Below are 72,089 nucleotides of genomic sequence, written 5' to 3' on the forward strand. Positions count from 1 at the left end.
TTGTTTCATCAGACCAGAGGACATTTCTCCAAAAAGTACAATCTTTGTCCCCATCTGTAGTTGCAAACCGTAGTCTGGCTTTTTTATGGTAGTTTTGGAGCAGTGGTTTCTTCCTTGCTGAGCGGCCTTTCAGGTTATGTTGATATAGGACTCGTTTTACTGTGGATATAGATACTATTGTACCCGTTTCCTCCAGCATCTTCACAAGGTCCTTTGCTGTTGTTCTGGGATTGATTTGATCTTCTCACGCCAAAGTACATTCACCTCTAGGAGACAGAACGTGTCTCCTTCCTGAGTGGTATGACGGCTGCGTGGTCCCCTGGTGTTTATACTTGCAAACTATTGTTTGTACAGATGAACGTGGTACCTTCAGCCGTTTGGAAATTGCTCCCAAGGATGAACCAGGCTTGTGGAGGTCTACAATTTTTTTCTGAGGTCTTGGCTGATTTCCCATGTCAAGCAGAGAGGCACCGAGTTTGAAGGTAGGCCTTGAAATACATCCACAGGTATACCTCCAATTGACTCAAAATGTCAATTAGCCTATCAGAAGCTTCTAAAGCCATGACATAATTTTCTGGATTTTTCCAAATTGTTTAAAGGCACAGTCAACTTAGTGCATGTAAACTTCTGACCCACTGGAATTGTGATGCAGTGAAATAAATCGGTCTAAACAATTGTTTATAAAATTACTTGTGTCATGCACAAAGTAGATGTCCTAACCGACTTGCCAAAACTATAGTTTGTTAACAAGACATTTGTGGAGATGTTGAAAAATGAGTTTTAATGACTCCAACCTAAGTGTATGTAAACTTCTGACTTCAACTGTACACATATATGTATATATACACACACACACACACACACACACATATACATATACTTGATTTACTGCTGTAAAATGAACTATACATCTGTCTTCTGTTTATAGTGCACTTTAGTAGTTTTTAAATGCCTGGTATGTCGCAGATATCTTTTATGTGTCTCACTTTGACACCTCTGCTTTAAACTCCTTCCATGGGGGGCTGCAGGTTTTAGTTTTTTCCTTTAAATTAAGCCCTAGACAACCAGGCGTGAGGAGCTCCTTACTAATTTGACCTTAATTCATCAATCAAGTACAAAGGAGGAGCAAAAACCAGCAGACGCTCGGCCAGCCGTGGAATGAGTTTGACATCTGCGCTTTGAAGTGTGTTACACAGATACTACATAATGTAGTAATGTGACATGCTGATATTTACATTTAACTAACTAGTAACTACACTAACTATACAATATGTCGCTAATGTATCTTATTTGCAGTGACCATGTACAGCTGAGTACATAGTTATAAACTCAAAGAGTTTAGTTATAATTATTCAAAGATAATTAGCAAAAATCCAAATAATGTCACAGATCTTCATTGTAAAGGGTTTAAACACCGTTTCCCACTGTTTCCCAGTTAAAACTAGTTAGGGATAGGCGGGACGCAAATGTCTCAATTGGCCAATTGCCAGGGAAAATGCAGAGCGCTAGATTCAAATAAAATACTATAAATTCAAACTTTCATTAAATCACACATGTAAAATACTCAATTAAAGCTACACTCATTGTGAATCCAGCCAACATGTCAGATTTTAAAAATGCTTTTCAGCGAAAGCATAAGAAGCTATTATCTAATAGCCTGCACCATCTGCACCAGCAGTAAACAAAGGAGTTAGCATATGTCAACCCTGCAGGCGCTACACAACACACTGAAATAAAATATAAAATATGCATTACCTTTGACGAGCTTTTTTGTTGGCACTCAAATATGTCCCATAAACATCACAATTGGTCCTTTTGTTCGATTAAAAAAACGCACCGTCACTACAAAATATTTCAAATGTTGCCTATAAACTTTGCCAAAATATTTCAAACTACTTTTGTAATACAACTTTAGGTATTTTTAAACTTTAATAATCGATCAAATTGTAGACGGGGCCATCTGTATTCAATACAGGAAAGAAAACAAACCAGCGCTGCTTTTCACATCTTGCGCAACTCACAAAAATGTGCCCAGTTCCGAGTTGGCCCAGTTCTTCATTGCACAAAGGAATAACCTCAACCAAATTCCAAAGACTGGTGACATCCAGGGGAAGTGGTACGAACTGAAAACAAGTTCCTATAAAATATCCCTTGGCAATAACAAGTCAGGGAACAGAGGGGAAAAAAAAAAAAAAAAAAAAAAAAAAACATCTGAACAGTTGTCCTCTGGGTTTTGCCTGCTACATAGGTTCTGTTATACTCAGACATGATTCAAACTATTTTAGAAACTTCAGAGTGTTTTCTATCCAAATCTATGAATAATATGCATATCTTATATTCTTGGCATGAGTAGCAGGAAGTTGAAATTGGGCACGCTATTTATCCAAAAGTGAAAATTCTGCCCCCTAGCCCCAAGAGGATTAAAATGAACCATAAACAATTAAATAACATGCACCAGTGGAACGGTCGTCAAGACATTAACAGCTTACAGACGGTAGGCAATTAAGGTCACAGTTATGAAAACTTAGGACACTAAAGAGGCCTTTCTACTGACTCTGAAAAACACCAAAAGAAAGATGCCCAGGGTCCCTGCTCATCTGCGTGAATGTGCCTTACACATGCTGCAAGGAGGCATGAGGACTGCAGATGTGGAAGGGCAATAAATTGCCATCTCTGTACTGTGAGATGCTTAAGACAGCGCTACAGGGAGACAGGACGGACAGCTGATAGTCCTCGCAGTGGCAGACCACGTGTAACAACACCTGCACAGGATCGGTATATCTGAACATCACACCTGCGAGACAGGTACAGGATGGCAACAACAACTGCCCAAGTTACACCAGGAATGCACAATCCCTCCATCAGTGCTCAGACTGTCCGCAATAGACATCACCTCACCAGACATCACCGGCAACAACGTCACCTATGGGCACACACCCACCGTCGCTGAACCAGACAGGACTGGCAAAAAGGGCTCTTCACTGACGAGTCACGGTTTTGTCTCACCAGAGGTGATGGTCGGATTCGTGTTTATCGTTGAAGGAATTAGTGATACACCGAGGCCTGTACTCTGGAGTGGGATCGATTCGGAGTTGGAGGGTCCGTCACAGTCTGGGCGGTGTGTCACATCATCATCGGACTGAGCTTGTTGTCATTGCAGTCCATCTCAACTCTGTGAGTTACATGTGAAACATCCTCCTCCCTCATGTGGTACCCTTCCTGCAGGCTCATCCTGACATGACCCTCCAGCTTGACAATGCCACCAGCCATACTGCTTGTTCTGTGCGTGATTTCCTGCAGGACAGGAATGTCAGTGTTCGGTCATGGCCAGCCAAGAGCCTGGATCTCCAACGTCTGGAACCTGTTGGATTGGAGGGTGGGGGCTAGGGCCATTCCCCCCAGAAATGTCCGGGAACTTGCAGGTGCCTTGGTGGAAGAGTGGGGTAACATCTCACAGCAAGAACAGGCAAATCTTGTGCAGTCCATGAGGAGGAGATGCACTGCAATACTTAATGTTTATTTCTTTGCTGAGTTTAGTATTTGGTAACTTAATGTAAATCATTGGCCTATACATGATGGCCCATTGGGCTACCTTGGTTGCTATGTCAGGTGCTCTCTCGCTCACAGCTATTTCCAACATACACGTTACACAATCTAGCTGTAATTATACAACTACAACACCTCCTCGATCTTAATCCTAATATCATCTGTGGTCCTGGAGCAGATTACTGATTACCTCAGCATATTCATTCTGATTAAGGTGGGATGTTCCCACACATACAGCTGTCAATTACCAGACAGTGTCAGCACCCACTCCAGATTAGACTGATTGGACGGGAAGTTTTGGATACCGACCAACCACTAGGTGATGTGATATAAAAATTGTAATAATGGCCCCTGCAAAGACAGCCAACCTATCAAAATCCTTCTAAATTAAATCCAAATTAACCCCCCCACACACACACACACACACTCCCAGGGGTATAAAAGGAGGAGCACATGCAAGGCAAGAACAGTACATCACTCCCCTCTTCTCTGGGGAGCTATTTTAGCCAGCCATGCAGTTTGATGTTCCCTACCAGTACAGTGCAATAATATAGCCTCTCACCCACTAGAAGTTATCTGTTCAGTCATTGTAGAAAGGATCATGAAAATAATATTGACAAACACATTTTGTAATTTTACATTTAAAGTGTATTGGGAATAATAAATTGCTTATTTAATACACACACCACTCTAGATAGTCATTAATGTGCTTATTTCATCAGTAAAATAGAAAAGTCATAAAATAGGCTAGATGATTGGATACAGACGGAGAGTACGGCTGTACTGGGGATGACCTTCCCCTTAGCAAGAGCTGAGCATGTTCGGAATGTAGAGGCTGGGATACACACATGCCAGATCACAGAGAAGAATCCCACAGCCATGTAACCAATCTGTGTTAGGAGGAAAAATGCTGGATGTTTCTTTATGGGGTTTCTGTCTTTCTGTGTGCGTGTCCATCCACAGGGAGCAGCTGTCCATGGCTGGAGCTCCCGTTCACCGGGCTCCTCTGATGGGAAAGGGAGGTGTGTCATCGGCGATAGTTGCCGCAGTTACCTCGTTGTCAGGAAATCTCAGTGACTCCTCCAGCGGCACAACAGCCAATCACCGACACGGGTCCAAATCGAGGACGAATTAGAGAAAGATGCAGAGGTAAGTTACTTGGAGAGGCTCCGTCAGCGGAGGAGGGCCCAGTGTCTGTTCATATCCAAGCCCAACCTCTCTTCCTATGTCAACGGGCGGATGGACACTGATCCAGGAACTGGAATAGTGATCGAGCGAGGACGCTGCCTCAAGGGCAACTTATGGCACAAGAAGGCTCGCAGGACACAGGAGGACTACGTAAACAGGGGAAGCTGGGGCCATTATAAAGCTGCGGTAGCACAGGAGGCGCTCAACAGGCAGTGCAACTCGTGCGGGACGTTCCTGGAAGGCGGGGTCCCGAATCTGAACCAATCACCCCCGAAAGGGCAGAACGGCCCAGTGAACGGAGAGGAGAAGGGGAAGGTGCTCATGTCTTGCTGGGTGGCTACCAGTGAGCCCAGCCAGGCAGTTCTTACCGAGCGGATCAAGGAGACATTGGGAAGGTAACCCTCCGCGATGTGGCGGCTAGCATCGGGACAGGGCGTGGCTGGGCAGGAGAGACAGACAGGAGCAGTGGGAGTGTTTGGGTGTTGACAATGAAGAGGAGTAGGAGAGGGGAAATTCTGGGCACCAATGGGCATGGAGCACTCATCACGGTGTCGCCAACACCACCAAGGTCCAATCACAGTTTGGCACCAGTGAGCTTAACTAATGGTATTGTGGTGGTGCCGCCCAATCCTTACACCATTGAGAAACCCGTGTCAATGTTGGTGGGTTTGCACACTCACTCTCCCGCTCCCCCAGAAGAACCCACAAACTGTCCCCCGTGCCTCAAGAGCAACCCCTTTCCCCCCCTTCCTCAGTGCCCATCAAATCAGCTCTGAAAACAGTACCTAAGACTCGGCCCAATGGCCAGCTATAGGTCAAACTCATACCTTCACCACAGTACCGCCTTTTCCCCCGGGACTCCCTGGAAGACCAGGGGAGAGGGGCTGCACCCAACTCCCAGAACAAGCACTCTGTTGGGGGGAACTTCAAGGAGGTTGGTCTGTCTTTGGGGCTGACTTCCAGCACAAGCACGATAATGCCCTGTATCAGGCCTGCCTCCCTGCTGAAGACCTCCCCATCACCAGCAAAGACAGCAGAAGAGAAGTTGGTGCACCCTGTGCCACAGGCACCAGGTCAGCTTCAAATACAAATGTGTGTGCTGTGGGACAGTGGATTGTTAAGAAAAAGATGTGTTGCTACTCTTTACAGCTCACCTGCAACTTTTCAGGGAAGTTAGGAACCAATATACACAGGCAGTTAGGAAAGCTAAGGCTAGCTTTTTCAAGCAGAATTTTTCATCCTGTAGCACAAACTCAAAAAAGTTCTGGGACACTGTAAAGTCCATGGAGAATAAGAGCACCTTTTCCCAGCTGTCCACTGCACTGAGGCTAGAAAACACTGTCACCATCAAGAATTTCAATAAGCATTTTTCTATGGCTTGGCCATACTTTCCACCTGGCTACCCCTACCCCGATCAACAGCCCTGCACCCCCCTCAGCAACTCGCCAAAGCCTCCCCCCATTTCTCCTTCACCCAAATCCAGATAGCTGATGTTCTGAAAGAGCTGCAATATCTAGACCCCTACAAATCAGCCGGGCTAGACAATCTGGACCCTCTTTAAAATGGTCTGCCGAAATTGTTGCAACCCCTATTACCAGTTTGTTCAACCTCCCTTTCTTATCGTCTGAGATTCCCAAAGATTGGAAAGCTGCCGCAGTCATCCCCCTCTTCCAAGGGCGAGACACTCTAGACCCAAACTGCTATAGACCTATTTATATCCTACCCTGCCTTTCTAAAGGTCTTCGAAAGCCAAGTTAACAAACAGATTACCGACCATTTCAAATCCCACCGTAACTTCTCCACTATGCAATCTGGTTTCAGAGCTGGTCATGGGTGCTCAGCCACTCTCAAGGTCCTAAACAAAATAATCATAACCACCATCGATAAGAGACATTACTGTGCAGCCGTATTCATCAATCTGGCCAAGGCTTTCAACTCTGTCAATCACCATATTCTTTTTGGAAAACTCAACAGCCTTGGTTTCTCAAATGATTGCCTCACCGGGTTCACCAACTACACTGCTCAAAAAAATAAAGGGAACACTTAAACAACACAATGTAACTCAAGTCAATCACACTTCTGTGAAATCAAACTGTCCACTTAGGAAGCAACTCTGATTGACAATAAATTTCACATGCTGTTGTGCAAATGGAATAGACAACAGGTGGAAATTATAGGCATTTAGCAAGACACCCCCAATAAAGGAGTGGTTCTGCAGGTGGGAACACAGACCACTTCTCAGTTCCTATGCTTCCTGGCTGATGTTTTGGTCACTTTTGAATGCTGGCGGTGCTTTCACTCTAGTGGTAGCATGAGACGGAGTCTACAACCCACACAAGTGGCTCAGGTAGTGCAGCTCATCCAGGATGGCACATCAATGCGAGATGTGGCAAGAAGGTTTGCTGTGTCTGTCAGCGTAGTGTCCAGAGCATGGAGGCGCTACCAAGAGACAGGCCAGTACATCAGGAGATGTGGAGGAGGCCGTAGGAGGGCAACAACCCAGCAGCAGGACCGCTACCTCCTCCTTTGTGCAAGGATGAGAAGGAGGCGCACTGCCAGATCCCTGCAAAATGACCTCCAGCAGGCCACAAATGTGCATGTGTCTGCTCAAACGGTCAGAAACAGAGGAGGGTGGTATGAGGGCCCGACGTCCATAGGTGGCGGTTGTGCTTACAGCCCAACACTGTGCAGGACGTTTGGCATTTGCCAGAGAACACCAAGATTGGCAAATTCGCCACTGGCGCCCTGTGCTCTTCACTTATGAAAGCAGGTTCACACTGAGCACATGTGACAGATGTGACAGAGTCTGGAGACGCCGTGGAGAACGTTCTGCTGCCTGCAACATCCTCCAGCATGGCCGGTTTGGCGGTGGGTCAGTCATGGTGTGGGGTGGCATTTCTTTGGGGGGCCGCACAGCCCTTCGTGTGCTCGCCAGAGGTAGCCTGACTGCCATTAGGTACCGAGAGGAGATCCTCAGACCCCTTGTGAGACCATATGCTGGTGCGGTTGGCCCTGGGTTCCTCCTAATGCAAGACAATGCTAGACCTCATGTGGCTGGAGTGTGTCAGCAGTTTCTGCAAGAGGAAGGCATTTATGCTGTGGACTGGCCCCCGACCGTTCCCCAGACCTGAATCCAATTGAGCACATCTGGGACATTATGTCTCGCTCCATCCACCAACGCCACGTTGCACCACAGACTGTCCAGGAGTTGGCGGATGCTTTAGTCCAGGTCTGGGAGGAGATCCCTCAGGAGACCATCCGCCACCTCATCAGGAGCATGCCCAGGCGTTGTAGGGAGGTCATACAGGCACATGGAGGTCACACACACTACTGAGCCTCATTTTGACTTGTTTTAAGGACATTACATCAAAGTTGGATCAGCCTGTAGTGTGGTTTTCCACTTTAATTTTGAGTGTGACTCCAAATCCAGACCTCCATGGGTTGATACATTTGATTTCCATTGATAATCTTTGTGTGATTTTGTTGTCAGCACATTCAACTATGTAAAGAAAAAAAGTATTTAATAACAATATTTCATTCATTCAGATCTAGGATGTGTTATTTTAGTGTTCACTTAATTTTTTTGAGCAGTGTAGATAGCCATTATATTTTCTACTCATTATTTTTTATTTATTATTAACTGTGCATTTCACTCTCACTAGTTCTATTTCTTTATTAAATGTTCCTTACCTTTAACTCTGCATTGTTGGGAAAGGACCCATAAGTAATCATTTTGCGGTTAGTTTACACCTGTTGTCTACAAAACATGTGACAAATAAAATTTGATTTGATTTTTAATTACAACAATTATCTGGAAGATTGTCTCAAATCGGAGTGTGCTCCCGAAACAAAACTCCTGGTCACACAGCAAAATATTCATTTGCATATGACCAAATAGGTTTGACCCAAAATTAATCTGTCCTCCTCCCTTTCAGAGAGAGATGTTGAAGAAAACTATTTTTAGATTCCCACAATGTTCTATTTTACTAAACGATCATCTAATTTGGAGCTGTCTGACAGCCAGCCTTAGCCTATAGGCATTAGTGGTATTCCAAAGACTGATAACATTTTTATACAAACTAGGTCAGAGTTGTGGTACAGACAAACAGAGCACTGCCTCAGTCTAATACTTTTTAACTCAACACTGACCTCTTCTGACCAAATAGTAATAAGTGAATTAATGCAAGCATCTGAGGTGAAATTATTCTTCCAATTTTCTGGATTAATTCTATCTATTTCAAAAGGTTTTCCCGATCAAATTAAGAACTAGAATTTATAATGAAGTTGAGTCCAGCTTAGATGTGACTCATCATGTCTGTACTTGTTTATATGGTTGTTGTCCATCTCTCAATGTCTTTCTGTTGATCTGTCTCTCCCACTTTCCCTCACAGGATGGTGAGGGACAGAGACAGAGCAGCAGGAAGCCAGGTCCAAGCTTTCTCTGCGTCGTTTATTCTCCGCCATCAGCCTGAATGGGTGGGGAAGCTGGGTAAAGGGCACTCCAGTAGCATGGAGCAGCTTAGCTTCCAGCCCCGGGGTGTCCCCCCGGCCTTTCCTGCCCCCAGCTCCAGCCCCAGTCCTACACGCCCAGAACCCAGCCAACTGAGGTAAGCCCCGTCGCTCCAGTCCCTACGCATGGTGAGAGGAGATTTAGCTTTTGAATTATAGGGAATTACAGCGATTCTAACCTTGATTGTAGTCTGAGAGGTTCTGCTTTATGTTTGTCAAACAGTTTAATCCATCAGGATACTGAGATCTCAGTTAGTTTGAACATTGTTGTGACCGTGTACTACAAATGTAAATATTTTTCCTCATAACTATACTGTAAAGTGCATATTTGGTCAAGGTATTTGCTGATACCTTGAAAAAAGTAACACCATCTTAAAATGAATCCAAATGCATATTGTGGATGGTCGCCTAGGGCTGCTGTCATGTTCGTTTCTCATCTCCAGGGGTCACCCTTTAAGCAGCTGAGGAAATCGTCATCAGTCCAGAATGTACAGTCCCCCAAGAAGAAGGGAGATGGTTCCAGTGCATACACACCTGGAGATCAGCCCAGCAGCCCTGCTCTCAGGTATAATAACCAGTGCAGTGCGTCAGTAACATCACTGAGGAAGCCAAGCCAGTAAAAAAAGCCATATTATAAACTGGGTGGTTCGAGCCCTGAAATCTGACCGGCTGACAGCCGTGGTATACCATGGGTATGACAAAGCATTTATTTTTACTGTTCTAATTACATTGGTAACCAGTTTATAATAGCAATTAGGCCCCTCAGGGTTTGTGGTATATCCAAGCACAGCCTTAGACGTGGTATATTGGCCATATACCACACCTCTTCGGGCCTTATTGCTTAATTACAACCGGTTGTGATAATTGCGTTGTTTACTCTATAACCCATTTGTTCAAACTCCACCGTGATGTAGAATAAGGCTGTAACAACAAAAAGACAGTCACACAGTGGTGGAATAAATTCAACTACACATATACGTTTGTTTCATCACAAAACCATAAAAGAAACAGATGTCCAGTGAAGTCCACAAAGCAAATATTGCAGACAAACATAACACATGATGTAGCATGGTCAAGCAAGTGGATGTTTTCGACAGTTTACTAAACAACTACTGATTTATAACCACAGAGTTATCGCAAGTCAGCACAAAGACAACAGGAGCACTGCCTCCACTATTCCAGCACAATTTACACTTAGCCATTTAATCAAATCAACAAGGCTATATATGCTTAGTTTAAAAGACTGAAAGCAAACTTAAAAGGTACTGTACCAAAAAAAAATCTGTTCAATCAGTGTTGCTAAATATCATGTGGCTACCAATGGTACTGATGTGTGTGTGCTTGCGCGCGCAAGTAAATCAAAAAATGCCGACTCACCCTACTTGTAGACAAGTTGAACGCCAATGGCATCCTCCTCTCTCTCTCATGTTGGCAAGACGGTCTATGGCCCTGTCATACAGTACACTTTAAGTTTTGTTCACGCTAAAATGCGTGCTAGCCTGCCTTCCTCGCATGGGCAACAATGAACCAGTTATGTTAGTTAGGCTACATATTGAAATTCAGTAATCTCAGGCCAGTGGCACAAACTATTAATTTATGGTTAGATCAGAATCGGCGTCATAATCATTGGCCTGTACAGAGAATTATACAGAACAAAAATATAAACGCAAAATTGTAAAGTGTTGGTCCCATGTTTCATGAGCTGAAATAAAAGATCCCAGGAATGTTCCATACGCACAAAAAGCTTATCTCAAATTTTGTGCACACATTTTGGTGAGCATTTCTCCTTTGCCAAAATAATCCTTCCACCTGACAGGTGTGACATATCAAGAAGTTGATTAAACAGCATGATCATTACACAGGTGCAACGTCATTTAGAGAATTTGGCAGTACTTCCAACTGGACTCACAACTGCAGACCACGTGTAACTACGCCAGCCCAGGTCCACCACATCCGGTTTCTTCACCTGCTGAATGTCTGAGACTTGTCACCCAGACAGCTGATGACACTGAGGAGTATTTCTGTCTGTAATAAATCCCTTTTATGGGAAAAACTCATTCTGATTGGCTGGGCCTTGCTTCCCAGTGGGTGGGCCTATACCCTCCCAGGCCCACCCATGGCTGCACCCCATTTCATGTGAAATCCATAGAATAGGGCCTAATTTATTTATTTCAAATGATTTATATGAACTGTAACTCAGTAACATCGTTGGAATTGTTGCATGTTGTGTTTTATATTTTTGTTCAGTATAAGTCAAAACCGCAAGTCCAAATCCACATCTCCTTCCATGGCTTAGAAAAGGGCCAGTTTAGCAAGCTAGCTACTGCAGGACATCAACACAAGCTAGCTACTGCAGGACATCAACACAAGCTAGCTACTGCAGGACATCAACTCAAGCTAGCTACTGCAGGACATCAACTCAAGCTAGCTACTGCCGGACATCAACTCAAGCTAGCTACTGCAGGACATCAACACAGCTAGCTACTGCAGGACATCAACACAAGCTAGCTACTGCAGGACATCAACACAAGCTAGCTACTGCAGGACATCAACACAAGCTAGCTACTGCAGGACATCAACACAAGCTAGCTACTGCAGGACATCAACACAAGCTAGCTACTGCAGGACATCAACACAAGCAGACAAACGGACACGTTTTTCTGAATATTGCATTTTGCAAAGAAAGTCTGAAGCTAGCTAAACTGCAGGACACCTCAACACAAGCAGACAAAAAATTATCAAGGACCAAATTTTCTGAAATCAATCAAATGCATTTTGCAAAGAAAGTCTGAAGCCAAATCCAAACTGGCCTCCCTTGGTGGGTGTTTTGCTGCACCTGGACAACCCACAGTTAAGCTCAGCTACTTATTTTACCCAAAAATTATCAAGGGAGGCCAAATGCTTGCTGGCATCAATCAATCAAATGAGACTTTCCCTGTCCAGACAGCATCAGATACATGTTATGCAGAGGGGCTTTTGGTCCAGACAGTATCAGATATGGGCATGAGACAGAGGGGCGCTGTTTCCCTGTCCAGACAGCATCACCGAGACAGAGGGGGGCGCTGTTTCCTGTCCAGACAGCATCAGATACATGGGCTACAAATACTGAGACAGAGGGGCGCTGTTTCCCTGTCCAGACAGCATCACATACATGGGCTACAAATACCGAGACAGAGGGGCGCTGTTTCCCTGTCCAGACAGCATCAGATACATGGGCTACAAATACTGAGACAGAGGGGGCGCTGTTTCCTGTCCAGACAGCATCAGATACATGGGCTACAAATACTGAGACAGAGGGGGGCGCTGTTTCGTCCAGACAGCATCAGTTTCCCTGTCCAGACAGCATCAGATACATGGGCTACAAATACTGAGACAGAGGGGGCGCTGTTTCCCTGTCCAGACAGCATCAGATACATGGGCTACAAATACAGACAGATCAGGGGCTACAAATACTGAGACGCTGTTTCCCTGTCCAGACAGCATCAGATACAAAATACTGAGACAGAGGGGGCGCTGTTTCCCTGTCCAGACAGCATCAGATACATGGGCTACAAATACTGAGACAGAGGGGCGCTGTTTCCCTGTCCAGACAGCATCAGATACATGGGCTACAAATACTGAGACAGAGGGGCGCTGTTTCCCTGTCCAGACAGCATCAGATGCATGGGCTACAAATACTGAGACAGAGGGGCGCTGTTTCCCTGTCCAGACAGCATCAGATACATGGGCTACAAATACTGAGACAGAGGGGCGCTGTTTCCCTGTCCAGACAGCATCAGATACATGGGCTACAAATACTGAGACAGAGGGGGCGCTGTTTCCCTGTCCAGACAGCATCAGATACATGGCCTACAAATACAGAGACAGAGGGGCGCTGTTTCCCTCCCTCAGATGATTTCTCCGGTGAGAATCAGCCACTTGCGAATTGATGGAAAATTATGAAAACACAGAGAGACGAAAGATAAATTATTTTATCATAATTTATTTATAGGTAAAATTTTTGGGGAAGCCTGGCTTCCCTTGAGATCCATGAATACATGTCACTGGGTATGACATAAACACACACACACATTAGAACTATGACGTCAGCAACATAAAAATAGGCAACTGTTGCAATAATAACAGTTAATCTAACATCCAATCTGTCACAATGCAAAGCTTGCACATTGATCTTCTCTAAAGTGGCACTTCATGTCAAAACATTATGAATGAAGGCAACATGGATCCTTCCTGACAGGATGTTACACGGATGGCATGTGCTCAAGGCTCCCGGGAATCTCTGGTATGCATGGATGGCTACCGTGCGTGTCGTCCATCCGAATAGTTTCCATTCACTGGGTCTGACAGATAAAAATAGATTCAGTGCAGTGGTGCTGCCGAAGAAAGACATGGAATTCAGAAAACTATTGCAACATCTTATGATGGATTTGGGAAGGTTCCTTGGAGCAGTGATGAAATTGAACATCGACTGTTTGGGGATGTTGTTGACACTGCCTGTGTTAGTGAGTGTGTGTTTGTTTATTAGTGTGCGTACGTGTGTGTGTGTGTGTTTAAAATTTTAAAGTCACATGAAGAACTACAGTGAAATGCCTTTCTTGCAAATTCAAAACCCAACAATGCAAGGTGTGTGTGTGTCTGTACATGTACGTGAGTGTGTGTGTGTGTGTGTGTGTGTGTGTGTGTGTGTGTGTGTGTGTGTGTGTGTCCTAGCTGCTGACACACTAGAGATCAGAGAGGAGGACATTTCAGCCTTGCACTTAACTCAACTTCGTGGAGAGGCAGAAACCTAATAGGCTAGGAGTATGACACAGCCGTGCTATATATGGGCAGCGCTACATGGCTTTCTATGGGGGGTTCTGCCATAGAGACCTTAATATAGGAAGCAGACCATCTCCATTCATTGACTTTATTATTTAGATTATAAAACTGGAAATGGCACAAGGCAGCAGACCATCATTTGTCTCTCCATTCACCTTCATGGCTTATTACTGAAATCAAATTGCATGTTTGCTATGGTATGAAAGGGAAAGGGGATACCTAGTCAGTTATACAACTGAATGCATTCAACTAATGGCATTTAACCCAGCCCCTCTGAATCAGAGAGGGGGGAGGGGCTGCCTTAATCGACATCAACGTCATGTAGAAATGGGTCAAAATATTCCCACTGGGCAACAACGTCAATTCAACGTCTACTCCACGTTGGTTCAACGTAATTTCATTGAAATGACATGGAAACAATGTTGATTCCACAAGGGTGTGCCCAGTATATATTGATTGAAACCCTATTAGCCATACTGAATATGATACTCTATACAACAGGATTACCTACGCTCTTCCACAAGTATTGTACAGGTGATCTGTCAAAGGTCAAAGAGTTCCAGCAAAAAGTAATGGGACTTGATGAAGACCTGGGAGTCAAAACATTGTTCAGGAAATCACCTGGGAGGATAGATTGCAGTGTGTATCCTGTAAATTCTACATGGATGTATCTGAGCCTGTGTCAAAGATTGAAATGTTTGCATTATGTGGCACGGAATTCATATATATATATATATATATATATATATATATATATATATATATATATATATATATATATATATACACTGCTCAAAAAAAAAAAAAGTGAAATAACACATCCTAGATCTGAATTAATGAAATATTCTTATTAAATACTTTTTTCTTTACATAGTTGAATGTGCTGACAACAAAATCACACAAAAATGATCAATGGAAATCAAATTTATCAACCCATGGAGGTCTGGATTTGGAGTCACACTCAAAATTCAAGTGGAAAACCACACTACAGGCTGATCCAACTTTAATGTAATGTCCATAAAACAAGTCAAAATGAGGCTCAGTAGTGTGTGTGGCCTCCACGTGCCTGTATGACCTCCCTACAACGCCTGGGCATGCTCTTGATGAGGTGGCGGATGGGCTCCTGAGGGATCTCCTCCCAGACCTGGACTAAAGCATCCGCCAACTCCTGGACAGTCTGTGGTGCAACGTGGCGTTGGTGGATGGAGCGAGACCTGATGTCCCAGATGTGCTCAATTGGATTCAGGTCTGGGGAACGGGCGGGCCAGTCCATAGCATCAATGCCTTCCTCTTGCAGGAACTGCTGACACACTCCAGCCACATGAGGTCTAGCATTGCCTTGCATTAGGAGGAACCCAGGGCCAACCGCACCAGCATATGGTCTCACAAGGGGTCTGAGGATCTCATCTCGGTACCTAATGGCAGTCAGGCTACCTCTGGCGAGCACATGGAGGGCTGTGCAGCCCCCCAAAGAATTGCCACCCCACACCATGACTGACCCACCGCCAAACCGGTCATGCTGGAGGATGTTGCAGGCAGCAGAACGTTCTCCACGGCATCTCCAGACTCTGTCACGTCTGTCACATGTGCTCAGTGTGAACCTGCTTTCATCTGTGAAGAGCACAGGGCGCCAGTGGCGAATTTGCCAATCTTGGTGTTCTCTGGCAAATGCCAAATGTCCTGCACGGTGTTGGGCTGTAAGCACAACCCCCACCTGTGGACGTCGGGCCCTCATACCACCCTCATGGAGTCTGTTTCTGACCGTTTGAGCAGACACATGCACATTTGTGGCCTGCTGGAGGTCATTTTGCAGGGCTCTGGCAGTGCTCCTCCTGCTCCTCCTTGCACAAAGGCGGAGGTAGCGGTCCTGCTGCTGGGTTGTTGCCCTCCTACGGCCTCCTCCACGTCTCCTGATGTACTGGCCTGTCTCCTGGTAGCGCCTCCATGCTCTGGACACTACGCTGACAGACACAGCAAACCTTCTTGCCACAGCTCGCATTGATGTGCCATACTGGATGAGCTGCACTACCTGAGCCACTTGTGTGGGTTGTAGACTCCGTCTCATGCTACCACTAGAGTGAAAGCACCGCCAGCATTCAAAAGTGACCAAAACATCAGCCAGGAAGCACAGGAACTGAGAAGTGGTCTGTGGTCACCACCTGCAGAACCACTCCTTTATTGGGGGTGTCTTGCTCATTGCCTATAATTTCCACCTGTTGTCTATACCATTTGCACAACAGCATGTGAAATGTATTGTCAATCAGTGTTGCTTCCTAAGTGGACAATTTGATTTCACAGAAGTGTGATTGACTTGGAGTTACATTGTGTTGTTTAAGTGTTCCCTTTATTTTTTTGAGCAGTCTATATATATATATATATATATATATTTAAATATAGCATGATACTGTGCCCCATATATGTCACCTCAATGCTGCTGTTCTGTCTCTCTCCAGTAAGGGCCTCCAGATGGTTCTGAGTGTGGAGGATGTGGGCAGCCCCAGTGGGGTTCGATCGATGGGCAGGGATGTCCAGGCCTTCCCTGACGGTACCCTCCTGCTGGAGCTCAGCAGGCCTCCCAAAGGACCCTTCGGCTTCCTCATCTCCTGGGGAAAAGGACGACCCGACTCAGGTACACAAAATAAGTGTCTTACACTGCAGCCATTTACACCGGTACTTGGCCTAAAGTCTAGTGTTTCCATGACTTAGACTTGGGCCAAAAGCCTAGGGTTGGTCCTAGATAGCCTACCCTGCTCTAACCCAGGGCCGTCTGGAGCCAGATTGGGGACTTGTTGTTTTGGTTGTCTTTCTAATCTAGTGTTGTGTAATGATGTCCTGTTCATTAGAATGTTCCCCTTCTGTGTGCTCAAGGTGTGAATATTTTATTGTTAACTTACTTCACTCGTGTCCTGCAGTTAGATGTGTGTTTAGTAATATATGTGTCCTGTAGGTGTGTGTGTGTGTGTTATGGTAATATGTTGCTCTCCTGTATCCTAACACACACACACACACACACACACACACACACACACACACACACACACACACACACACACACACACACACACACAACTAATATAAAACATACAACCTTAGGTAATATGTTGCTCTTCTGTATCCTAAGGTTGTATGTTTTATGTTAGTTGTGTGTGTGCGTGCCCCTCCCTTACAGTCTGTCCTGTAGGTTTTGGTGTGTAATCAGTCTGATGTAATAATACACCCCTCCCTTACAGTCTGTCCTGTAGGTGTTAGTGTGTAATTAGTCAGATGTAATAATACTCCCCTCCCTTACAGTCTGTCCTGTAGGTGTTAGTGTGTAATTAGTCTGATGTAATAATACTCCCCTCCCTTACAGTCTGTCCTGTAGGTGTTAGTGTGTAATTAGTCTGATGTAATAATACTCCCCTCCCTTACAGTCTGTCCTGTAGGTGTTAGTGTGTAATTAGTCAGATGTAATAATACTCCTCGTATGTACCCGTGCTATCAGTAGCATGCTCCTACACATTTGCCTGTAGATGTGTGTTATAAAATAAGTGTGTATGTGTGACCCTACCAGTAACATGCTCCTGTACATTATCCTGTCTGTTCTGTAGGTGTGTATGTTGAAGAGATGGGCGACAGCAGCACAGTGAAGATGTACGGGGGGCTGCTGGGGCTGGGAGACGAGCTGCTGGAGGTGAACTGTGAGAAGGTGGCCGGCCTCAGTCTGGACCTGGTGACACGCCTCTTGACCCAGGAGAACATAGCCTCTGTCCGCGTGCTCCGACACAGGAGGCTCCCCCCTCCTCGCTACACAACCTGAGGACCGCCGGTCACCGTGGTGACACCATGGCAACCGGCAATGCCATGGAAACCCGCAATGTAATGGAAACCAGACACCACAGCAACCACAAACACAATGGACACCTGGGGTGTTTGGGGTATGACAGAGGGGCAGTGAGTGAGACCGGCTCAATGACTGAATATGTCTATGGCCGCTTGCTTTGGTGTGACTTATAGTGTCTTCTCTCAGAAATGTTGCGTTATTCTTCTGAAGACACGACACGATTGGGTCATTTTTCTAAGTGGTTCAGATGGAGTTGCTATTAGAGCAGAAGCTGTCTCACATTTCCTCATGTCCTGTTATATATTTTTCCTAGAGTTCTTTGGCCTTAGGTGCTCCTTACTTTCACTGTTGAAAACATAACCAGCAGTGCCAAAATACACATTATCATTACAGGTAATGCACAAAGCTATCAGCTGCTTACACAGCAACAATAGTCTGGTAGGAGATTCTCTGTTAAATACCTCACACGAATCTCCTCCATTCTATGCATCTTGACTGAGGTCATCTTTATGCAATTAAATCCTATTTTTATTGTGGTAATTGGTTTAGTTAGAAACCAGACCTGGAATTGAGATAATAAATGTATGGGCTAGAAACAGAGAACATATGAAGCATTGTTGTGGTAATTTCCTGTATTACTAAGTGAAAGGAGAGTTTACAAACAACACACAAGTCAGAGTTATACTTTAAACTTCATCTTTTAATAATATGAGCTTCACCATAGCCCTGTGACTCTCAGATCAATTCAGTGTCTATAAATGAATTCTGAGTGTCAACATAATGGCAACTGACATATTTTATAGCAAAGATCCACCCCTCTCAACTCACAATGACGAACCACAGGTCTTAGGAAAACTGCACAAAGGAAGACTTTTACTTGAGAGAGGAGTATCCCATAGCCAGACAGCATTAGCTATAAATTATCGTTCAGTTTGCTCTCTAAGACAAGGTTTAACTTCTCGTTCTTGGTACTTCATATTACCAAAACATTACCTCATCCAATGGCATATATCAATTGTCAATTCTAGGTACTCCCATCTCAAATACAACCCACCCCTAGACAAGCTCCCTGAGAGGAGTGAGCCTCTAGGTCATATAGACCTATCCTGACCTCTCCCCTCTCTGGGCCCCAAGTGACTTTCCCACATAAGCATATTCATGAAAGTAGATAAAACATCTTATTTATCAATGTTACCTAACTAATTCTGATTCTGCTACGACAGCCTCTCAAAAGTGATACAATTGAAGCAAACCTAACAGTTGTTAGAGAAGACACTGGGCAGTCTCTTCGAGTCCAAGATGCTACATTTGGTCAGCCAGCCTCATGGAGTGAATGGAACTATAGGAAAGCATCATAAAGTTTTGGACTTGGACTAGTCATAAAAATAGTATTGGATATGAACTGAAGCACTAAGGGGATAAAGAAGTACACCATATACTGTATACAAAAGTATGTGGGTACCCCTTAAAATTAGTGGATTTGGTTAGTTCAGCCACACCCATCGCTGATAGGTGTATAAAATCGAGCACACAAGCCATTCAATCGCCATAGACAAACATTGGCAGTAGAATGGCCTTATTGAAGAGCTCGGTGAATTTCAACGTGGCACCGTCATAGGATGCCACTTTTCCAACAAGTCAGTTCATCAAATTTCTGCCCAGGTAGAGCTGCCCCGGTCGACTGTGCTGTGTGAAGTGGAAACGTCTAGGATCAACAACGGCTCAGCCGCAAAGTGGTAGTCCACACAAGCTCACAGAACAGGACCGTTGAGTGCTGAAGAGCATAGCGCGTAAAAATTGTCTGTCCTCCTTTGCAACACTCAGTACAGAGTTCCAAACTGCCTCTGGAAGCAACATCAGGACAAGAACTGTTCGTCTTGACCTTCATGAAATGGGTTTCCATGGCCAAGTAGCCGCACACATGCCTAAGATCACCATGCACAATGCCAAGCGTCAGCTGGAGTGGTGTAAAGCTCGCCGCCATTGGACTCTGGAGCAGTGGAAATGCTTCTCTGGAGTGATGAATCACGCTTCACCATCTGGCAGTCCGACAGACAATTCTGGGTTTCGCCGATGGCAGGAGAACGCTACCTGCCCCAATGTATAGTGCCAACTGTAAAGTTTGGTGGAGGAGGAATAATGGTCTGGGGCTGTTTTTCATAGTTTGGGCTAGGCCCCTTAGTTCCAGCGAAGAGAAATCTTAACGCTATAGCATGCAATTACATTCTAGATGATTCTGTGCTTCCAACTTTGCATCAGTTTGGGGAAGGCCCTTTCCTGTTTCAGCATGACAATGCCCCTGTGCACAAAGCAAGGTCCATACAGAAATGGTCTGTCGGATCTAAGGCACGAGGCGTCACTACAGACCCAGGTTCAACTACATTTTGTCAATTGCAATAGTAATAACAAACTTGTAAATTATTATTTCATTGTGTTACTAATTATTTGAACTCTTGTGTGTTCTATCCTAGACTGTTCTTATCTAACATCACTATAAAACCTTCCATTTTGTTTGACTTATTTCCTTGGTCAATCAATCAATCAAATTTTATTTATATAGCCCTTCGTACATCAGCTGATATCTCAAAGTGCTGTACAGAAACCCAGCCTAAAACCCCAAACAGCAAGCAATGCAGGTGTAGAAGCACGGTGGCTAGGAAAAACTCCCTAGAAAGGCCAAAACCTAGGAAGAAACCTAGAGAGGAACCAGGCTATGTGGGGTGGCCAGTCCTCTTCTGGCTGTGCCGGGTGGAGATTATAACAGAACATGGCCAAGATGTTCAAATGTTCATAAATGACCAGCATGGTCGAATAATAACAAGGCAGAACAGTTGAAACTGGAGCAGCAGCACAGTCAGGTGGACTGGGGACAGCAAGGAGTCATCATGTCAGGTCGTCCTGGGGCACGGTCCTTGGGCTCAGGTCCTCCGAGATTGAGAGAGAAAGAAAGAGAGAATTAGAGAGAGCATATGTGGGGTGGCCAGTCCTCTTCTGGCTGTGCCGGGTGGAGATTATAACAGAACATGGCCAAGATGTTCAAATGTTCATAAATGACCAGCATGGTCGAATAATAACAAGGCAGAACAGTTGAAACTGGAGCAGCAGCACAGTCAGGTGGACTGGGGACAGCAAGGAGTCATCATGTCAGGTCGTCCTGGGGCACGGTCCTTGGGCTCAGGTCCTCCGAGATTGAGAGAGAAAGAAAGAGAGAATTAGAGAGAGCATATGGGGGTGGCCAGTCCTCTTCTGGCTGTGCTGGGTGGAGATTATAACAGAACATGGCCAAGATGTTCAAATGTTCATAAATGACCAGCATGGTCAAATAATAGTAAGGCAGAACAGTTGAAACTGGAGCAGCAGCACAGTCAAGTGGACTGGGGACAGCAAGGAGTCATCATGTCAGGTCGTCCCGGGGCATGGTCCTAGGGCTCAGGTCAGTTGAAACTGGAGCAGCAGCATGGCCAGGTGGACTGGGGACAGCGAGGAGCCATCATGTCAGGTAGTCCTGGGGCATGGTCCTAGGGCTCAGGTCCTCCGAGAGAGAGAAAGAAAGAAGGAGAGAATTAGAGAACGCACATTTAGATTCACACAGGACAACGAATAGGTCAGGAGAAGTACTCCAGATATAACAAACTGACCCTAGCCCCCCGACACATACTACTGCAGCATAAATACTGGAGGCTGAGACAGGAGGGTTCAGGAGACACTGTGGCCCCATCCGAGGACACCCCCGGACAGGGCCAAACAGGAAGTATATAACCCCACCCACTTTGCCAAAGCACAGCCCCCACACCACTGGAGGGATATCTTCAACCACCAACTTACCATCCTGAGACAAGGCTGAGTATAGCCCACAAAGATCTCCGCCACGGCACAAACCAAGGGGGGGGGGGGGCGCCAACCCGGACAGGATGACCACCACAGTGAATCAACCCACTCAGGTGACGCACCCCCTGCAGGGACGGCATGAGAGAGCCCCAGTAAGCCAGTTACTCAGCCCCTGTAATAGGGTTAGAGGCAGAGAATCCCAGTGGAAAGAGGGGAACTGGCCAGGCAGAGACAGCAAGGGCGGTTCGTTGCTCCAGAGCCTTTCCGTTCACTTTCCCACTCCTGGACCAGACTACACTCAATCATATGACCCACTGAAGAGATGAGTCTTCAGTAAAGACTTAAAGGTTGAGACCGAGTTTGCGTCTCTGACATGGGTAGGCAGACCGTTCCATAAAAATGGAGCTCTATAGGAGAAAGCCCTGCCTCCAGCTGTTTGCTTAGAAATTCTAGGGACAATTAGGAGGCCTGCGTCTTGTGACCGTAGCGTACGTGTAGGTATGTACGGCAGGACCAAATCAGAGAGATAGGTAGGAGCAAGCCCATGTAATGCTTTGTAGGTTAGCAGTAAAATCTTGAAATCAGCCCTTGCTTTGACAGGAAGCCAGTGTAGAGAGGCTAGCACTGGAGTAATATGATCAAATTTTTTGGTTCTAGTCAGGATTCTATCAGCCGTATTTAGCACTAACGGAAGTTTATTTAGTGCTTTATCTGGGTAGCCGGAAAGTAGAGCATTGCAGTAGTCTAACCTAGAAGTGACAAAAGCATGGATACATTTTTCTGCATCATTTTTGGACAGAAAGTTTCTGATTTTTCCAATATTACGTAGATGGAAAAAAGCTGTCCTCGAAATGGTCTTGATATGTTCTTCAAAAGAGAGATCAGGGTCCAGAGTAACGCCGAGGTCCTTCACAGTTTTATTTGAGACGACTGTACAACCATTAAGATTAATTGTCAGATTCAACAGAAGATCTCTTTGTTTCTTGGGACCTAGAACAAGCATCTCTGTTTTGTCCGAGTTTAATAGTAGAAAGTTTGCAGCCATCCACTTCCTTATGTCTGAAACACATGCTTCTAGCGAGGGCAATTTTGGGGCTTCACCATGTTTCATTGAAATGTACAGCTGTGTGTCATCCGCATAACACTCTATATCCATGCCAACTTGATTGTACTGAAGGATCCTCCACTTTCTTCTTTGCTTGTCTATTTGCCAAACAAAGAATCATTTTTTGTTGACATTTTGCCATATAAATGTGCTGTACCCAAATAGGATTAAGTTCCTCTATTGATCAGAAAGGTACTCACAGTAAATTAACCCCTCTTATCTTAGCCTGGTCCCAGATCTGTTTATGCGGTCTTGCCAACTCCTATGGTCATTGTCACATCTAATCATCTCTCTTTTATTAGGTTATTCCCGGTTGGTAGATGTCAGTCTTGGATCTGAATTCTGGGTTAATCTGTCAATGTACAAAGTCCTTTCCAATGCTGCTGATTTGTTAATGTCATTACAATAATGCACTGTACACAAAGCAATAACTTCCTAAGTGTATGCTTGATTGTCTGAAGAAAGGCATTTGAAAACCATGTCAGACCATTGGGTTGTAGAGACAACGATGAGAAACGAGATCAGAAAAGTTGATGTCAGACCCATTGGGAAAATGCAGTCAATTATTTTTGACATTTCAACAGTAAATACACGGTACTAGAGGTCATTACATGGGTGACTGACGATAGGAAAGCACTGAAAGTATCGACACGTGAGGAGTCATTTGACATCTTCACCAGTATTAAAGTGTACAAAGAACAGACTTTTCACTGTCACGCAATATGTATTTTGTTTTATTTATATCTATGGTCCAAATAAAACATTGTGTACTACTTGTTCTTTCATACCTTGCATTGGAATTGCTTGTCATTCAATATTGTCCTCTCCATTATTCAAATTATACACCCTGATTGTGTCCTCCTCAATGCAAATGATGTCAGCTTCACTTCAATAACAAGAAGCATCTACACAGTATCTACCGATGTCAACCAGCTGTATGGGTCATCTTTCACCACTTGAGTCAATGGCCTCTGACTTTCAGCAATAGAGGTGAAAGAGGGATGAATTTGGGAAGAGGGGACCGTTGTGTAGAGTTGACTAGCCAGGGCCTCAGGTGGTCTGGAGAAAGGGAGACCGACGGAGGAGTGTGATCAATATCCTTCCCCCCCATATCCCCCTGGTAACATGAAGGTTGGTATATCACCACCAACACACCCCGCAAGACCTCTTTAACTATAGAGGTGTCTCAGGCAGATGATTTGGTGGAGAACAATCAAAGTAGATCAAATAGATTAATGTATACAATCGTGACTCATTGTCCATTTAGAATTCAGCAAAGGAATCACTTCCACTGTCCTCTTGTATACCAATACTCACAATGTCTGAGCCCTAAACACTTCACCCCCACCATGCATTACAAAGCTACTGACACCAGCTGTCTAGAGGGGCTGGGTGAACCCCCTCCTTCCTCTCCTCTCTATGGGGGCGTGTGCTTAGCTGGCCCCTCTATTCATCTTTTGTGGAACAAGAGGGGAGCTGGGAACCTGCCACATGCACCTGCGCCCCACCAAGTACACCACCAACCCCCTAGCCGGGTGCTCCTGCACACACACAAACACATGTACACACTGCCAGGCACCACAGGAGGCTACTGAGGGGAGGAAGGCTCATAATAATGACTAGAACGGAGCAAATGGCATCAAACACCTGGAACCATGTGTTTGATACCATTCCACTTACTCGGCTCCAGCCGTTACCACCAGTCCATCCTCCCCCATTAAGGTTCCACCAACCTCCTGGACCAGGCACATATGAACACGCACACATACAATAATTTCTCTCTTCTTTTATATGGAGATTTGCACATTATATCAGTGCCTTCCAAACATCCCCTCATAGCAGTCTCCATCTCTTCCTGGATCCTAGGAAGCTCTTTGCCCTTAGAGGGTAGTACAAGCTGCAATCTAGTGGTAAAAATTACACTGTCATTGCTATCAGACAATGTCAGGAGGACAAACTTAGTGTCAGCGTTATGTTATACTTCTCTGGCTTCCTGTAAACCATTGTCTTTCCACAGATACGGAGTGCTGTATTCAGGGGTGAGCGCTGTGTGTGAGTGGGGTACCCAGGTGTGGATGACTAATAATTTCCTCTCCGGACAAAGGAAAAACGTGGGAGGGCGGGGGAAACATGGGAGGAGAGGGCCACCTGTCAAGTGGCCTGGGTTCAACCACTGCTCAGTGATGTTCAATAAGAAGTGCTCTGCTCCCTTCTGGCTGTCTGGATCAATAGATGACGTCTGAAACTGCCACCAACGGCCCAGCTGGCCCCGCTGACATTAACCCGGTCTCCCCTTTTCCTCTTAGAACCTTCCCAACATCCAATGAGTGTACAAAACATTAGGAATACCTTCTGTAAAATGAGTCACACCCCCTGTTAAGCGTGAAAAACCCAGCAGCGGTGCAGGTCTTGACACACTCAAACAAATACACAATCCATGTCTCAGGGTGTAATAATATATTTTTAACCAGTCTCCTCCCCTTCATCTACACCGATATGGATATAACAGGTGACATCAATAATGGATCACTGCTTTCACCTGGTCAGTCTATGGCATGGAAAGAGCAGATGTAATGTTTTGTACACTCATTGTACATCCTAGGACAATTCCTTGGAACCAAATGGACGAGGCTCGTGATCAGTACAACGTAGAACATCTAGAAATTAGGATTTGACTAATCAGGAAGAATAACAACCCTGAGTAGGAACAAGGTCTCCATAACCAATAATACAGGGCCAGATAACTTATCATCCCTCTACATGGATAGGAACAGAGAAGTGTATTCTGATCCTAGATCTGCGGCTAGTATTGGTTTCCATCAAGAGCTGTAGACCCTTCTAAAAACACAGGAGAATCAGGCAAATTGAGCACATCATTCATGTTATTGAAATGAGCTGAAACATAGTGAATCTTCGCAGCATCCTGCTTGCTGTTTTATTTTCAGGACAGACACACAGCCATGATACGATGACATGAGGTCAAAGTTCAAGGGTAAAAAGCATTTTTATACATTCCAGATGCATGACTACACAAACAAGAGGAACACCAGACATCTGATATGATGACGAGATCATGCTTATGTCTCTGCCCTAAAAATGGCAGTCGTTGTCCCAAAGGCGGGCGACAAGCTTAAATCAGATTTTGGCGAGTGAAACATCTCGCTTCGCCTCCTCCTCTATGGGAACACAGTTGTTTAATCCAATCAAACACTAATCATGACTTCCAATGTCATGAACTGTACCCATTCTCCACAAACAGTACTATTTATTATCACATACACCAAATAGGTCTCATCCACCTATCACCAGTGACTTTGCTGTGCATTAAGTACAGTATTTAATACTTAGGGTACTTTGTATCGTAATACAGCATCACAATTACTTGCAACTTCAATAAATTCAAAATTGTGACTGACAAGTGATTTTGAGATGGTACATCATTGTCTGGGTCATTGTCATTCTTTCAAAATATCCATAATCTGAAATCAATGCCAATATTTTCAACCAAGTCACACCCTTTCTACCAGATATAACACTGCTGAAAATGTGTGGACGCTTAAAAGATACCATTTAAAGAAAAAAAGAAAGGAGACCAAAAGAAAACAAAGAAATGTTAGTAAATGTTTTCTACCTAATGATGTCATATACACTATAAATGCAATACTGTATTCCTATTACAGTAAACTTGAGTTAACTAACCGTCATGAAATAATAAATAAACAACTAATAAAAACAATTGACATACAATATTTCTTTCTAACTTCATAAAACCTTTGAAAGAAGACTGGAGTGTTTTCAGAACTCAGATTTGATCACTAGTGTCCATTATATTTCATATAGTAGTACCATCACATGATCATTCTGGTGTATTGCATTATTTGACTGTCTTGATTTACTGTCACTTGTGGGTTGAGGTGGTACAACCTAAAATACAGTCAATTAATGTATTACATTCATATCAAGTCCTCAAATGAGTTGAGGCCTATGCCAGGTTTCCACGATAACTAACATAACAGTATCATTCTCCTTGAACTGTATAGGAACACACATAGCAGATTCATTCAACCCTCAATTTACAATTTATCCTGGAACCCAAGGTAGGGGCGAGGTACAGGGAAGCAAGATCAAAATTAAGTTTCCAGCCCTAGCATAACATAGAGCATCAGCCTACTACAGTATCAGCACTGGCTATGCAGATCTCTGTTCTCAGTCTGTCTTATTGCAACACCCAGGGCTGTATTCATTAAGCACCAAACAGAAGTCTGTTGCAAAATGTTTTGCTATGGAGTACCCTAATGAATACGATCCAGGCATGACAGTCAAATGATTTCCCCCATTAATCATTTTTACAACAGGGTTCCTGTAACACTGATAAACCACAACACAGGTCAGGCTTCTCAATTAGTGTTTTTTTTTTTTAAACACCAGCCTTTGGTATAAAGGCCTTGTAAAAACCACATAACCACATTCCAAAACAAATGCATGACCCTTAGTCGCTGAGATAAACAACTTTAGATCTGTTGACATGCTAGATTCAAGTACACCTGGGGGTGTGTCACACACTGTTCATAAGCATATAGTCTTTAGAATGACCCTCATGGTGAAATGTTGTCGGACTGAAAGATACCAAACATATAGACATGTGGTAGAAGGACTTCTAGATCATGCCACTTTACGTACAAGATAAGACTGCTCATGGTAGACACATAAATTCAGGATTGAGGCCTGTTCCAGATGTCTATGGATAAGCTCCACTACGTTCAGTATTGCAGGCAGCGACTTGATCTTGCAGGCGAGTGTTAAACACCTGTTGATCGTGTATAAGCCTACACGCCAAAATACACACATACAAAAAGAAAGAACACAGATTAAGAAAAATATATAATAACACATTAAGGTGAACCATTTTAGTGTGGTTAGTAATATGTATACCCGCTTAGCAATATATATTATTTTCCTTGTTAGGGAACTCCAGTGTTTTGTTTCAATTAAGATTATATATAGTTTAATATATACATATAAACGTTTTATGCCAACAGTGCATCGGGTAACCGTAGGGGTTTTTCCAGCGAGAAACGATAGACAAGCCCCTTTCAAATAAAAACACTAACGATTAGATAAGCGGAGTGGAGTCTTCTTCATACATTATTCTCTGAATATTAACACTAAAATGTCACAAGGAGTATGCAACGACCCTGGTTACACCCTGGTTTACCTCAAATGGGTTTCCGGAAAATATTTTGTGGCCTAGTATTCACATAGGGCCAAATCCTACATAGAGATGCCAATGAAGGTTTAAGTTTAGTGCTAAAATGACAACTGAGAATGTTGCTTGAGCAGAAACTTGCACCAGCTACGGAAGAATCGCTGTATATTCAGCAGTATGTAGTAAAAAGAGGGTTGGGGTAGATAGCCATTTCCCTATGTCAATGGAAACCTTGATGTTTTCCCAAGCCCCATGTAAAGTCCATCCCTATGGTCAAACGGAGACAGGGCTGTTGTTGTGGTGGTGGACGGTCATCATAGGATTAAGAGGAGCATGATGACCACAAACAGAATGGCCAGTAGAATGCCGATAGCACACCACTGTCGGCGGTCTGCAAGAGAAGGGAAGAGAGAAAGAGAGGGTGAACTGTATCAAACAACGTGAGGAGCAATTGATCTACAGTTTTTTTTTTAAATGTAAAAATAAATAACACAATTATTTCAGACATATTAAGGCATGAAAGGTCCAAATACATACAATTGTGAGGAATTTATGTTCTATGAAGGATATCGTGTCTTTCAACCTGAATCAATCATATTTTAAAGTTGCAACTGGAGTGGCATGTTGCAAAGGGGGGAAAAAATAGCAGGGGAATAATACTATATAAAACCCTAAGAACATTGTCTAGGGGCCGGGGGGAAAGTACCGGCAGGCACATTGTCTAGGGGCTGGGGGGAAAGAACCGGCAGGATATCCTGACAAAAAAACGGCCAGATTTCATTTGACTCCCTGTCTCCTGAGTTCTTCCTGTTGAAAGCTTCCTGAGGGTGTTTCCTTATAAGGTGGTGCAACCATTTGATGGGGTGTGGGGGGGTACGTTTCCTTCCTCTCCAGCCGTGACCCTTTATGACTCCAGGTCGTCTGACATTCCCTTCAACAGGAAGCCACTCTCAAGTAAAGCATATATCATCTTTAATGACCATCCATACATCAGTGACCTGGACATATTAAAGAACATCAAAAGACATCAACAATAATACATTACTGCCACCTCGGTAACCTCTGTAAGTGGCAGACTTTGAACATTTGCGGTAGTGGAGATGGCTTCTAAACTTTGAAGTGTATTCTTCCTCAAGGTAGAAAGTGGTGAATAAAAAGACTGTTGTATTACTCACCGGTGGTCATGTTGGAGACCTTGGCCAGCTTCTTCATGACATTGTCTAGTCTGGAGTGGGTACCTTCCATCTCATTGGAGAAGTCATCTAGCATCCTGCAAGAGAGAAGAGCTGCATTGTAGATACCTGGAAAGATATATACCGTAATTTCCGGACTATAAGCCGCTACTTTATTCCCACACTTTGATCCTCGCCTCGCGGTTTATACAATGAAGCGCCTAATTTATGGATTTTTCCCGCTTTCACAAGATTCATGCCGCCAAAAAACTGAGCACCTTCACATAATGTGACGTAAATCGAGCGCGCTCCAACTTCCCATCATTCTGATTACGGTAGTAATTTTGTCACCCTCATCATGGCAAAGACACGGAGAAATGCATATGATGCAGCTTTCAAGTTGAAGGCGATAAATCTGGATGTTGGAAAAGGAAATAGAGCTGCTGCATGGGAGCTTGGCCTTAATGAGTCGATGATAAGACGTTGGAAAGCAGCGTGAGGAACTGACTCAGTGCAAAAAGACAACAACAGCTTTCAGAGGGAAGAAAAGCAGATGGCCCAAAGTATTTGCAGCCACTCGACATCAGTGTAAACCGTGCATTTAAGGTGGTGCTCCTTGTTCAGTGGGAGGCTTGGATGACAAGTGGGGAGAAATCCTTCACTAAAACGGGCCGCAGGCGAAGAGCATCTTATGGTCAAGTCTGCCAGTGGGTCCTGACAGCGTGGAGCATTGTCAAAAAATCCACTATCATCAACGGGTTTCGAAAGGCTGGACTGCTGCGTGTTGAAGGGGCAGCATGAGCTCAGCGGGGTATTTGCCTCCGGATGAAAGTGACGAGAGCGACAATGAAAACGATCCAACATTGGATTAAGCAATTCTGAGGCTATTCAACTCCGACACCGAAGGAGATGACTTCAGTGGTTTCAGTGCACAGGAGGAGGAAGATAGTGACCAATGACTTTCTTGGTAGGCCACTGTTTTAATTGTTGTTACAAGCCGTGTTTCGTTAAAGCCTATTTATGTTTGTTACAAGCCGTGTTTCGTTTAAAGGCTGTGTAAAGTTCATTTGTTTCAATGTACCGGTAGGCACCTGCGGCTTATAGACATGTGCGGCTTATTTATGTACAAAATACATATTTTAAAATAATTCAGTGTGTGAGGTTTATATTCAGGTGCGCTTAATAGTCCAGCAATTACGGTACCTATATTGACAAAACGTCTCAGAGTAGGAGTGCTGATCTAGGATCAGGTCCCCCCTCTAAAAATAATATTATTCATGATAATCTAAAAGTCAAAACTGATCTTAAAGATGGACTCCTTCATGGTGAAACTACCACATCCATATGTGATATTACAACAAATAAAGTTATTGCAAACAAGAAGACAGTGTATTCCCTCAGACATCACTGCACAACGATAGAACAGCAGAAAATGGACTGACATTTTTTACCATGTTGGCAACGCTCCTCACCCATGCTTCGTCAATAACACAAAATCAAAACAACGGCGGTGGGACGGACAGTGACGCCGTTTCCCTACTGTGAATTCCATCTTTAAATCAGCACTCCTAGTCAGACACGCTTGATACATACAGCACCTGATTATCTTTGCAGACCTGAAACCCTGTTATTGATTACTGTTGATGTGGCTGTGTACGTACACGGTCTGTTCATCCAGCTCCATACCAATCCTCTCAGACATGTTCTTTAGCAGCCCGATGGTCCCAGACACCAGCTCCAGCTGGTCATCCTGCTGCTCTGCCATGAGCTGACACACACACGCATGCAAACATACACGCATGCACACACACACACACACACACACACACACACACACACACACACACACGCGCACACACGCACGCACGCACGCAGGCAAACACACACAGGTCAATGCCGATGTCTTATGTCACCATCATTAAGTTCTGACGACAACAGTGGTAGGCCTGATCACCGACAAAGATGACAGTCTATAGGGAGAAGGTCAGAGGTGCCAGGACAACAACCTCTCCCTCAATGTGAGCAAGACAAAGGAGCTGATCGTGGACAATAGGAAAAGGAGTGTCGAAACAGGCCCCCATTAACATTGAGGGGGCTGTAGTGGAGCGGGTCGAGAGTTTCAAGTTCCTTGGTGTCCACATCACCAACAAACTATTATGGTCCAAACACACCAAGACAGTCGTGAAGAGGGCACGACAACACCTTTTCCCCCTCAGGAGACTGAAAAGATTCATGAGTCCCCAGATCTTCAAAGTTCTACAGCTGCACCTTAGAGAGCATCCTGACCAGTTGCATCCCTGCCTGGTGTGGCAACTACTCGGCATCTGACCGTAAGGCGCTACAAAGGGTAGTGCAGCTTCTTGCCATCCAGGACCTATATAAATAGGCGGTGGCAGAGGAAGGCCCAAATTGTTTCTAAGACTCCAGTCACCCAAATCATAGACTGTTCTCTCTGCTACCGCATGGCAAGAGGTACGGGAGCACCAAGTCTAGGTCCAAAAGGCTCCCCAACAGCTTCTACCACCAAGCCATAAGACAGCTGAACAATTGGCCACCCCGACTATTTACATTGACCCCCCCTCTTTGTTTTTACACTGCTGCTACTCGCTGTTTATTATCTATGCAGTCACTTCACCCCTACCTACATGTACAAATGACCTTGTCTAACCTGTAACCCCCGCACATTGACTCGGTACCAGTACCCCCTGTACATAGCCTCATTACTGTGATTTTATTATGTAACTTTTATTTTAATTTATTTAGTAAATATTTTCTTAACTCAATTTTTTGAACTACATTGTTGGTTAAAGGCTTGTAAGTAAGCATTTCATGGTAAGGTCTACACCTGAAGTATTCGGTGCATGTGCCAATTTTTTTCATTTGATTTCACACAAAGCAACTGATGAGGAAAAATTATTCCTTTGCCAAAACAATGTCAAATCCAGCACATAGTAAGTACAGCAATCAGCAATAGTCAATATCAAACTCATAAGAATGAGTGAGACATTTCTATTAACTATACCTGCTGCTGGGTTTGCTGCTCATCAATGAACATGGAGTTGGCCGTACGTAGCTCTTGGTCCAGACGGGTGTATTTGTCAGGTCCTGGTTGCCAGATTGGGCCTTGAGACCCACTGTTCCCTAACAGAGCCTGGTGGAGGAGTAGAGTAGAAATTATTACACATGAGATCTACTGAAGTCGCTCAACTACAATGGTGAGGAGGAGTCTTCTGTGCAAGGATCCAGCCAATACAAATGGGACTTATTCTCTGACCAATGTTAATGGAGGATGTTTGCAGTGTCAACGAACCAACAAAGCTTTAAAATGTGTGCTACATGTTTGACAAGTGCATTCCATCATACTGCACCATTAGATGCAAATAGTTCAGTAAGATCTTAGTCCAATAGTTATACAGAGCTACACACACCTGTCTATTTTTCTTGTCTGACATGGCTAAGGCTGTTGGACTGGACATGTGGTCTTTCATTTCCTGAAATAGAAAACAGCAAAGAAATGAATACAAATATAATAAAGGAATACACCGGCCATCATATCGTTAATGGCTATTACAAAACACAACCGCTCTAATTAGGGGTCCTTTTTTAATTTTGACCTTTAGCACAGAAGGTGCAGGAACCAAATTATTCTAAGTGTTACTGCTGCTTGTAGTCATATTTTTGTGTGATGGTTACTTCCAAGTTCAACCGGATTCCTTCCAAGCCCGTGTGCCTCAGGCCTGACTCACCTTAACAGTTTGTCTAGTGCTTGTGATGAAGCCTTTCCGTTTGGTCAGCTCCACTGTGTCCAGATTGAACTTCTTAGGGTTTGATTCAACAATACTTGCATTCACTGTTAAGGAATAGCCTATTCAACACTAACATGCACCAAATACATGACAATCCATTATATGTTATTCTCTATGAAGACTGAACTCTACTACAATTGGAGGAAATACTGTATTTATTTTGAGAAACCAATATATGTGCAAGTTAAAGTAATTTACATTTTATGTTGGAAGGATATTGATCGTCTCATCGAGATCCTCCAGGTCCCATTCGATGGACCGCAGACTGTTTCTCAACTCATTTGTGGTCCAGTCCACCTCCTCCTTGGAAGTACCACTGGGATCCTGTAGCAGCTCGCTCCATCTCTGGTACAGCCCTTGGGCAGTGTTCACCGCCTTCTGGACCTCACTTGAGATTAGGAGAGTCAATAATAAAGTACATGTATCTATATATCTAGTTACAACACATAGAAATGCAATAGTGTGTATATCAAAGGTAGCTGGCCAGACATAACATTATAGTCACAGTGGCATATTAACATAGCCACACATACAACATAATTAATACAGCTACTGATATTTATGTCTTTAATTAACAAATCATACATTGTACAGTAGCTAACAAGCTAAACGGTGTTTACTGCGACAGCGAGTTACCCGTTAGCTAAACATGCTAGTTATAGCTATAATGCTAGCTGTATATCCAACCCGTTTAGACAAATGCGACAAAATGCTATCGTATGCCTCTCATCATTGTGACGATGGCTGTCAAATACGAATGCAATTTCATAGACGGATAACTTCAACAAATCCCATTTGTTACAAGCTAGTTAGCTAGCGTTAGCCGTCAGGCTTGATGGGATACAATATAACGTTAGCTACGGTTGAAGCTGGCTTAGCTATTTACCATTTGACGACGAAAAACGGATCTTCCATAGACATTTTTGCTCAATAATTTACTGCAATACTAATGTTTCAAATTCGTACCCCCTTGAGAGGCATGCATGACCTGTTGTTGGTCTTACACCAACTAAACAAGAGCTTCTGTTTACATGCGTGCATCCGACAGAAAACGTTTCAAAGTTTCCATGACCCCCACAAATTTGCTTCCGGTTCGAAGGTCCGTGTATTATTTGGTGACTGGTTTCTGAAATATTTAGATATGCAATGTGAACAACCAGAAGTATTTATCTTTAAAGCTATCTAATCATCAGTCGTTACACGTAGGCCTAGATAAGAAACAACCTTCAGCAGGTAGAGGGCCATCAACCGAAGGGTCACTGGTTAGTATCCCAGGTAATGGGATAATCTGGTGGGGCACTGGTAATTTAAGGGTGCTATACTGAACAAAAATATAAACGCAACATGTAAAGTGTTGGTCCCATGTTTCATGGGCTGAAATAAAAGATCCCAGAAATGTTCCATACACACAAAAAGTTTATTTCTCTCAAATTTTGAGCACAAATTTGTTTACATCCCTGTTAGTGAGCATTTCTCATGGGGACAATAAAAGGCCACACCAAAATGTGCAGTTTTGTCACACAACACAATACCACAGATGTCTCAAGTTTTGAGGGATTGTGCAATTGGCATGCTGACTGCAGGAATGTCCAAAAGAGCTGTTGCCAGCCCAAGCCCAAGCCCAAGCCCAAGCCCAAGCCCAAGCCCAAGCCCAAGCGCCAGCCTAGGACCTCCACATCTGGCTTATTCACCTGTGGGATCGTCTGAGGGAGTGCTGAGAAGTATTTCTGTCTGTGATAAAACCCTTTTGTGGTGAAAAACTCATTCTGATTGGCTGAGCTTGGCTCCCCAGTGGGTGGGCCTATGCCCTCCCAGGCCCACCCATGGCTGCACCCCTGACCATTCATGTGAAATCCGTAGATTAGGGACATTTTTTTTATTTCAATTGGCGGATTTCATCATATGAACTGTAACTCAGTAAAATCTTTGAAATTGTTGCATGTTGTGTTTATTTTTGTTTAATATATCTCCAGACATGCACTTGAGCAAGGCACTGAACCCAGCTACAACTGCTTCACCTGCACATAAAGAGGCTGTACGGACATTTAGATGATTGTTTCAATAAAACATGTTGGCTTGTGTTTTGCCTTGATGGTCACATTATGATATAACATCAATCCATTTCTTAACTCATAAAACCATACAATCCATAGTTGCGGGAAGTAGTTTGGGATGAGAGGGCTGCGTTTTATTCACAGATGGGGGTGGGGAGGGGAACAATGGCGTTAGTTCAGCTAAACCTAGGGTATAGCAAAGTGGGTTGGGTAGAAATACACCCACCAGTTTACTGTACTTCTACACAACTAAAAAACTCTAAAATATCATTTGGAGAACAACAAAAACAAACAAAAGTCCTCTTGTCAGAGAGATTTGCATGTTTATTAAAACTTCACACCATGGTAAGCCTACACAAAACACAGACATTATTTTAAGTGTTTCTAAAATCCCCTATGGGAAATGAATGGTGGAAAAACTATTGGAACCATTTTGACTGCTAGGTTTTATGGGTATTATGACACCTTCACTGTGGGGCTCTATTGGATCCCAGGTTTTTAGTCACCATCTTGGGAATGGGTGCATCTCCATTATTTTCTTATTTCCTCCTGTCCTCTTTTCCCATCTCCTTATTAAAACGCATTGGAGGAGGTCTCAGATTCCTCTCAGAACGTCTACAAGAAAACTATTTGAAAAGGAGGTGATAGAGGATGCAAAAAACATTTAGATTCACCCCTCATTTAATAACAACATTTGTTTTCTAATTGGCTCAAGGCTGAAAGGAATCACTGCAGATAAATTATTCATGTTGATTTGGGGAGGTTGGTCACAGCTCTACAAGACAGTATGGGGGTCCCCCAAACACACCATGAGGACCGCAGGTAATGGTTTGCCACTGACTGTTTTTAGAACTTAAACCCCTACAACTGCTTCAGCCACACCTGTGTGGTTACTGATTGGATCCACTATGTTTAGGGAAGTGTTTGACTGAGAGCATTATTTTGCTCATTCAGTGTCTTTGAGATCAACTACTGCAGTTTGCAACTCCAGACTAACTGATCTAAACACGTTCTTTGACAGCTTTGAGGATAACACAGTGCCACTGACGTGGCCAGCTTCCAAGGACTGTGGGCTCTCCTTCTCCGTGGAGGACGTGAGTAAAACATATTCAATCTCTCCCTATCCCAGTCTGCTGTCCCCACATGCTTCAAGATGGCCACCATTGTTCCTGTACCCAAGAATGCAAAGGTAAGTGAACTAAATGACTATCACCCCGTAGCACTCACTTCTGTCATCATGAAGTGCTTTGAGAGACTAGTCAAGGATCATATCACCTCCACCTTACCTGTCACCCTAGACCCATTTCAATTTGCTTACCGTCCCAATAGGTCCACAGCCGATGCAATCACCATCACACTGCACACTGCCCTATCCCATCTGGACAAGAGGAATACCTATGTAAGAATGGTGTTGTTTGACTTTAACTCAGTATTCAACCCCATAGTACCTTCCAAGCTCATCATTAAGATCAAGGCCCTGGGTCTGAACCCTGCCCTGTGCAATTGGGTCCTGGATTACCTGCGGGTCCACCCCCAGGTGGTGAAGGTAGGAAACATCATCTCCATTTCGGTGATCCTCAACAGTGGGGCACCACAAAGGGTTCGTGCTCAGCCCCCTCCTGTACTCCCTGCTCACCCATGACTGTGTGGCCATGCACGCTTCCAACTCAACCACTAAGTTTGCAGACGACACAACAGTAATAGGCTTGATTACCAACAACGACGAGACAGCCTACAGGGAAGAGGTGAGGGCTCTGGGGGTGTGGTGTCTGGAAAATAACCTCTCACTCAACGTCAACAAGTTCCTCGGCGTACATATCACTGACAAACTGAAATGGTCCACCCACACAGACAGTGTGGTGAAGAAGGCGCAAACTAAAATCCTCACAAACTTTTACAGATGCACAATTGAGAGCATCCTGACGGTCTGTATCACCGCCTGGTAAGGAAACTGCACCATGCACAACCGCAGGGCTCTCCAGAGGGTGATGCGGTCTGCACAACGCATCACTGGGGTCAAACTACCTGCCCTCCAGGACACCGACAGCACCCGATGTCACAGGAAAGCCAAAAAGATCATCAAGGAAAACAACCTCCTAAGCCACTGCCTGTTCACCCCGCTATCCTTCTGTGGCTCAGTTGGTAGAGCATGGCGCTTGTAACGCCAGGGTAGTGGGTTCGATTCCCGGGACCACCCATACGTAGAATGTATGCACACATGACTTGTAAGTCGCTTTGGATAAAAGCGTCAGCTAAATGGCATATATTATTATTATTATTATTTATTATATTATCATACAAAAGGCGAGGTCCGTACAGGTGCATCAAAGCTAGGCCCGAGATACTGAAAAATAGAATCTATCTCAAGGCTATCAGACTGTTAAATATCCATCACTAGCACAGAGAGGCTGCTGCCTACATACGGACTTGAAATCATTGACCACTTTTATAAATGGAACACTAGTCACTTTAATAATGTTTACATATCTTGCACTACTCCTCTCATATGTATATGCTGTATTCTATTTTATACTATATATTGCATCTTAGTCTATGCCACTCTGAAATTGCTCATCCATATATTTATATATTCTTATTCCATTCCTTTACTTAGATTTGCGTGTATTAGGTATTTGTTGTGAAATTGTTAGATATTGCTGCACTGTCAGAACTAGAAGCACAAGCATTTCGCTATACTCCCAATAACATCTGCTGAACATGTGTATTTGACATAAATCACAAAATAGAGAGGTGAGGAGTGATATATGCCAATTGAGAATCAGTGGGATGATTAGATGGCTATGCTTGAAAAGGGCCAGGTTGGGAATTTGGCTCATTATCATTTGAGGATCAGTCAGTTTATTGACTGCAGTAGTCAATCTCAAACTCGAGCACAGTCTGAAAGGGGGCCTTTGTGTTCAATATTTGTGATTAAAAAGCAGTAATACAAATAAACAATCCTTAATCAATTAGATAATTATTCAACATGCCAAAATGGGGAAATCCTTCTTTAAAGTAGCCCAGGGGCATGTTTTTTTTTTAAACACAAACATCATGCAAATTATGACCCACACAATGACTTGCCAAATCATCACATTTTTACTGAGCTATAGGCTCAAGAAGGGCTCCCGAGGGGCACAGCGGTCTAAGGCACTGCATCTCAGTGCCTGAGGCGTCACAACGCCCCTCATCCCACATACCTAACAGTCTCATGAAACAAAACACCACTACCCCTCCCCCTTCTAACGGTTCCATTCTACAGCGTTAAGCCATTGCCAAGACGCAGCACAAAAGCATCATGTGACCTGGCTGAAAAAAAAGTCCAAGCATTACATCAGCCCAGGAAGTCAGCCATCAAAATAAAATATACATACTCTGAAAGGGGACACGGGCATTAGACCAGAAAACAACTGTGTGGATTAGTGTTTTTGTTCTAGCTAAAAGACTCGACTAACATTGTGGTTGGAGAGAATACAGTGAGGGGAAATCTAAACTTATTTCTGGTGTTAATGGTATGATAACTGGAAACATTTAGGAATAGGGTCAAATAGCCTATATTAATCGATAGCATATATATATATATTTTATGTAATTATACAATACACATATTCTTATTGTGAAATGTACATGAGTAGCCTACAGTATAATAAGCTATAGTTTATCTGCACTTTTTTTTTTAGATAGCAATTCCCACCAGTGTTTTAAACCTGTGCTTACGTCTTTAAATCACTCTCCCACGTGTGTATTCAAATTCTATTTCTCTTTTTAGAGCATGCCCATTGGTCCATATGAATTTGGCGGGGCGGAATTCGTAGGGATGGTAAAGACGACATGTGTTTTCATTGGACGGCGTGGTTATTACGTTAGGGTATAAAGTAGTATTAAAACTAGAAACAGTTCCATTCTTCTCGATGTTCAGCTGTTGATTAGGGCCACCCTTTGATTTCTTAGACCCATACACTCATTTGCTTCAGCACATAGAAACGACGAAGCACATCTTGCGTTTATCAAATGTCTGTTTCTAAAACAAACAAGCAGTTACGTCACTTCAGAGAATTCAGTACCATTTGGAAGCAATTAGTCGCTACGGTATAGGACAAACAACTCCGTCGAGGATTTGAGGATTAGGCTACTTTTAACCATTTGTGTTTCCACAAGAACTGAAACACGAGAGACTTAGTGATTTTGCTTAACAACCTCAGTGTTTAATCATGGAGTATAAAGTTGAGGCGCATCGGATTATGAGTATTTCACTGGGGAAGATTTACAACTCCAGGGTTCAACGTGGTGGGATCAAACTACACAAAAATCTACTGGTCTCCCTGGTTCTACGTAGTGCCCGGCAAGTATACCTTCGTGACTACTACGGCGGGATATGCCTGAGTGCTCAGCAAGCAAGAGAGTGGTGTGAGGGAGAGTACATGGACTCAGAACAAGACAAATTGGTCCCCGGTTCGACAGAGAGCCTGCCTGAATCAGACGGGCAGAGTGAAGTGGCCGTGGACAAACAGGAGCCCAGCAATGTGGTCGAATCCCACGCGGCATTGGACGTTGAATCTGAAGCATGTGGTGAGCAAGATCACGCCGAAAATGGAGTTTTGGATTCAGGATGCAGCGAGCTGAATACACCGGAAGAGAGCCCAGAGGCTAGTCCTACATGTGAGGTCTCCAATGTTGTTACTACTATCTCATCCAACTGTATTAGTGGTCCCCCTCCGAGTAATCCAAAACAGGCTACAGAGACGCCGGACGACGGTGAATCAGTGGAGGAAAATGTGCACGAGCCCATAGTGCCCCATACTTGCACTAACAGGAAACGGAGTGCCGACGACTCTGACCTCACAGACTCCCTGCCGAAAAAAACGAAAGTAATGTCCTCAACTCTAATTTCTAAAAACGACGAAAAGAAAGCGGAAACCGAAGAAATGGACACCAGCAATGTCTCGAGTTTGATAACAATATTCGGTTCCAGTTTTTCTGGACTCTTGAGTAGTGAAGACGGAGCGCAGCCCGATTCCGAGGCAGAGGACAGTGACTCAGGACAAATCTGTTGTGATCAAATGTTAAAAAACCTCAACCCTTGGAGTACTGCAATTGTCGCTTTTTAAACATTAAAACTGTGGTTTTGACCTCTTGCGGATATTAATAAAGCTGGAACATGAAGCAAAGTTCCACTACTACCCCCACAAACACGTGGTGGACTGAGTACCTAGTAAATCTGGAGTTCCCCAAACATCATAATGAAAGTAGGCCTACTGTAGTAGCTATTTACATGGAACATCTATTGAAAGAATGTTCGAGAGGTGCTTTAGGAAGTGATACAAAATGTAAACGATGGGCTTTTGATAGTCAACACTTTGAAACGTGCTTCTACACAAGTCGTCTACATTGTAACGTACCAAAAGCGCCATGTATCAATTCGTAAAATGTAACGTTATCCTTTTTAACGTGGATAATATTATGGGACTTGATGTGACTCAATGCTAACGCAATCTGTTGTGAATTTGCTGGTCACTACAGTGTCTTTGTTTTATAAAGACTTGTACATTTGTAATAGTGTGCCTGTAAATACTGTTTTCCTATGTCCTACTCAATCTATGTATTTTGGTATCTGCCATGGATTATGATAATTGCGTGATGCTCACGTATTAAAACATTGTCTAACAATTCACTTTTCTGTGCTCTTCATGGGGGTTGGTTTGTACATAATGCAGCAAGTGTTGCTACTCGGACAGTGTCGTGTCACCTAGTAGAGGTTGGTGGCCAAATGTGAGCAGTAGGATACCATTTGTACTGTAGACAACTTCACAGTATTTATGATACATTATCATATGCAGGTGTATTGTGACCCTTCAAGTACTATAAAATTAACCGAACAATTCCAGTCATTTAACCATACATTGCTATTAAAGAGATTTTATGTATTTCTCAAAGTAAGTCCAACATGGTTAAATAAGCCCAACTACTGATCATCAGTAAATTTAGGCTTACAGCTTTTAGATGCCCTGGATCCAACATCTCAACATGCATCACTTTTATAGCTCAGCAGGGAGGGCCAAACTATTTGTCACGATACGGAAAAGTATTCCGGAATGATGTCGGGCATCAAATCCATTTTTACTCTACACTGCAATCCATTTTCTTTGTGTCTACAGGCATGTCTGCTATGCAGTGTCAAGTTTCTACTCTAGCTTCTGTTAAAGCGTATCCTGGCTTGTGCTGTTCAATGTGTAGGTAAACTAATAGCTGTGCTTTTAACTTACATTTATATGTGGCCAGGAGTCGATTGAAGCGTTACCTAAACTATTTTCTTACCAACTTGAACCATCTAAACCACACCACTTCTTGTTCAACTTGAACACTTCATTTTACACTTCAATGTCAGTGAGGTAATATTTGGTGGGACCGAGTGGCGCTGTGCTCTAAGGCACTGCATCGCTGTGCTGGAGATGTCACTACAGACCCGCGGTTCGATCCCGGACTGTATCACAACCGGCCGTGTTCGAGAGCCCCATAGGGCGGAGCACAATTGTCCCAGCGTCGTCAAGGTTAGGGGAGGGTTTGGCCGGGGTAGGCTGTCATTGTAATTAAGAATTTGTCCTTAACTGACTTGCCTAGTTAAATAAAGGTTAAATAAAATAAAAGTGACTAGCTCAAATTCTTTCCACAGGGAAGCCCAGATGTCAACTAAATAAACCTACAGGAGAACTGTTTTCATAAACTCACTACAGTACTGTACACTTGGGGGTGTGACCATAGACTCAGTCTAAAATGAATGTGCAACATGGTGGGTGTTAAAGGATAAAACCCTTATATCCCTGTAATATCTCAATGAATACAACATGGAAGGAACAGGGTGCAGGCGTGTTATGGATACTACATGGATATCCAAACATATTTCAAATAAAAATCTATTCGTCACACAGTTTCCATCAGGTATAAAAGGTGCAGCGAAGTGCCTATATGCTGGCTCCCTCAAGAATCCAATACATTTATCAATAATAATATTATTGTCATATTTCCAATACCAAATTGATCCAATGCAACGTGGGCTTAAGAGATGTAACCTCCTGTGTCTACATTCTTTCACACGGACACTGGGTATTAATAGCCGGCGCTCCCTGGAGATCCAGCAGAAGGATCTGGGCTAGGCAGGCTAACACAGGGCGGTCCCAGGACAAGGGCTCTTACCAGTCAGCTGGCCATGCATGCAGCAGAACACAAACAGAGAGAGAAAGGGAGGCGGAGAGCAGTGTACTGGGATGTGCAGGGGTTTTGTTCCAGCCCATTGCTACTGTACCACACCAGACTCAACAAATCCTCAAGCCCTTGATCAGTTGAATTAGGTGTCTTAGTGCTGGGCTGGAACAAAAGCTTGCACACCCTGTGGATCCACAGGGCAAGACTTGAAGAACACCGGAATGAAGATTATTTCATAAATGTGTAGTTTATTTGCCACGGGCAGGCATTGGCTTGATTACATAGGCTTAATAAGATGGTAGAAATTTGAAAAGGGTTAGGTACAGTATTGTAATTTGCATCACCTTCAGGAAAAGTAGGGCAAGTGTTTGCATGTGTGAAAGAGACAGAGCGAGTAGGCATGAAGGATCTCTACAGGTGTGGGAATGATTTTCTTTTCTGTTTATGTTTCATGACTAATCTGCATGTGTTGTGATTACTAAGTACTCATCCTCTCTCCACTCCCTGTATTGGGACAGAGAGAGGAATGGCTGCATACATGTGAGTACATGCCTGGCTCCTTCCAAGCTAAACGCATGCAGCTGTCCGACCCATCACACTCTTAAACTCATTGGCCCCACTTCCAGAATTCCAGATCCCTGGAAAAAGACAGAGGGAGTGAAAGGGAGAGAGGAGAGAAGTGAGTTACGAAACACTTTCCTGCTGAGCAAGTGTTTGTGTGTGTGTGTGTGTGTGTGAGAGAGAGAGAGAGAGAGAGAGAGAGAGATTGTAATGTACAGGCTAAGTTTGAGGAATTTAAGGGAAATGTTGGTTTGATTAAAAGCATTTATTGAGATACTGAGCTAATGCCACAGTAAGCCCAGTGCCAACGAGCAGGATCTGCAACCAAACTTTTAGTGTGAGTGAGAGGGCTGGTGAAAAAGGACGCCACAAACTTTACCCTGGTCCTTCTACATTCTTACAATGAGAATAGCCTACATATTATTTAGAAACATATTTGATACTGTAATAGCTACCTCCTTTTACAAAGGCTTTGTTACAGAAATACACACATATAAAATCAAAGTTTACTGGTTGTAAAGACAGATTTGTAGGCATTATAGCAGGTGCAGCGAAATGCTCATGTCACTAGCTCCAACAGTGAAGTAGAATGTCTCGCAAATACAATACAAACACACAAATATAAAACATTCTATCCTGACTGCAAAGTAACCAAATATCTGCAGGCTACAACATACAGTAGAGTAGGAATAGTATGTGAAGATCGATGGGCTTTGACACCTGACATGTTGGGTTAGAGGTCACAGTCCCTCTGTGTCTTCTTCTCTCCAGTTCATTTGAAACCTCTCCAGAGCAGCAGCCAAACAGCCAATCACCTGCCCTGAAACATGCCCAGGCAAGTTCTGCTACAATAAACCCTTTGTCATCAGGAAATGAGGAAAGCCAACAAAGTCCAGAGTCTAGATTCTCTCAGCAAGATGAAAATCTCTTATTAAAAAAGCCTACATACAAATACTGCCTGCATGTCTATTTCAACCGTAATGGTTATTTGCAAATAACTATATTTCCTTGTTTACTAAGTTCGCTTCATTCACTGTGTTTGACAAATTAAAAGCTCACCTGATACTCAAATCAAGTCAAATTTTATTTCTCACATGTGCCGAATACAACAGGTTTTACAGTGAAATGCTTACTTACAAGCCCTTAACCAAAATTCTTTAAGAAGTTTTAAGAAAAATAAGTGTTAAGTAAAAAATAGAAAATAACAAATGAAAGTAACAAATAATTAAACAGCAGCAGTAAAATATCCATAGCGAGGCTATATACAGAGGGTACCGGTATAGAGTCAATATGCGGGGGCACCAGTTAGTTGAGGTAATTGAGGTAATATGTACATGTAGGTAGAGTTAAAGGGACTATGTATAGATAATAAACAGAAAGTAGCAGCAGCGTAAAAGAGGGATCTCGGTAGCTCTTTGATTAGCTGTTCAGGAATCTTATGGCTTGGGGTTAGAAGCTGTTAAGAAACCTGTTGGCTTAGTCTTGGCACTCTGGTATTGCTTGTACCAGAGCGCCAAGAGACTTGTCTTCCTCTAACACTGCCTGGCAAAGAAGTCCTGGATGGAAGGAAGCTTGGTCCGAGGGATGTACTGGGCCGTAAGCACTACCCTCTGTAGTGCCTTGCGGTCGGAGGCCGAGCAGTTGCCATACCAGGCGGTGATGCAACTGGTCAGGATGCTCTCGATGGTGCAGCTGTAGAACCTTTTGAGGATCTGAGGACCCATGCTGAATCTTTTCAGTCTCCTGAGGGGGAATAGGTTTTGTCGTGCCCTCTTCACGACTGTCTTAGTGTGTTTGGACCATGATAGTTTGTTGGTGATGTGGACACCAAGGAACTTGAAGCTCTCAACCTGCTCCATTACAGCCCTGGCGATGAGAATGGGGGTGTGCTCGGTCATCCTTTTCCTGTAGTCCACAATCATCTCCTTTGTCTTGATTACGTTGATGGAGAGGTTGTTGTTCTGGCACTACATGGCCAGGTCTCTGACCTCCTCCCTATAGGCTGTCTCATCGTTATCGGTGATCAGACCACTTTTGTGTCATCGGCGAACTTGATGATGATGTTGGAGTCGTGCCTGGCCATGCAGCCATGAGTGAACAGGGAGTACAGAAAGGACTGAGCACCCACCCCTGAGAGGCTCCTGTGCTGACGATCAGCGTGGAGGATATGTCGTTATCTTCCCTTACCACCTGGGAGCGGCCTGCCAGGAAATCCAGGATCTAGTTGCAGAGGGAGGTCCTTAGCTTAGTGATGAGCTCTGAGGGCACTATGGTGTTGACTACAGCTCAGCGTTCAATGATAGCATTCTCACATAGGTGTTCCTTTTGTCTAGGTGGGAAAGGGCAATGTTGAGTGCAATAGAGATTTCATCATCTGTGGATCTGTTGGGGCAGTATGCAAATTGGAGTGGGTCTAGGGTTTCGGGGATGATGATGTTGATGTGAGCCATGACCAGCCTTTCAAAAGCACTTCATGGCTACAGACGTGGTCATTTAGGCAGGTTAACTTAGTTTTCTTGGGCACAGGGACTATGGTGGTCTGCTTGAAATGTGTTGTTATTACAGACTCAGTCAGGGCAGGTTGAAAATGTCAGTGAAGACACTTGCCAGTTGGTCATCGCGTACTCAGAGCACACGTCCTGGTAATCCGTCTGGCCCTGCGGCGTGCGTTGTGGATGTTGGCCTGTTTAAATGTCTTACTCACATCGGCTACGGAGAGCGTGATCACACAGTCGTCCGGAACAGCTGATGCTCTCATGCATGTTTCAGTGTTACTTGCCTCGAAGCGAGCATAGAAGTAATTTAGCTAGTCTGTTAGGCTTGTGTCACTGGGCAGCTTGTGGCTGTGCTTCCCTTTGTAGTCTGTAATAGTTTGCAGGCCCTGCAACATCCGACGAGCGTCAGAGCCGGTGTAGTAAGATTCAATCTTAGTCCTGCATTGAAGCTTTGCTTGCTTGATGGTTCTTCGATATTGCCTGTAATCCATGGCTTCTGGTTGGGGTATGTACCTACGGTCACTGTGGGGTCGACGTCATGAAGCAAGTGACTGATGTGGTGTACTCCTCAATGCCATCGGAAGAATCCCGGAACATATTCCAATCTGTGCTAGCTAAACAGTCCTGTAGCTTAGCATCTGCTTCATCTGAGCTCTTTCTTATTGACCGAATCACTGGTGCATCCTGCTTTACTTGTTGCTTGTAAGCAGGAATCAGGAGGATAGAATTATGGTCAGATTTGCCAAATGGAGGGCGAGAGAGAGCTTTGTATGAGTCTCTGTGTGTGGAGTAAAGGTGGTCTAGAGTTTATTTTCCATTTGGTTGCACATTTAACATGCTGATAGAAATTAGGTAAAACAGATTTAAATTTCCCTGCATTAAACTCCCCGGCCACTAGGAGCACCATCTCTGGATGAGCATTTTCCTGTTTGCTTATGGCCATATACAGCTCGTTGAGTATGGTCTTAGTGCCAGCAACGGTTTGTGGTGGTAAATAGACAGCTACGAATATAGATGAAAACTGTCTTGGTAAATAGTGTGGTCTACAGCTTATCATGAGATACTCTACCTCAGGCGAGCAAAACCTTGAGACTTCCTTAGATTTTGTGCACCAGCTGTTGTTTACAAATATACATAGACCAACACCCCTTGTCTTACCAGAGGCTGCTGTTCTATCCTGCCGAAAAAGCGTAAAACACTCCAGTTGTATGTTATTCATGCCGTTGTTCAGCCAGGACTCGATGAAACATAAGATATTACAGTTTTTAATTTCCCATTGGTATACATATACGTGATCGTTGTTTGTCTATTTTATTTTCCATTGATTGCACGTTGGCTAAAGGACGGCAGCGTAGCCTAGTGGTTAGAGTGTTGGACTAGTAACCGAAAGGTTGCAAGTTCAAATCCCGAGCTGACAAGGTACAAATCTGTCGTTCTGCCCCTGAACAGGCAGTTAACCCACTGTTCCTAGGCCGTCATTGAAAATAAGAATTTGTTCTTAACTGACTTGCCTAGTTAAATAAAGGTTAAATAAAATTAAAATAAATAGTAAAGGGAGATTACTCGCTCGGAGTCTAATACTTTCAAGGCACCCCGATCTTCGTCCCCGATGTCTCTTTCTCCTGCGAATGATGGGGATGAGGGCCTTGTCAGGCATCTGAAGCAAATCCTTCCCATCCGACTCGTTGAAGAAATGGTATTCCTCCAGTACGGGGTGAGTAATCGCTGTTCTGATGTCCAGAAGCTCTTTTCGGTCATAACACACAGTGGCAGAAACATTATGTACAAAATAAGTTACAAATAACGTGAAAAAAACACACACAATAGCACAATTGGTTAGGAGATCGTAAAACGGCAGCCATCTCCTCCGGCGCCATTATCTTCATGCATCTTGTTCCAACACAAACCCTTGATATTGACACACACACACACACACATAGAAGAAGACATTCTTCTTATTTTCAAAGCTCAATGGTGTCATTGTCCAATTGAAACAGTGCTGTGTGTGCTGGAATGGGCAAAAACCTATCAAAGCTTTCCAAAACACAACCAACACAGCATTCTGAGAATACTCACAAGCTGCAGAGTTCTAGAAATACCAGCAATAAACCAGTTCCTCCAAATACAACCACAATCTTATCTCTGTTTGCAGTTGATCTGTACTATCAGCCTATAGTATGGTAATGATCTCACATTTAGTACCAACATAATCTCTGATATTTTTACTAGGCATTAAAAGTCAAATAGTAAAAGTCAGACTTAAGCTGTCAGGTATACAATAAAGCTATGTATCCACCCCCTTTGGGCCATCACAAAGACAACTCTGCCGTTCCTCCTTTTGTTATAAAAGAAGAGAAAGAGCCTCCTCAATTTGGCCCCTCCATTCACGGCTATGTGACCCCCATTAGAGGCCAGACAAACCGAGGTCTTTGTTTATCTTGGGAACTGGTGGAGGAGAGGGTATGGGAGGGGGCGTCAGGGTGGGGTAAAAATGGGATCGGTGACGGGGGAGGGGTATCCTGGGAAAAATGCCAGTGTGGGATCAGTGTCAGGGTTGGGCTTCCTGAATCGGCGGCAGTCAGAGGGAGAGGGGGAAGAAAAGAGGGGTGGTGGGAGGGGGTGTTGTTTGGCTGGCAGGCTGCAGGATGTCGTCATGAATAGATACGACCAAATATATGTGTGTGTTGTTGGTATATAAATACATACAGTATATATACACACAGACATTGATGTCACAAACACCCATACGGTGTGAAGAAAGCCAAGGCGAAGAGTTCCTTTTGAACGAAAAACACACAAACACACTCCAAACCTGTCTAAACCCCATGAAAAGCCCATGAAACGCACTCATTCATGGCCAGCCCTAAGTACAGTGTCTTGGCTGCATGTTCTGTTCTCTGTCTACCACGGTCTCAGGGGAGGAGGTTAGCATCTCAGGTTTCCTGTTAAAGAGGAACTCCTCAAGTCCGTGTCTGGCCCCGCTTTCTCCACAAGCAGCGACATGTTCAGAGACAGACAAAAATAAAGAGAAAAAGAGAAAGAGAAGAGGGAGAGAGCATGGTGAAGGATATGACAGAGGGAGACAAACAAGAGACCCTACATTTTATTTTTTGGGGGGTGGGAGTGTGGATATGTGGGTTGTCAGGATAAGCAGATCTGTCCTCATGGAGGTGTAGAAACAACTGGCAGGTCAGACAGAGCCGGCCCTCGGCATTCCCAGACTGGGTTCACAGAGTTTGCTCCTCAAATAGAAACAGTAACTGTTTGTCTTTGTTTGGACACACATTTGCTCCCTAACTGACTTAACATACATAAACATACATTTAGCTAATGAAAGTGCAGCATCACTTAAAGTTTATGAACCTTGATAAGATACAGTATACATCAGCAACATAAACACTCAAACAGACAGACATATATCACAAGCCTGCAATATCTGGGTGGTTGAAAGGTTAGTTTAAAAAAAACTTGAAGTTTTATTGTCACATATATAGGATACACTCTCACCACTAAGCTACCTGCTGCCACAGTAGTAGAACGTTTGCCTTCTGGCCATTTTGAACCCGGCTTTGGATGCCAGATGCTAGTGGTGAAAGTGGAGGACCGTCTAAGACCACAGAACTGGAGTGATATTCTGTTTCTATGACTGGGACAATCCCTCTCCGTGAATCTTTCTGGATCGATTTATACTCATTATTTACTTATTCATTTACTTAATATTTATTTTTGGTCCCTGGATAGTTATTACTTATTCGAGTGATTATTTATTTGGTAAATAAAATATTCCCAAACATAAAAGAACGCATTAGAGATGACTAAAAGCCTTGTCAGTTTCACATTGGAAGAACAGTGATTGTTGATATAAGAATGTATATGAGTATTTATGTATTGCTTATGAACTTATTTTTGTACTGTTTGTGTACTGCTTATGTATTGCTTATGTAATGTTTATGTACTGCTTATGAAGATGTATCAAGCAATAATGACGCGTCTTGCAGCATTATCCAAACTATCCATTATCGTAACAAGCCTGCTTTGTACAGTAGCCTTATCATCTCTAGTTATAGCATCAGTCTTGTACTGGATTGCTTCACATTGTTGGTGTACATTCTCTGTGACTCAACACAGATCCCCTGTCGAGATTACATAGTTGACCTTTGGAGCGAGAGGCAGAGGTCAGAGAGGGTGTGTCATTCCCATGCGCTACTCCCGCATCTAAAGTCCAAGCTACCGATATGGGTCAAAGGTTACATAACGGTTTTACTATCTGTCTCGTGTCTTGCTCTCATGATGAGGAACAATAGCAACTGGTTTCCTGCGAGAGCATCCAAGTAGCTGTGTTAAAACAGAGGGGGGATCATTCAAGGTTGGCCCGGCTGTTTGTAGCTTGGTGAATTAAGTGTTTTAGAGCTGTAGTGTTGCTAAGGAGACATAACAAGCCGCGAGCGGGAGGAAGGGAGAACAGAGTGGCCTAGTAACGAATGGCAGCAGCTGTCCTGTCAACAAACAGAGGTGGTCACTTTTCAAATGCTGTACATACCTCTCTACCGCTCACACATTCAGAAGTGTTTTTCCGTCTGCAAAAATAATTTGTGTCATTTATTATATGAGAGGAGTTTGACGCATGCATGCACACACACACATCATTTGTGTCATTTATATAAGAGAAGTATGCCACGCATTGTCAATGCAGTAAAAATAATGTCTTACTAAATAATGCTAAAATATACACATTGACACTATATCAAACATTCCGTCTTCAGTCATTGTCCAGCCTGCTCTAGAAGCCCACATTGTTCTTCGGTTTAGCTCCTCTCTCTTTGCCAAAACACAAAAACAAAGCAGTGAGATGGCACTTAGCAACAGTGATGTAATGCTAGCCCTGCCCTGGTTCTGGTCCTGTGCCTACATGCCATATGGAGATTAGTGAATATTATTGGAATACGACTGGTCTGGCCTCGTTTAAATCATTAAACAACAACACCTTCTAAGATACAGTACAGCTCTGTCTGTACCTCCAAATCCCTAACAACTCACTCTGGTGAACTATGGCTGTTGTTGTCTCTATTCATGGCGATATTTGTCAAAACAGATTACATTAGAGAGAGTGTGTGTGTGTGTGTGTGTGTGTGTGTGTGTGTGTGTGTGTGTGTGTGTGTGAGAGAGAGAGTGGTAGATAACCATGACATTCAGTATGATGTATGTTTTTTTTATTGAACCTTTATTTAAGCAGGGAGTCATGCTGAGACCAAGGTCTCTTTCACAAATGAGTCCTGCATTAACACCCTCAATTAACAACACTACACAAACACTATATATACAAAAGTATGTGGACACCCCTTCAAATTGGTGGGATTGTCTATTTCAGCCACACCCGTTGCTGACAGGTGTGTAAAATTGAGCACAGAGCCATGCAATCTCCATAGACAAACAATGGCAGTAAAATGGCCTTATTGAAGAGCTCACTGACTTTCAACGTAGCACCGTCATAAGATGCCACCTTTCCAAAAAGTCAATTCGTCAAATTTCTGCCCTGCTAGAGCTGCCGTGGTCAACTGTAAAGTGGGGAAGTGGTAGGCCACACAAGCTCACAGAACGGGACTACCAAGTGCTGAAGTGCGTAGCATGTAAAAATCGTCTGTCCTTGGTTGCAACATTCACTACCGAAATCCAAACTACCCCTGGAAGCAACGTCAGCACAATAATTGTTTGTCTGGAGCTTCATGAAATGGGTTTCCATGGTCGAGCAGCCACACACAAGCCTAAGATCACCATATGCAATGCCAAGCGTCAGCTGGAGTTGTGTGAAGCTCACCGTCATATGACTCTGGAACAGTGGAAACGCGTTTTCTGGAGTGATGAATCATGCTTCACCATCTGGCAGTCCGACGGACAAATCTGGGTTTGGCGGATGTCAGGGGGACGCTACCTGTCCCAACTGTAAAGTTTGGTGGAGGACGTATAATGGTCTGGGGCTGTTTTTCATGGTTCGGGCTAGTTCCAGCAAAGGGAAATCTTAACTCCACAGCATACAATGACATTCTAGAGGATTCTGTGCTTCCAACTTTGTGGGCACCGTTTGGGGAAGGCTCTTTTTCTTCTCCTGTTTCAGCATGACAATGCCCACATGCACAAAGCGAGGTCCATACAGAAATGGTTTGTGGAGATCTGTGTGGAAGAACTTGGCTGGCTTGCACAGAACCCTGACCTGAACTCCTTCAAACACCTTTGTGATGAATTGGAACGTTGACTGCGAGCCAGGCCTAATCGCCCAACATCAGTGCCTGACCTCACTAATGCTCTTGTGGCTGAATGGAAGCAAGTCCCCGCAGCAATGTTCCAATATCTAGTGGAAGCCTTCCCAGAAGAATGGAGGTTGTTTTAGCAGCAGAGGGGGGACCAACTCCATATTAATGCCCATGATTTTGGAATGAGATGTTCGACGAGCAGGTGTCCACATACTTTTTGCAGTGTAGCTATATACACATCAATTACACAATTATACACAATGTTGATAAACTATTGTGAAGGTTACAGCAACTATGGAGCAACTTTTCCACTCCTAGCTGGCTTCTACACACACACACACACACACACACACACACACACACACACACACACACACACACACACACACACACACACACACACACACACACACACACACACACACACACACACACACACACACACACACACACACTTATCTCAGGGGGAACCACCCTTTTAACTGTCTCGTCCAAACTGTCAATTAACACCAAACTGTTTTACATTACATTACATTACATTACATTTCTGTCTGTCTGTCTGTCTGTCTGTCTGTCTGTCTGTCTGTCTGTCTGTCTGTCTGTCTGTCTGTCTGTCTGTCTGTCTGTCTGTCTGTCTGTCTGTCTGTCTGTCTGTCTGTCTGTCTGTCTGTCTGTCTGTCTGTCTGTCTGTCTGTCTGTCTGTCTGTCTGTCTGTCTGTCTGAGCTTTTTGCTCTCTCTTTCACTCCTTTGCTAGATGGTGTATTTACCATAAACTGCCCTACGTTCACTGAGTGTACAAAACATTAGGAACACCTGCACTTTCCATGATATAGAGTGACCAGGTGAATTCAGGTGAAAGCTATGATCCCTTATTGATGAAGGGGAGAAGACAGCCAACTTGACACAACTGTGCATTAGAGTGAAAAAGGGCCAGCATCCCTGTGGAACGCTTTCAACACCTTGTAGATTCCATGCCCTGATGAATTGAGGCTGTTCTGAAGCAAAAGGGGAACCAACTCAATATAAGGAAGGTGTTCCTAATGTTTTGTGCACTCAGTGCCTTCAGAAAGTATTCACACCCTTACACTTTTTCCACATTTTTTTTATGTTACATCCTGAATTTAAAATGGATTAAATATAGATTTTATGTCACTGTTCAATACACAATACCCCGTAATGTCAAATTGGAATTATGTTAGTAGGCATTTTTACAAATAAATAAAATATGAAAAGCTGAAATGTTTTGAGACTGTAAGTAAGCCTAAATAACTTGCTTAACACGTCAGATAATAAGTTGCATGGACTTACTCTGTATGCTATAATGGTGTTTAATAATACTACCCCTTCTCTGTACCTCACACATGCAATTATCTGTAAGGTCCCTCAGTCGAATAGTGAATTTCAAGCACAGATTCAACGACAAAAACCAGGGAGGTTTTCCAATGCCTTACAAAGAAGGGCACCTATTGGTAGATGAGTAAAATTAAAATAAGAAAATGGGCAAGATAATCGAGCATGGAGAAGTTATTAATTACACTTTGGATGCAGTATCAATACACCCAGTCACTACAATGGGGATTTTAAACCAGTTACAGAGTTAAACGGCTGTGACAGAGTGAAAAGAAGGAAGCTTGTACGGAAAATAAAAATATTCCAAAACATGCATCCTGTTTGCAATAAGGAGCTAAAGTAATACGCAAAAACGTGGCAATTTTTATAACTATTTTTGCTGAATACAAATCATTATGTTTGGGGCAAATCCAACACAAAATATCACTGATTTTGGGTATGCTTGTCATCAGAAAGGACTAGGTAGTTTTAAAATAAAATCTATAGAGCTAAACACAGTCTGCTTTCCAACAGACACTTGGAGACAAATCCACCTTTCAGCAGGAAAATAACCTAAAACACAAGAACCATTATACACTGAAGTTACTTACCAAGATGGCGTTGAATGTTCCTGAGTGACCTAGTTACAGTTTTAACTTAAATCGGCTTGACAATATATGGGAAGACTTGAAAATGGCTGTCTAGCAATGATCAACAACCAACTTGACAAAGCTTGAATCATTTAAAAAAGAATCATGTGCAAATATTGTACAATCCAGGTTTTCACAGCACTTTACAGACGTACCCAGATAGACTCACAGCTGTAATCGCTGCCAATACATGAATACGTTTCTAATCAAAATATTTTGTAATATACAGTGCCTTGCGAAAGTATTCAGCCCCCTTGAACTTTGCGACCTTTTGCCACATTTCAGGCTTCAATCATAAAGATATAAAACTGTATTTTTTTGTGAAGAATCAACAATAAGTGGGACACAATCATGAAGTGGAACAACATTTATTGGATATTTCAAACTTTTTTTAACAAATCAAAAACTGAAAAATTGGGCGTGCAAAATTATTCGGCCCCCTGAAGTTAATACTTTGTAGCGCCACCTTTTGCTGCGATTACAGCTGTAAGTCGCTTGGGGTATGTCTCTATCAGTTTTGCACATCGAGAGACTGACATTTTTTCCCATTCCTCCTTGCAAAACAGCTCGAGCTCAGTGAGGTTGGATGGAGAGCATTTGTGAACAGCAGTTTTCAGTTCGTTCCACAGATTCTCGATTGGATTCAGGTCTGGACTTTGACTTGGCCATTCTAACACCTGGATAGGTTTATTTTTTAACCATTCCATTGTAGATTTTGCTTTATGTTTTGGATCATTGTCTTGTTGGAAGACAAATCTCCGTCCCAGTCTCAGGTCTTTTGCAGACCCCATCAGGTTTTCTTCCAGAATGGTCCTGTATTTGGCTCCATCCATCTTCCCATCAATTTTAACCATCTTCCCTGTCCCTGCTGAAGAAAAGCAGGCCCAAACCATGATGCTGCCACCACCATGTTTGACAGTGGGGATGGTGTGTTCAGGGTGATGAGCTGTGTTGCTTTTACGCCAAACATAACGTTTTGTATTGTTGTCAAAAAGTTCAATTTTGGTTTCATCTGACCAGAGCACCTTCTTCCACATGTTTGGTGTGTCTCCCAGGTGGCTTTTGGCAAACATTAAACAACACCTTTTATGGATATCTTTAAGAAATGGCTTTCTTCTTTCCACTCTTCCATAAAGGCCAGATTTGTGCAATATACGACTGATTGTTGTCCTATGGACAGAGTCTCCCACCTCAGCTGTAGATCTCTGCAGTTCATCCAGAGTGATCATGGGCCTCTTGGCTGCATCTCTGATCAGTCCTCTCCTTGTATGAGCTGAAAGTTTAGAGGGACGGCCAGGTCTTGGTAGATTTGCAGTGGTCTGATACTCCTTCCATTTCAATATTATCGCTTGCACAGTGCTCCTTGGGATGTTTAAAGCTCGGGAAATCTTTTTGTATCCAAATCCGGCTTTAAACTTCTTCACAACAGTATCTCGGACCTGCCTGGTGTTTTCCTTGTTCTTCATGATGCTCTCTGCGCTTTTAACGGACCTCTGAGACTATCACAGTGCAGGTGCATTTATACGGAGACTTGATTACACACAGGTGGATTGTATTTATCATCATTAGTCATTTAGGTCAACATTGGATCATTCAGAGATCCTCACTGAACTTCTGGAGAGAGTTTGCTGCACTGAAAGTAAAGGGGCTGAATAATTTTGCACGGCCAATTTTTCAGTTTTTGATTTGTTAAAAAAGTTTGAAATATCCAATAAATGTCGTTCCACTTCATGATTGTGTCCCACTTGTTGTTGATTCTTCACAAAAAAATACAGTTTTATATCTTTATGTTTGAAGCCTGAAATGTGGCAAAAGGTCGCAAAGTTCAAGGGGGCCGAATACTTTCGCAAGGCACTGTATATAGTGTTTCATTTTCCATTAATTACATTTAAAAAAAATGTTTTCCTTCACTTTGACATTACAGAGTATTTTGTGTTGATCGTTTAACAAAAAAAATGACAATTAAATCAATGTAATCCCACTTTGTAACACCACAAAATGTGGAAAAAGTCAGGTGGTGTGAATACTTTCTGAAGTCACTGTACTGTACTGTGTGTGTGTGTGTGTGTGTGTGTGTGTGTGTGTGTGTGTGTGTGTGTGTGTGTGTGTGTGTGTGTGTGTGTGTGTGTGTGTGTGTGTGTGTGTTTTTGAACCACTTGTGTCTAAGTGCTTAGCTCATAGATCTTGTTCTGTTTCCCACAGAGCTTGGCAGGGCCCCCGGGTCAATGTACTGTCCTAGACTCACGTTGTCTGTCTGTCTGTCTGTCTGTCTGTCTGTCTGTCTGTCTGTCTGTCTGTCTGTCTGTCTGAGCTTTTTGCTCTCTCTTTCACTCCTTTGCTAGATGGTGTATTTACCATAAACTGCCCTACGTTCACTGAGTGTACAAAACATTAGGAACACCTGCACTTTCCATGATATAGAGTGACCAGGTGAATTCAGGTGAAAGCTATGATCCCTTATTGATGAAGGGGAGAAGACAGCCAACTTGACACAACTGTGCATTAGAGTGAAAAAGGGCCAGCATCCCTGTGGAACGCTTTCAACACCTTGTAGATTCCATGCCCTGATGAATTGAGGCTGTTCTGAAGCAAAAGGGGAACCAACTCAATATAAGGAAGGTGTTCCTAATGTTTTGTGCACTCAGTGCCTTCAGAAAGTATTCACACCCTTACACTTTTTCCACATTTTTTTATGTTACATCCTGAATTTAAAATGGATTAAATATAGATTTTATGTCACTGTTCAATACACAATACCTGTCTGACACACACACAACCTGCCCCAGCGACCTCCTAAGGATTGGCGGGGTGTGTATGTACCGTATACAGTGCATTCGGAAAGTATTCAGACCCCTTCCCCTTCTCCACATTTTGTTATATTACAGCCTTATTCTAAAATGGATTAAACCAATGTTCTCCCTTATTAATCTACACACAATACCCCATAATGACAAAGTGAAAATACTTTTTTTTTTTTTTTGCAAATGTATTATAAATAAAAAACAGAAATACCTTATTTACATAAGTATTCCGAAACTTTGCTATGATAATCTAAATTGAGCTCAGGTGCATCCTGTTTCCATTGATCATCCAGATGTCCACTGTCATTCAATTGTTTCAATTGATTGGACATGATTTGGAAAGGCACACCTGTCTATATAAGGTCCCACAGTTGACAGTGCATGTCAGAGAACAAACCAAGCCATGATGTCGAAGGAATTGTCCATAGAGCTCCGAGACAGGATTGTGTTAAGGCACAGATCTGGGGAAAGGAACCAAAACAATTCTGCAGCATTGAAGGTATCCAAGAACACAGTGGCCTCCATCATTCTTATTTGGAACCACCAAGACTCTTCCTAGAGCTCGCCGCATGGCCAAACTGAGCAATTGGGGGAGAAGGGCCTTGGTCAGGGATGTGACCAAGAACCCGTTGGTCACCCTTCCTCTGTGGAAATGGGAGAACCTTTCAGAAGGACAACCATCTCTGCAGCCTTCTACCAATCAGGCCTTTATGGTAGAGTGGCCAGACGGAAAAAATTCCTCAGTGAAAGGCACATGACAGTCCGCTTGGAGTATACCAAAAGGCACCTAAAGGACTCTCAGACCATGAGAAACAAGATTCTCTGGCCTGACTGCCATGTGTCACATCTGGAGGAAACCTGGCACCATCCCTACGGTGAAGCATGTTGGTGGCAGCATCATGCTGTGGGGATGTTTTTCAGCGGCAGGGAGTGGGAGACGAGTCAGGATCGAAGGAAAGTTGAACGGAGTAAAGCAAGATCCTTGATGAAAACCTGCTCCAGAGCACTCAGGACCTCAGACTGGGGCGAAGGTTCACCTTCCAACAGGACAATGACCCTAAGCACACAGCCAAGATAACGCAGGAGTGGCTTCGGGACAAGTCTCTGAATGTCATTGAGTGGCCCAGCCAGAGCCCGGACTTGAACCCGATTGAACATCTCTGGAGAGACCTGAAAATAGCTGTGCAGCATCGCTCCCCATCCAACCCGACAGAGCTTACACATCACGGACAAACTGAAATGGTCCACCAGCACAGGTCCACCAGTGTGGTGAAGAAGGCGCAACAGCCCCCCCTAAAACCCTCACAAACTTTCACAGATGCACAATTGAGAGCATCCTGTCGGGCTGTACCATGTGAACTACAATTCTGATGCTCTTGTTTAGTCCTGATGCTCTGAAACGCAAAAGCACCACACTTGCGATACGGTTTTGGATATCTTTGCAACTGAACTTTTATATAAGCGATAAATAATGTTTTGGCAGTACGGCAACTGCACCGCCCACAACCGCAAGGCTCTCCAGAGGATGGTGCGGTCTGCACAATGCATCACCGGGGGCAAACTACCTGCCCTCCAGGACACCTACAGCACCCGATGTCACAGGAAGGCTAAAAAGATCATCAAGGACAACAACCACATGAGCCACTGCCTGTTCACCCTGCTACCATCCAGAATGTGAGGTCAGTACAGGTGCATCAAAGCTGGGACCGAGAGATTGAAAAACAGCTTCTATCTCAAGGCCATCAGACTGTTAAACAGCCATCACTAACACAGAGAGGCTGCTGCCTAAATACAGACTTGAAATCATTGGCCACTTTAATACATGGATCACTAGGGACTTTAATAATGTCACTTTAATAATGTTTACATATCTTGCATTACTCATCTCATATGTACAGTAAACAATGTATCCTATACCATCTATTGCATCTTGACTATGGCGTTCTGTCATTGCTCATCCATATATCTATATGTATATAGTCTTATTCCATTCCTTTACTTAGATTTGTGTGTATTAGGTACTTGTGTGTACTTGTGTGTACTTGTGTGTATTTCTCTCTACCTGTCTCTCTCTATCTCTCTACCCGTCTCTCTCTTTCTCTCTACCTGTCTCGCTCTTTCTCTCTACCTGTCTCGCTCTTTCTCTCTACCTGTCTCGCTCTTTCTCTTTACCTGTCTCTCTCTATCTCTCTACCTGTCTCTCTCTTTCTCTCTACCTGTCTCTCTCTTTCTCTCTACCTGTCTCTATCTCTTTCTCTCTACCTGTCTCTATCTCTTTACCTGTCTCTCTCTTTCTCTTTACCTGTCTCTCTCTTTCTCTTTACCTGTCTCTCTCTTTCTCTTTACCTGTCTCTCTCTTTCTCTCTACCTGTCTCTCTCTTTCTCTTTACCCGTCTCTCTTTCTCTCTACCTGTCTCTCTCTTTCTCTCTACCTGTCTCTCTCTTTCTCTCTACCTGTCTCTCTCTTTCTCTCTACCTGTCTCTCTCTTTCTCTCTACCTGTCTCTCTCTTTCTCTCTACCTGTCTCTCTCTTTCTATCTACCCGTCTCTCTCTTTCTCTCTACCTGTCTCTCTCTACCTGTCTCTCTCTTTCTCTCTACCTGTCTCTCTCTACCTGTCTCTCTCTTTCTCTCTACCTGTCTCTCTCTCTACCCGTCTCTCTCTTTCTCTACCTGTCTCTCTCTTTCTCTCTACCTGTCTCTCTCTTTCTCTCTACCCATCTCTCTCTTTCTCTCTACCCGTCTCTCTCTTTCTCTCTACCCGTCTCTCTCTCTCTACCTGTCTCTCTCCTTCTCTCTACCCGTCTCTCTCTCTCTACCTGTCTCTCTCTTTCTCTCTACCTCTCTCTCTCTCTCTCTCTCTCTCTCTCTCTCTCTCTCTCTCTCTCTCTCTCTCTCTCTCTCTCTCTCTCTCTCTCTCTCTCTCTCTACCTCTGTCTCTCTCTCTCTCTCTCTCTCTCTCTACCTCTGTCTCTCTCTCTCTCTCTCTCTACCTCTGTCTCTCTCTCTATATGGACTTGTTAGATCACATGTTAGATATTGCTGCACTGTCAGAGCTAGAAGCACAAGCATTTCTCTACACTCTCTACAATCTGATAACCATGTGTATGTGACCAATACTGTATTATTGACTGTATGTATGTTTATTCCATGTGTAACTCTGTGGTGTTATATGTGTCGAACTGCTTTGCTTTATCTTGGCCAGGTCGCAGTTGTAAATGAGAACTTGTTCTCAACTAGCCTACCTGGTTAAATAAAGGTGAAATAATCAAAATAAAAATACAATTTCATTTGATTTGAGCTTGAGAGGCTCTCAACCTGTCTCTCTCTCTCTCTCTACCTGTCTCTCTGAGGCGAATGGGAGATATTCCCCAAATACATGTGTGCTTGTAGCATCATACCCAAGAAGACTCAAGGCTGTAATCACTGCCAAAGGTGCTTTAACAAAGTACTGAGTAAAGGGAGAGAGTGGGACAGACAGATAGAAAGGAAGAGAGAGAGGGATGGGGTCGGGACAAGGAAGGAGGAGAAATCCATGCAGGAGCTAAATCAGAAAGCTGTTCATGGTGACAGGATCTCAGACAGACCACTAAGTGAGCCCAGATAGGAAAGCTTTACATCAGAGATGCAACTCTCTGACTGATCCAGAACAGATCAATCAACTGACTCATTTGATTCCATGACCCAGTGGACTAGTGTTGTGGTCTGATGGTAGCTAGTCATAATGAGTATAACATCACAGACACTCTGAGCTACCCCACCAATACCAAGCTACGACCTAGTATAGCATCACACAGTGACATTGCTTTCCTGAGAACTCACTTCCTAGCTACAAATGCTTAGGTTTTGTGGGTTCATGGCGAAGGAGAGTGTACTGTTGAGCTACACCAGCATTATTACCATGATATAGAATCACTAGTGAAAGTCTACACACCCCTTGCACAAAAATAATGGATAAATAAATAAATAAATAAAATACCCATAACATGATGCTGCCACCACAATACTTGAAAATTCACTAGTCACGACAGGGACTAGTGAGTTTGTTAGGATCAAAATAAATATGAAAGGAGCAAATCCCAGGTAAAAAGTAGGTGTTGATTGCTCCTGAAAGGTCCAGCGTCAGTCCTGACTTAAATGTGCTTGAAAATCAAAGACAAGGGTTGAATATTGCTGTCCATCAATGACCCCCAACCAAATTTACTGAGCTTGAGCATTTTGACAAAAACAACAGATCTATGTTGCTCTGTCTGCCCAGATTCACATGTTTGTGCAAAGTTGGGAGAAACTTATTCAAAATGTTTCGAGCTTCCAAAGGTGCTTCCACTAAGTATTAACTCTGGGGTGTGAAGACATACTCAAATCAATACATGTTCATTTAAAAAAAATGTAGTACTCATTTGGAAAATGTTCTATAATTTTTCATTCATTTTGGAAATGTGGAGTAGGTTGCCTACCTCGCAAGAAATACAAATTCGAATTAATACATTTTTAGATAAAATGTTAAGGCATCCAAACGTGAAGACTGCAAAGGAGGTGTAGACATTCACTAGGCACTGTACACTAGAACCTATATTGGTTTAATACATAACATAACAAATGTGTCCACGTGAATAAATTATTTGTTTTTTCGACACCAGTCATTAAATATGAGCTGTGAAAAAATGAACACTGTATACTGTAGTAGATGACTTTCTGGATAGATAGGAAAACCAGAGCAAATGGTATATATTGTGAGAAGAGGATATTCTCAATGAACAATAAGAGGTGGATCTTAGCATGAGGGAGAACAAAGGGGGTGGTGTGTGTGTTTGTGTGTGTAGGGTGACAGATGTCATCTCAGCATGACTTCAGTGAATCTGGGCAGACAGAGGGAAAGGGGATGGGATGAGGGGAAGGGGGGTGGGCTGTGGCTTGATTTGACATCAACAGCCGAGTCTTGCCTGGATGTATGTGTGTATTGTGTTGTTTATGCATCGTGCCAGTGGGTCTGAGCATGCGTGAGTGAATGCAGACGTGAACATGCTGGAGGAGTGTTTATCTATGTTGTTTTGGTGGCTTTGTGTTTGTGTACAGTATGTGTGTGCGTATATGTGTGTGACTATAGCACCTCCAGCAGTGTACATGCATGGCCACTCCTCCTTGGGTGTGGATGTCATCTTGAATTTGTCCTGCTCAATCAGTCTGTGTTTTTGTACACACACGTGTTTGTGTAAGCATCAGCAAGTGAGAGACAAACAATTCTCTGGAGAATTGTGGAAGAGTGTTTATCGGTGTTATTTTGATGTGTGTGTGTGCGCACGTGTAGAGGTAGTCTCAGTTTATTGTGTGTGTGTATAGTGGGTGTGTGTGTGTGTGTAGAGGTAGTCTCAGTTCATTAACATACTGAACAAAAATATAAACATAACAATTTCAAAGATTTTACTGAGTTGCAGTTCATATAAGGCAGTGGTCACCAACCAGTCGATCACGATCACCAAACATTTCTGTAAAAAAACCTTCCAGCGCTAGAGCCGCTGAATCAAGTGCACCTACTGTCAACAGCGCTAAGGCCTCTGAATCAAGTGCACCTACCGTCAACAGTGCTAGGGCCGCTGAATCAAGTGCACCTACCGTCAACAGCGCTAAGGCCGCTGAATCAAGTGCACCTACTGTCAACAGTGCTAGGGCCGCTGAATCAAGTGCACCTACTGTCAACAGTGCTAGGGCCGCTGAATCAAGTGCACCTACCGTCAACAGCGCTAAGGCCGCTGAATCAAGTGCACCTACTGTCAACAGTGCTAGGGCCGCTGAATCAAGTGCACCTACTGTCAACAGTGCTAGGGCCGCTGAATCAAGTGCACCTACTGTCAACAGTGCTAGGGCCGCTGAATCAAGTGCACCTACCGTCAACAGCGCTAAGGCCGCTGAATCAAGTGCACCTACCTCAACAGCGCCAGGACCGCTGAATCAAGTGCACCTACCTCAACAGCGCTAGGACCGCTGAATCAAGTGCACCTACCTCAACAGCGCTAGGACCGCTGAATCAAGTGCACCTACCTCAACAGCGCTAGGACCGCTGAATCAAGTGCACCTACCTCAACAGCGCTAGGACCGCTGAATCAAGTGCACCTACCTCAACAGCGCTAGGACCGCTGAATCAAGTGCACCTACCGTCAACAGCGCTAGAGCCGCTGAATCAAGTGCACCTACCGTCAACAGCGCTAGAGCCGCTGAATCAAGTGCACCTACCGTCAACAGCGCTAGGACCGCTGAATCAAGTGCACCTACCTCAACAGCGCTAGAGCCGCTGAATCAAGTGCACCTACCGTCAACAGCGCTAGGACCGCTGAGTCAAGTGCACCTACCTCAACAGCGCTAGGACCGCTGAATCAAGTGCACCTACCGTCAACAGCGCTAGGACCGCTGAATCAAGTGCACCTACCATCAACAGCGCTAGGACCGCTGAATCAAGTGCACCTACCGTCAACAGCGCTAGGACCGCTGAATCAAGTGCACCTACCGTCAACAGCGCTAGGACCGCTGAGTCAAGTGCACCTACCGTCAACAGCGCTAGGACCGCTGAGTCAAGTGCACCTACCGTCAACAGCGCTAGGACCGCTGAGTCAAGTGCACCTACCTCAACAGCGCTAGGGCCGCCGAATCAAGTGCACCTACCTCAACAGCACAAAACAAATCTTTAAAAAATAGGAACACAAGGCTTCGTCATTGTTTTTTTTTACAGAAATGTTTGATGATCGACTAGGAATGGCTTGGAGATCGACCGGTTGGTGACCACTGGTCAATTTAATCATGTTTACATACTGTTTTAACCACTTCATATGTAAATCGATTATTGATATCAATCAATAATGACAAATCTCCTGGCATTGACAACTTGGATGGAAAGTTACTGAGGATGGTAGCTGACTCTATAGCCACTGTTATTGGTCAAATCTTTCATCTGAGCCTAGAGGAAAGTTTTTGTTCTTAGGCCTGAACTTAAGAGCGGCCTTTACTAGTTCTAAGAGCAGACCTGCCAGCTCTTAGTATACTGTTGGGAAAAATTGTTTGACCAAATACAATGCTAATTCTCTGTAAACAAATTAACAACAGGCTTTCAGCATGCAAGGCTGTACTCAACATGTACAGTGCCTTTGGAAAGAATTCAGACCCCTTGAATTTTTCCACATTCTGTTACGTTATTCTAAAATTGATTAAATAATTTGGTTTTCCTCATCAATCTACACACAATGACAAAGCAAAAACTGGTTTATATATATTTTTTTCATATTTATTAAAATAAAAAACAAAAGTACCTTATTTACACAAGTTTTCAGACCCTTAGCTATCACTCGAAATTGAGCACAGGTGCATCCTGTTTCCATTGATCATCCTTGAGATGTTTCTACAACTTGATTGGAGTCCACCGGTGGTAAATTCAATTGATTGGACATGATTTGGAAAAGCCCACACCTGTCTATATAAGGTCCCACAGATGACAGTGCATGCCAGAGCAAAAACCAAGCTGTGAGGTCAAAGGAATTGTTCATAGAGCTCCGAGGCAGGATTTTGTCGAGGCACAGATCTGGGGAAGGGTACCAAAAAAATTCTGCAGCATTGAAGGGCCCCACCAAGACACTTCCTAGAGCTGGTTGCCCAGCCAAACTGAGCAATCGGGGGAGAAGGTCCTTGGTCAAGAACCCGATGGTCACTCCGACAGAGTTCCAGAGTTCCTCTGTGGAGATGGGAGAACCTTCCAGAAGAACAAAAATCTTCACCAATCAGGCCTTTATGGTAGAGTGGCCAGACGAAAGAAACTCCTCAGTAAAAGGCATATGACAGCCCGCTTGGAGTTTGCACCTAAAGGACTCTCAGACCATGAGAAACAAGATTTTGATGAAACCAAGACTGAACTCTTTGGCCTGAACGATGTGTCACTTCTGGAGGAAAACTGGCAGCATCCCTACAGTGAAGCATGGTGGTTGCAGGATCATGCTGTGGGAAGGCTTTTTAGGGGCAGGGACTGGGAGACTAGTCAGGATAGAGGCAAAGATGAACGGAGCAAAGTACAGAGAGATCCTTGATGAAAACCTGCTCCAGACCACTCAGGACCTCAGACTGGGGCGAAGGTTCACCTTCCAACAGGAGTGGCTTTGGGAAAAGTCTCTGAATGTCCTTGAGTGGCCCAGCCAGAGCCTGGACTCGAACCCAATCGATCATCTCTGGAGAGACCTGAAAATAGTTGTGCAGCGACGCTCTCCATCCAACCTGACAGAGCCTGAAAAGATCTGCAGAGAAGAATGGGAGAAACTCCCCAAATACAGGTGTGCCAAGGTTGTAGCGTCATACTCAAAAACACTCAATGCTGCCAAAGGTGCTTCAACAAAGTACTGAGTAAAGGGTCTGAATATTTATGAAAATGAGATATTTCAGTTTTTTATTTTTGAGAAGTTTGCACAAAAAAAAATATACTGTTATTGCTTTGAGGTGTTGTATGTAGATTGATGAAGGGGAAAAGCTATTTAATCCTTTGTTTCTAGGCTCAAGCAAGTCTCTTCTTCTTATTGCTGTCCTTTAGTAGTGGTTTCTGCAGCAATTCAACCATGAAGGCCTGATTCGCAGTCTCCTTTGAACAGTTGATGTTGAGATGTGTCTGTTACTTAAACTCTGTGAAGCATTTATTTGGGCTGCAATTTCTGAGGCTGGTAACTCTAATGAACTTATCCTCTGCAGCAGAGGTAATTCTGGGTCTTCCATTCCTGTGACGATCCTCATGAGAGCCAGTTTCATCATAGTGGTTGATGGTTTTTATGACTGCACTTGAAGAAACGTTCAAAGTTCTTGAAAGTTTCCGTATTGACTGACCTTCACGTCTTAAAGTAATGATGGACTGTCGTTTCTCTTTGCTTATTTGAGCTGTTCTTGCCTTAATATGGACTTGGTCTTTTACCAAATAGGGCTATCTTCTGTATAACACTTCCGGCGCCGACAGAGATGGCCGCTTCGCTTCACATTCCTAGGAAACTATGCAGTATTTTTTTTTTATGTGTTATTTCTTACATTGTTATCCCAGGTAATCTTAGGTTGTATTACATAGGAACTATTGGAACTATTTTGATTTGATATAAGAGCAACGTCAACTCACCAACGTTGCGACCAGGAATACGACTTTCCCGAAGCGGATCCTCTGTTTTTCCCACCACCCAGGACAATAGATCGGATCTCAGCCGGCGACCCAAAACAACGACGCCGTAGAAGGGGCAGACAGAGCGGTCTTCTGGTCAGGCTCCGTAGACGGGCACATCGCGCACCGCTCCCGAGCATACTACTCGCCAATGTCCAGTCTCTTGAAAACAAGGTAGACGAAATCTGTGCAAGGGTAGCCTTCCAGAGAGACATCAGAGACTGTAACGTTCTTTGTTTCACGGAAACATGGCTCACTCGAGACACGCTATCGGAGTCGGTACAGCCAGCTGGTTTCTTTACGCATTGCGCCAACAGAAACTAGCATCTTTCTGGTAAGAAGAAAGGCGGGGGGATTTTAACAAGACTAATCTGAAAACAAGGCTCCCTAAATTCTATCCGCATATCAATTACGAAACCAGGGTTGGCAAAACCCTAGATCATTGTTATTGCGACGAACAACAACATTGATGAATACGCTGATTCGGTGAGTGTGTTTATTAGCAAGTGCATCGGCGATGTTGTACCCACAATGTCTATTAAAACATTTCCAAACCAGAAACCGTGGATTGATGGCAGCATTCGCGCAAAACTGAAAGTGTGAACCACTACTTTTAATCAGGGCAAGGTGACCGGAAACATGACCGAATACAAACAGTGTAGCTATTCCCTCCGCAAGGCAATCAAACAAGCTAAGCGTGAGTATAGAGACAAAGTAGAGTCGCAATTCAACGGCTCAGACACGAGATGTATGTGGCAGGGTCTCCAGTCAATCACGGACTATAAAAGGAAAACCAGCCCCTGTCGCGGACCAGGATGTCTTGCTCCCAGACATACTAAACAACTTCTTTGCTCGCTTTGAGGACAATACAGTGCCACTGACACGGCCCGCTACCAAAACCTGCGGGCTCTCCTTCACTACAGCCAACGTGAGCAAAACATTTAAACGTGTCAACCCTCGCAAGGATGCAGGCCCAGATGACATCCCCAGCTGCGTCCTCAGATCATGCACAGACCAGCTGGCTGGTGTGTTTACGGACATATTCAAACAATCCTTAACCCAGTCTGCTGTCCCCACATGCTTTAAGAGGGCCACCATTGTCCCTGTTCCCAAGAAAGCTAAGGTAACTGAGCTAAACGACTACCGCCCCGTAGCACTCACTTCCATCATCATGAAGTGCTTTGAGAGACTAGTCAAGGACCATATCACCTCCACCCTACCTGACACCTTAGACCCACTCCAATTTGCTTACCGCCCAAATAGGTCCACAGACCACGCAATCGCAATCACACTGCACACTGACCTAACCCTTCTGGACAAGAGGAATACCTATGTGAGAATGCTGTTCATCGACTACAGCTCACATTTAACACCATAGTACCTTCCAAACTCGTCATTAAGCTCGAGACCTTGGGTTTCGACCCCGCCCTGTGCAACTGGGTCCTGGACTTCCTGACGGGCCGCCCCCAGGTGGTGAGTGTATGTAACAACATCTCCTGCTGATCCTCAACACTGGGGCCCAAGGGTGCGTTCTCAGCTCTCTCACGTACTCCCTTTTCACCCACGACTGCGTGACATGCAAGCCTCCAACTTAATCATCAAGTTTGCAGACGACACTACAGTGGTAGGCTTGATTACCAACAATGACGAGACGGCATACAGGGAGGAGGTGAGGGCCCTCAGAGTGTGGTGTCAGGAAAATAACCTCACACTCAACGTCGACAAAACAAAGGAGATGATCTTGGACTTCAGGAAACAGTAGAGGGAGCACCCCCCTATCCACATCGAGGGGACAGTAGTGGAGAGGGTAGAATGTTTCTCGGCGTACACATCACGGACAAACTGAAATGGTCCACTTTTATATGTTTACATACCCTACATTACTCATCTCATATGTATATACTGTACTCTATACCATCCACTGCATCTTGCCTATGCCGTTCGGCCATCACTCATTCATAGATTTTTTATGTACATATTCTTATTCATTCCTTTACAATTGTGTGTATAAGGTAAGTGTTGTGAATTTTTTAGGTTAGATTACTCGTTGGATATTACTGCATTGTCAGAACTAGAAGCACAAGCATTTCGCTAGACTCGCATTAACATATGCTAACCATATGTATGTGACAAATAAAATTTGATTTGACCCCCCCCACCTTGTCACAACACAACTGATTGGCGCATTAAGAAGGAAAGAAATGACACAAATGAACTTTTACGATGGCACACAATTGAAATGCATTCCAAGTGACTACCTCATGAAGCTGGTTGAGAGAATGCCAAGCGTGTGCAAAGCTGTCATCAAGGCAAAGGGTGGCTATTTGAAGAATCTCAAATATAAAATATATTTTGTTTTGTTTAACACTTTTTTGGTTACTACATGATTCCATATGTGTTATTTCATAGTTTTGATGCCGTCACTATTATTCTACAATGTAGAAAATAGTACAAATAAAGCAACTGAATGAGTAGGTATTCAAAAACTTTTGACTGGTAGTGTAGTAAAATGGAGGCGTTGGCTAGATGAGGTGGTTCGCCAAACTATGCTCTTGAGACGTGCAACCTCGTCTGACACTTGAAGACTTGGGTTTTACCCAGAGTTAAAAACAGGTTTTAGCTCACACAGACCACTGGGATTTAATATATAGTACACCACACGATACAAGGTACACCAAACGTTGGCTTAACCAACAATCCTTGGCAGGAGCATTAGTCAAGCATCTCTTCAATATTAGAGCATCCAATCAGTGTGTTATACAGTAGGTTTAATATTTGTAACTGTTATGAGAGGTGCAAAGAGAGGCAAATATTTTCTCCCATTCCCATGCTGTGACCACCTGGTGTGTGTGTGTGTGTGTGTGTGTGTGTGTGTGTGTGTGTGTGTGTGTGTGTGTGTGTGTGTGTGTGTGTGTGTGTGTGTGTGTGTGTGTGTGTGTGTGTGTGTGTGTGTGTGTGTGTGTGTGTGTGTGTGTGTAATCCCCTGTTTCCTGAGGACACTGCTCCTCATTCATCATCCACGACACATCAGCCCCCTTCTCCCTTGCAGGCCTCTCTCTATGTTCCCCTCAATCAGCTGTAGGTCAGACATGAACAGCTAGGACACGCTGTCCTATATTGGCAAATGTTGAAATGATATAATGGGGACAATAAGGGGGGAGATCATAGAGAGAGAGAGAAAGAGAGAGAAAGAGAGAGCGTAGAAAGAGAGAGCATAGAGAGCAATAGAGAGAGAGATAATGTTATGAGACTCCTCACTGACTGTTACTCTTGTAGATGTGGGTTGTTAAGTTGGTAATGGCAGTAATGGAGAAATGCTATTTATAAAGCGCTTTTAATCCCTTGTGGGTGGATGTTTCTGAGCTGGCTTGGGCTGCTCGGTTATGTAACAGCTAAAATACCAGCGCTGACACAATGCGGATCTGACCACAGCACAACAACAATGGTTGGGTAGCAGATGCTTCTATCCAAAATAGCTATTAGCTTATCTTTAAATATGTATCTAATGCACTGTACTCGGCTCATATAGAAATTGAACTTGTAACGTTATGGGTTGTTAACTTCAACCAGCACCTTGCTCCAACCAATCCAAGTGAACCATCTAAACCAATCTAAAAACAGTGGTAGTAATAGTATTTACTTCCATGTATGTACTGTACATTGATCCCTAATATAAACAGATACTCCTGTCTGGTCCATTGAAAGAACAAATGGAGAGAACTGCACATGCAGCGCTGGCTCTGACCCCATGTCAGCATTGGTGTTATGATAAACACAGCGAGGAAGCTTTTGACACAATATGGCGAAGTCAGGGAGACAGTTGCAGCATTAGCAGGGGATTCTAATGCAACTGTATTTGGCCACCAGAACATCGCAGCTGCGTGGGCTCACTTCCTGCTGTGGATGGTGTATAGCCAATCAGTGGGCTGGAATTCCGCTGAAAGGTTATTTCTAGTATCCTGTAAAAATGTTGTCATAACACTCGTAAGAATGATATAATCTCTGCCATGGCAAAACCATTCATAACACATGACCTGGAGATGTAATATTAAGGATTGTTTTTTCAGAAGTGAACTACAGTCCCCATCATTTTGTCAGTGTTGTGTAAGTGGCCCATGTGGGAAACAAACCCACAACTCTGATGTTTCATGCTACAATTAACTTAGTCAATGAAACCATATTGTTATCATAGGGATGACATCATTCTTTAAGCAGTCATCGGGGCTGGATTTTTAAAGTGCACTTTGTTGAACAATACCAAAGGTGGCGATGGTTATCACTTAGCTGGAGGCACAAAACTTGTTACAGAGTCATTAAACAAGGAAATGCCAGAATGTTTGTACCATGTTGGGCTGCTACCATGTTGTGTTGCTACCATGTTGTTGTCATCTTGTGTTGCTACCATGCTGAGCTGTCATGTGTTGCTGCCTTGCTATGTTGTTGTCTTAGGTCTCTCTTTATGTAGTGTTGTGTTTGTCTCTCCTGTCGTGATGTGTGTTTTGTCCTATATTTATATATTTTTATTTTTAATCCCAGCCCCCATCCCCACAGGATGCCTTTAGCCTTCTGGTAGGCCATCATTGGAAGTAAGAATGTGTTCTTAACTGACTTGCCTAGTTAAATAAAGGTTAAATAAAAAATTGAATGTTGACAAAATCCATTGACGTGTGTGTGTGTGTGTGTGTGTGTGTGTGTGTGTGTGTGTGTGTGTGTGTGTGTGTGTGTGTGTGTGTGTGTGTGTGTGTGTGTGTGTGTGTGTGTGTGTGTGTGTGTGTGTGTTTTGGTCAAAACATTGGTATCAAACAGGCTTAGCTGGCTGGGCTGGTATGAGGCATAATGAACAATAATTGACAAACTGTCATGTCACACAAAAACCAAGGTGACATGACTCAGGAGGAGGTGACAAAGAAAGACCGGTTGAGCTAGAATAAACGTGTCCCCATCCGGTTGCAGATCCAGATATCTCCTGTGTCAACTACAGGATGCTTTTTCTTGTGAGTTTGTTTTGGCAGAACTCGCTCTTCCAGTGGCCATGTCACCACCACCACCACCACCACACCCATCTCTCCTTTCCTCTCTGTATCTCACACCACAGGACTGTGTTTAATATGTGGGCGGTTGACTTTAAACACAGTGGTGGAGCATGACTCGTTTGTTAACGATTTTGTTTTGAGTAGTGAATCACTTATGCAGTTGAAGTACTGTGTGTTGTTATTGAATCATGCGTAATAGAGTAATATTAGAATTCTACATAGTCAATTGCTCTACGCATTCAAGAGAACGTTCCTAGAAAGTGATGGTCAGTGAAGAGGTGATGTCATACAGATGGGTCTTTTGAATCTCTGACACCAGAGCTGCTGGCCCTGTCTCTAACGAGCCATTTGGTACGGTCTGGAATGGGCCAAAGGTGACAAACACAGGGGGAAGGGGGGGCACCACATGGGTCTAGGGGGAGGGGTAGATAGCCACACAGGGGTCACTGCAAACAAATGGTGTGTGTGTGTGTGTGTGTGTGTGTGTGTGTGTGTGTGTGTGTGTGTGTGTGTGTGTGTGTGTGTGTGTGTGTGTGTGTGTGTGTGTGTGTGTGTGTGTGTGTGTGTGTGTGTGTGTGTGTGTGTGTGTGTGTGTGTGTGTGTGTGTGTGTGTGTGTGTGTGTGTGTGTGTGTGTGTGTGATGGTGATGGTAGTGGGGGTTGTGCCTATTAACATGTCTGTGAGTATGGGCGAAGTGTCATCACCCATGTCCTAAACACTGTATCCATCAGTTTCTTTGTGTGTTCTTCAGACAGTGTATTATCATCCTAATTACCTCAATGTTGTCAGCAGAGCTCAGAGGTACACAGGGGAATGATGTGTCAACGTTAAGTAGTAAAAGGAACTGGTTTCCCCAGGACAGATACACAACTTTCAAACACAAGGCCAGAGAAACTACTACTGGTAAACAAGCTCAATGCTTATTCACTGTTCGGTTTTTCAACATGCATTTTGCGATTGTGAAAGGGTTTTCTGTGTCTATTGTAAAGAGAAATGCTTTACAACATTGCATTCTACTCCTTACAAATCTCCTGCAAAGGTCCCTTTAAACAACAAACTAGTAGACAATTACATTTACTCATCACCAGTGGTGGAAAATGACCCCATTGTCATACTTGAGTAAAAGTAAAGATACCTGAAAAGAAAATGACGCAAGTAAAATTGAAAATGACCCAGTAAAATACCACCTGAGTAAAAGTCTAAAACTATTTGGTTTTAAATGGACTTAAGTATCAAATATAAATGGAATCGCTAAAATATACTTACGTTTCAAAAGAAAAAATATAAATAATTTCAAATTCCTTATATTAAAGCAAACCAGACAGAAGTATTTTCTTGTTGTTTTCTTGTTTTAAATTTACGGATAGCCAGGGTCACACAACAACACGCCAACATAATTGATGAACTAAGCATGTGTGTTTAGTGAGTCTGCCAGATCAGAGGCAGTAGGGTTGACCAGGAAAGTTCTCTTGATAAGTGAGTGAATTAGACAATTGTCCTGTCCTGCTAAGCATTCAAAATGTAACTAGTACTTTTGGGTGTCAGGGAAAA

At 43.7% G+C, this 72,089-nt stretch overlaps 3 protein-coding genes across 5 annotated transcripts; 2 read left to right on the forward strand and 1 right to left on the reverse strand.

Moving 5' to 3' along the window:
• Positions 1–8,425: 8,425 nt before the first annotated feature.
• Positions 8,426–18,406, forward strand: LOC127910645 (uncharacterized protein KIAA1614-like). The gene is made up of 3 exons (XM_052475253.1): positions 8,426–9,808; positions 16,515–16,690; positions 17,652–18,406. The coding sequence occupies exons 1-3, from the start codon at positions 9,621–9,623 to the stop codon at positions 17,858–17,860; spliced, it is 573 nt and encodes a 190-aa protein (XP_052331213.1). The 5' UTR covers positions 8,426–9,620; the 3' UTR covers positions 17,861–18,406.
• A 7,317-nt stretch (positions 18,407–25,723) lies between these two features.
• Positions 25,724–34,129, reverse strand: LOC118401508 (syntaxin-6-like). Of its 3 annotated transcripts, none has more exons than XM_052475250.1 (8): positions 33,888–34,129; positions 33,220–33,389; positions 32,942–33,036; positions 32,624–32,686; positions 32,218–32,346; positions 30,857–30,963; positions 29,199–29,293; positions 25,724–28,954 (listed from the first exon to the last, which is right to left on the reverse strand). In XM_052475250.1, exons 1-8 carry the CDS (start codon positions 33,920–33,922, stop codon positions 28,695–28,697), a joined length of 954 nt encoding a protein of 317 aa, XP_052331210.1. In that variant the 5' UTR covers positions 33,923–34,129; the 3' UTR covers positions 25,724–28,694. The 3 variants fall into 3 exon arrangements, with proteins under 3 accessions (XP_052331210.1, XP_035654969.2, XP_052331211.1); XM_035799076.2 differs by having other exon boundaries at positions 25,724–28,414; positions 33,888–34,119; XM_052475251.1 differs by having other exon boundaries at positions 28,811–29,021; positions 33,888–34,121.
• Positions 34,130–38,942: 4,813 nt separating this feature from the next.
• On the forward strand, positions 38,943–40,726 carry LOC118401509 (immediate early response gene 5 protein-like). Its single transcript, XM_035799077.2, has one exon. The coding sequence runs from the start codon at positions 39,267–39,269 to the stop codon at positions 40,161–40,163; it is 897 nt and encodes a 298-aa protein (XP_035654970.1). The 5' UTR covers positions 38,943–39,266; the 3' UTR covers positions 40,164–40,726.
• Positions 40,727–72,089: the final 31,363 nt, after the last annotated feature.

Source organism: Oncorhynchus keta, chromosome 22, assembly GCF_023373465.1.
Source record: "Oncorhynchus keta strain PuntledgeMale-10-30-2019 chromosome 22, Oket_V2, whole genome shotgun sequence".
Classification (NCBI taxonomy): Eukaryota; Metazoa; Chordata; class Actinopteri; order Salmoniformes; family Salmonidae; genus Oncorhynchus; species Oncorhynchus keta.

Excerpts from the sequence above, each read along its gene's own strand:
- LOC127910645 (XM_052475253.1), top strand. The coding sequence starts at position 9,621 with ATGAATCCAAATGCATATTGTGGATGGTCGCCTAGGGCTGCTGTCATG. Across the intron at positions 9,809-16,514 it reads CCCAGCAGCCCTGCTCTCAG|TAAGGGCCTCCAGATGGTTC; the intron begins GTATAATAACCA and ends GTCTCTCTCCAG. Across the intron at positions 16,691-17,651 it reads AAAAGGACGACCCGACTCAG|GTGTGTATGTTGAAGAGATG; the intron begins GTACACAAAATA and ends TCTGTTCTGTAG.
- LOC118401509 (XM_035799077.2), top strand. The coding sequence starts at position 39,267 with ATGGAGTATAAAGTTGAGGCGCATCGGATTATGAGTATTTCACTGGGG.
- LOC118401508 (XM_052475250.1), bottom strand. The coding sequence starts at position 33,922 with ATGTCTATGGAAGATCCGTTTTTCGTCGTCAAATG. Across the intron at positions 33,037-33,219 it reads GGATCTCGATGAGACGATCA|GTATTGTTGAATCAAACCCT; the intron begins ATATCCTTCCAA and ends CAGTGAATGCAA. Across the intron at positions 32,347-32,623 it reads CAGACAAGAAAAATAGACAG|GCTCTGTTAGGGAACAGTGG; the intron begins GTGTGTGTAGCT and ends CTCCTCCACCAG.